This window comes from Equus asinus, chromosome 23 (assembly GCF_041296235.1).
Source record: "Equus asinus isolate D_3611 breed Donkey chromosome 23, EquAss-T2T_v2, whole genome shotgun sequence".
Classification (NCBI taxonomy): domain Eukaryota; kingdom Metazoa; phylum Chordata; class Mammalia; order Perissodactyla; family Equidae; genus Equus; species Equus asinus.
Genome location: NC_091812.1, coordinates 65,413,869 through 65,485,149, shown reverse-complemented (window position 1 = coordinate 65,485,149; position 71,281 = coordinate 65,413,869).

Sequence of the window (71,281 nt, the reverse complement as noted above, 5' to 3'; positions counted from 1 at the left end):
CCACAGTTGGCATCGAGTAATTGTACAAGAGTGGTTTTTTTTTCTTTTTTTTTTTTGTTGAGGAAGATTAGCCCTAAGCTAACATCTGTTGCCAATCTTTCTCTTTTTGCTGAGGAAGATTGGCCCTGAGTTAACATCCGTGCCCATCTTCCTCTACTTTATATGTGGGATGCCTGCCACAGCACGGCTTGCCAAGTGGTGCATAGGTCTGCACCCGGGATCTGAACCAGCGAACCCTGGGCCATCAAAGCAGAACCTCTGAACTTAACAACAGTGCCACTGGGCTGGCCCCAAGAGTGGTGGTTTTAAAACTTTTCTGCAAATCCCAGGACACTCCTGTCCTCCAGAGGTGGGATGTAATGCTCCTCCCCTGAATATCGTCTGGCTTTGGTGGGGAAAAGGACAGGGTATGGCTTTGAAGCTAGATCAGAAACGGCAATGCAGCTTCTTCCTGACCCTCCCTCGGTACCCCTGTTCTTGGACGCCAGCCGCCAGCCGCCAGGTCAAAAGAAAGCCCAGCAGCTGCAGGAGAGGCCACCATAGCAGAGGCCCCAGCTGACAGCCAGCATCATCTGCCTGCCGACTGAGTGAGCGATCTTCCAGATGCTGCCAGCCTCTGGGCCACTCCAAGCTGTCCCTGCTGATGCTACCAAAATTGCAGATTCGTGACAAAATGAATGTGGTGGTTGTTTTAAGACACTGGGTTTTGGGGTGACTTGTTACCCAGTGATAGATAACCAGAGCTCCAGGGCTGGGATTCAAACCCAGGTCTGTGTGTCTCCAGGGCTCCTGCCAAGGAGAAAAGTAAAGCGAGGAGGCTAACCGTGGCCTCTTGTTCTAGGCTGCTGCCCGGTTTTCATCCGGCCTCCCTTGTGAAGACAGAGCCCCAACAGCCCATGGCAGTGAAGGCCCGGGTGCTGAGGCTGCTGTCGCCTTACTGCTATGCCGCTGCGTGGCTTTGCTCCCTGGCAGCCCCCTGCCGCTATGGGAGCCCTCTGCTTAGAGGAGAGGAGGTGACCAAGGGCTCCTAGCCACATCTCAGAGTCCCAGGAGCAATGACTGGCCTTGGGAGACAATGACTTGCCTTCCTGCTGATCATCAGAAGCCTCGTGCTTCTTATACACGTTTGCATCTTCACGTCCCCATGAGAGACAGGGCTGGGGTGCACGGTGGCGATTTGCTGTTCCAGCCCCGTCCTCTCCAGGGGGCAGCTGCAGAGACCTGGGCTGAGTGCCTAAGCCCCAGAGCCTGTCAGGGGCAGAGTCCGCCCCTGACCCCTGGCCAGTGCTTGGGGACCACCGCCACCTGGAATGTCAGAGACAGATGTTTCAACATGACTGACGGGTGTTTCTGGGTGCTGAATTCCACACTGGCTGCAGCTGGTTTTTTACTAAGGTGGGGTTCTTGGAACATACAGTTTTCCTTCTGAGACCCGGTGTACCCCAAACACTCTTGAAGGCTGATGTTACATATGTAATGAATTTGCAACACATTTTTTTTTTTAATTGTGGTAAAAAACACGTAACATAAAGTTTACCATCTTAACCATTTTTACGTGCACAGTTCAGTAGCGTTAAATATATTCGCACTGCTGTGAAACAGATCTCCAGAACCTTTCATCTTCCCAAACTGAGACTCTGCTCCCATTCAACACTATCTCCCACCGTCCCAGCCCCCGCCACCCGTCGTTTTACTTTCTGTCTCTGTGGCTTTGACTCCTCTGCGGACCTCCTGTAAGTGGAATCATATACTATTTGTCCTTTTGTGACTGGCTTATCACTGAACAAAATGTCCTCAAGGTTCAACCATGTTGTGGCATGTGCCAGAATTTCCTTCCTTTTTAAAGGCTGAATGATATTCTATTGTGTGTTTATACAAAATTTTGTGTATCCATCCATCTGTCAATGGACTTTTGGGTTGATTCCACCTATTGGTTATTGTGAATAGTGCTGCTATGAACGTGGATGTGCAAATGCAATGCATTTTTTGCATGCTTTGGGTATGGAGTGATGGCTCCTTTCCCCCTGGGCAATCTCAGGGCACCCTGGACCCCCTGGTTATTTACAGGGTCCAGGCTGTGGCCCGTCCTGTGAGCTTCCTGACAAGATAAAGGAGCATGTGCCTGGCCTTCCTGGAAGGGCTTGCTGCAGCAACCCGGACAGAAACTGGCTCCAGCAGCTGCCAGATGTCCTCACATTTAAGAGGTCCAGGTGCCACCAGATACAGCCCATGAATTACCTGTAACGAGTTTTCTGACAGCCATAGTTGTCATCCCACCTGTTGCAAAAAAGAAGTCTCAGGTTTCTTTGGCCAGGTCTGGCTAAGCGTTTCCAGTGCCTATGTTTGCAAATGCAATCACAGGGCCTAAGGTTCTGCGCCTCCTGCTACGTCGTCTGCTGAATCTGCAGGGCAGACCAGGCGGTTTAAAAAATCCTAATGGAGCAACCCAAGAGAGCACTCGATGAAGCCAAGTTTATTGCAGACCAATATGAAGCTGCCGACTGCTAGCCTGGCTGCACAGCTGTGTAAAATTGCTCAGCAACCTGGGCCAGCAGACACTAAGCAGAGTGAAAAACTGGCTGTAAAATTTGACAAGCTGCCAGGGCTTGCAAGACAGATGGGGTGGGGTGGGGTGGTGTGGGGTGGGAGGGGGAGGCAACTGGGCCCAAAGGTTATGCCCTGGGTGGCTCTCAGACCTACAGGGCAGTCTGGGTATTAAGATATGCGGTAGCCACCCAGGAAGTTCCTTTCAGAGAAACAGTCAAGAAAGGGCAGGTTGCAGGCTGACTGCCATGAAATAGGAGAGAGATGAAGGAGGCAGGGTCATGACCCGTGGAGTTAGGAGGTGTTGGGGTGCAAGGACCGGTGGGGAGATGGGTCTGACTGCATTTCCCATAAAACATGGCTCAGCTCCTAAATGAATCGCACATTGCGTGTGTTTGCAGCACATTCTGAATAGCAGATTTTGGGCAGTGCTCTGCAAAGGATCCACAGCCTCAAACAACTGAATAGCTCAGAGATGACAACAATGCCATCAGGACCAGAGGGCATCGCAGGAGGCCAGGAAACCAGGCATGGTTCCCATCCAACCCGAGGAGATGTGAGGCTGTGGGAGTGGGGGGATAGCTGCTCCCACACCCAGCTCCCAGTGCCATCGCCCTACCTGCATGGCTGTTACTCGGGGCTTCCAGCTGGCTTGCCCCGTGACGGCTGGTGGACGCCCACCCAGCTGTGGGCTGAGGGCTGGGCACCGCTGGAAGGGCCTGCGGGCTCTGCCTTGTGCATCTCAGAGCTGCACACCCTGGACGATGGCCAAGCGCTGGTTCCATCCTGACGGCTCCTGTGGTCATGCTTTCCTCCTCTGTGCACTTAGGTTTGGATTCAAACTTAAGTAAGAGAAGAACGACTGGAGGAGCTGCAGAGCTGGCTCAGTTTCCCCCCAGGGTTGGATTTGTATAGAGGAGGAAATCAAAGCCAAGTCCAGTGTATTTGAGAGTGAACAGAAAGGGCAGACACACAGCAGAGCTGACCGTACGGTGCCCGAGGGGCACCACGAGGGAAATTCAGCACCTACAATGATGGAATAAGAAACACAGACGACTGAGTTTGAACAGAGTACTAACCCATGAGGCTAGAAAAAGACCAGAAAGCATCGCAAAAGAAAAGGAAGGAAGAAAGAAAAACAAATACAGTCGTTCTGAAACATGAAATAAGTGAGCAACAAGCCAGGAGATAAGATCCGTGAAGTCCTGGTCTGGTTCTTGGAAAATAGCCCCTCCCTCCCTACCACTTACACAAGCATGTAAAAATGTCTGCAGATCTGATCAAGTAAGAAAGAGAGCAGCTGCAGCATTAGAGACGGACGCACAGAGGTCAGTTGTAAGAGGTTACTATATCCATTTGATATCAATACATTGGGAAATCCAGACAGAATTGATGATTTGCTCAGGAAATAAAGTCAATCAGACTGCCTCAAGAATCAGAAGAATTCTGAAGGTACCCAAACTTACAGAGACATGGAAAATGTAGTTCAAGTTCCATCTCCGAAAAGGGCATCATAGTCCCACAATCTTAAAGGCTCATGTAACCTCAAAGGGACGGTCCCTTCCCACAGTATTTAACATATTTTTCAGGGCATTAAAAAAAGAGAGAATGCTTTGTGTGTAATTCTACGAAAGCAGAAACACACTGGAGAGTAAATTTGGATAGAACAAAAAAGTATATGAAATAGACATATAGTAAGTGTCATATTTAATGATGACGTTTTGGGAGCATTTCTGTTATTGTCAGAAAAAATGCTTGTACGGCTGCCACAAATACAGATATTCAACATTGTTTATGAGATCCCGGCAGAAACAGGGAAACAGTAAGACACATAAATATTTAAAAGGGACAGACACAATTTTAATTATTTGCCTGCAAAAAATCCAAGGTGGTCATTGGCACTAATACAAACTAAGATAGTTTATGCTGCTGGATCCAAGATAAATTTGCAAGACACAGTTATTTTTCTAAATGCCAGCAACAGGACAACGTAATTTTTTTTAAAAAGGTCCTATTCATATGATTATTGAAAACTGACAATATCATGTAATAAATGTAAAAAGATACGTGATACCTATTGTTCTGAATTCAACTGTGTCCAGGAATCCGGATGTTGATAGCTCAGAACATGAGCTTACTTGGGCATATAGTTACGGCAATTGTGATTAGTTAAGGCGAGTCCTACTGCAGTCCGGTGGGCCCCTAATCCAGCATCACTGGTGTCCTTATAAAATGGTGACATTTGGGGACACAAACACACACACGGGCAGAGTCCATGTGAAGATGCAGGCAGAGATTGGGGCGATGCTTCTATAAGCCAAGCATCACCAAAGATCGTCAACAGCCCCCCGAAGCCAGGGAGAGGCCTGGAACAGATTCACTCTCAGTCTCCGAAGCAACCAGCACTGCCGATGCCTTCGTTTTGGACTTCGGGACTCTGGAACTTTGAGACAAAACACGTCCACTGTGTAAGCCTGTGGCGCTTTGTTACAGCAGCCCTAGAGAACGAACGCGCCTCTATATAGAACTCTAACAGAGCTTTACTGAAAGATCTAAAGGAAGATCTGAACAGAGGGAGAAATGCAGCACGCTCGTGGGTACAAGGACTTGCCCACAGCCAGATGCCTCGTAGCCGTGCAGTTCCTCTCTGAGGAGGGCTGCGGTTTCCTTCCAGAACAGCAGGAGGGTGCTGAATCGCTCCTGGAATCCTGCCCCCTGCCTGCAGTGCTCTGGGGAAACAAGACACGCTGGTCCCCAGTTCCTGGACCAAGGCAGAGCTCTCTGCTCCTTGCCTCCTTGGTCCCCACCTCGCCACTCTCCCCGAGCCTCCTTCCTGCTAGGAAGCCTGCAGAGGGGGCAGGTCTCTCCGGCGGGGCGGGAAGCTATCGGCAGTTCCCCTGGGGGAGGATCAGTCCATCCTTCGTCCTTCGGAGACACTGGTCATGAATAGACCTTTTGAGGCCGTGGCTGGAGGGAGTCTCGTCTTGGGGAGTTTTCATTACATCATCACATTATCTGTCTCTCCCTTGACTTGGGGTTTTGTCCTGTGGGAAGGGAGTACTGCACGGCCAGGTGGGGCTGCCGGAGGCTGTCCCCAGGCCCCGAGGATGCCTGCAGAGCCTCCACGGGCACTCAGCATGGGTGAGCTCACCAGAGAAGGGCCCTGACCTCGAGGCGGCTGGCATTTTCCCTGCCTCCTGAATCGCCAAGATTAGCTACGCTTCTTGTTCTCAGCAGGAACCGCAAGCATCGCCTGAGATGGGAGGACCCTGCAAATTTTCCCCCTACAGGGTTTCGGACTCAGATCCCAGGCTCGCAGGCTGTAGTGAGGATCCAGTGACTGCCAGGCCACGTGGGGAGCTGGGGAAGGCCCGTGTCTCCATGGTCTGAAGGGCTTTGTCCCCCCAGTCGAAAGAGTCTAGAGGTGGGAGCCTGGTTTGTCTAGAAGCAGCGACTCGCATCAGGCATGGCAGTTAAAATGCACATTCCTAGGCCCCCTCCTAACAATTCTAATACAAAGAGTGTGTGTGTGAGTATATAGTGTACACGTGTATTGTATGGTGTGATGTGTGTGTGTGTGTTTATATGGTGTGTGTATGGTGTGGTGTGCATGTATGTGGTATGTGTGTGGATATGGTGTGCATGCAGTGAGATGTGTGTATGTGCAGTGTATGTGTGTGGGGTGTGTGTGACGTGTGTGTATGTAGGGTGTGTATGTGGTGAGATGTGTGTGTGGGGTGTGCGTGTGTGACGTGTGTATGTAGGGTGTGTATGTGGTGAGATGTGTGTGGTGTGTGTGTGTGTGACGTGTGTATGTAGGGTGTGTATGTGGTGAGATGTGTGTGGGGTGTGCGTGTGTGACGTGTGTATGTAGGGTGTGTATGTGGTGAGATGTGTGTGGGGTGTGCGTGTGTGACGTGTGTATGTAGGGTGTGTATGTGGTGAGATGTGTGTGTGTGGGGTGTATGTGACGTGTGTGTATGTAGGGTGTGTATGTGGTGAGATGTGTGTGTGGGGTGCGTGTGTGACGTGTGTGTATGTAGGGTGTGTATGTGGTGAGATGTGTGTGTGGTGCGTGTGTGACGTGTGTGTATGTAGGGTGTGTATGTGGTGAGATGTGTGTGTGTGGGGTGTATGTGACGTGTGTGTATGTAGGGTGTGTATGTGGTGAGATGTGTGTGTGGGGTGTGTGTGTGTGACGTGTGTGTATGTAGGGTGTGTATGTGGTGAGATGTGTGGGGTGTGTGTGACGTGTGTGTATGTAGGGTGTGTATGTGGTGAGATGTGTGTGTGGGGTGTGTGTGTATGTAGGGTGTGTATGTGGTGAGATGTGTGTGTGGGGTGTGTGTGACGTGTGTATGTAGGGTGTGTGTGTGGTGAGATGTGTGTGTGGGGTGTGTGTGTGTGACGTGTGTGTATGTAGGGTGTGTATGTGGTGAGATGTGTGTGTGGGGTGCGTGTGTGACGTGTGTGTATGTAGGGTGTGTGTGTGGTGAGATGTGTGTGTGGGGTGTGTGTGACGTGTGTATGTAGGGTGTGTGTGTGGTGAGATGTGTGTGTGGGGTGTGTGTGTGTGACGTGTGTGTATGTAGGGTGTGTATGTGGTGAGATGTGTGTGTGGGGTGTGTGTGTGACGTGTGTGTATGTAGGGTGTGTATGTGGTGAGATGTGTGTGTGGGGTGTGTGTGTGACGTGTGTGTATGTAGGGTGTGTGTGTGGTGAGATGTGTGTGTGGGGTGTGTGTGTGACGTGTGTATGTAGGGTGTGTATGTGGTGAGATGTGTGTGCGTGTGTGGTGGGAGGAGGTGGGAGTCTTCATTTTTAAACCAGGGATCCTGCTGCAGAACTTCTGGAAGTCATGCTGCCTCAAAACCCTGGCTCAGGGCTAGTCAACATGAGTTTTCATTCACAGATTAATACTAAATATGGTTAAAAAGTGGGGAAAACAAAAGCAGTCTGAAGAGTCTTTTGACAACGTAAATCCCACGCTCGGGGATGCTCGGTTTTCACAAACTTGGGCCCGGCCGCTTCCTGCAGTCCCGTGAGAAGATGGCCCGGCCCGGTCTCCAGCCCGGGTCTGTTTACCCAGCGAGCAGGGAGCTTGCACAGTCTGGTCAAGCAGCAGGAGTCGGTGGTCACACCCGCCTCTGCGGTCAGGGGCCCAGTGAGTGTCGGCTGGCAGGACAACGTTTACCCCGAACCTGCCTTTCTGTCAACGCTGGAGCATGTGGCCCCTGCTGGCTCCGTGGGAGCTGCTATGGGAAGCCTTCAGAGCTGCTCCCAGACGGAAAGTTCCCATGGCCGGTGTGGGGTCAGCTGGCAGGCCCGGCACCAGGGGTGGGTCTGCTCTCTTGCTTTGCCAATAACCCCAGATCTAGTTTGGTTCAAAGAATATTTCTAGTACTGCTGAATTATTTTATCTTAGAAAGTTCCAGTACTGGTGCTTTAAATATTTTGGTCTTTGGAAAATTAATCTTCACTGAGTAATATTTGAGTTGGTTGCATTGGGGTCCTGCTTCAAGATCTTTGCATGAGAGATTCTCTTTGGTTATGATATGTCCCTCTCTCTCTCCGTCTCTCCTTCTATCTCATTCTCTGTGTGTTGTATATACCACATACCCAGTTGGATATAAGTGGAGTGACCCATCTTTCTCCGGTCAGCTCTCTCAGTTCGTTTTCCAAAGATGATGCTGTCTTCAGGTCAAGGGTGACGTGGTCCTCTGCCGCCTGTGACTCCCGGCTCCTGGTTCAGCTGTCTGTGGTTGTCTGCCCGATGCTGCTCTTGCCTTTCGGTACTCACCTGGCCTTTCTCTGTGCACACCCAGTTCGCCGGGGGTCCTGGGGAGAGGTGTCCCCTCAGGTAGCTGTCTGGCCTTGCCCTCTGAGGGTCTGCTTCTCGTCCTCTGTGGCCACCTTCCCAGCACGCCCACAGCCGTGTTTCCCTCCTCGCGCCCCCTCTCTGGGCCGTCTCCCTGCTAGAATGAGGTCGCCCTCTTTAAGGAAGGAACTGCGGAGTCCACCTTCCCCACTTCCGTGTCCAGGTCTCGACGGATGCTGCAAAGCCAGGCGTCCCCCTGCAGGCAGGCCTGGCCAAGGGCTGCTGGCCGCTGCGGGCTTTACTGGTCGGTGACCACACAGGAGAGCCCGAGAGAAGGGTCATCTGAGAGTCTGAAGGGCCCCTTGACCCTCCCATCCTGTGGCTTTCAAACTCATGTGTATCAGCAGAAGCTACTCTTCAAACGCCCCATGTGCACAGGAGATGGAGGCGGGGCTGAGCCGATGCAGCAGGCCATGTCCCAGCGCCCCGTCCAGCTGCGTGGTGGGCTCCATACCCCCCAGAGCACCCCCAGGCAGGCTTGAGAAACCCCGCAGCCTCGGGGACAACAGGGCGTGGAGTCTGAGGACTTTGTCTCCAATAATTATACAAAGGGCTCCAGAATATTTTTCCTTCTGGGGCGTAAGGAAGCAACAGTTGGTTGAGTCTTTAGCTGGAGAGGAAAGGATCCTTAAGTTAAAGTATCTTTTGTATTTGCCCTTTCCTCTTCTTTGTATTTTCAGGGACAGTTAAAGGAAGAAACAGTTCTGCTGTTTTGATGAGCAACTTTTACTGTGCAGGTGGAGGAAGGAATCCGCCCAGGAAACAGGCGATTGAGCATGTGAACAGAGGCCAGGGCTATAAATAACCCTCTCCAAGCGGCCTGGGGGCCGGGGACCAGCCTGATCTAGCAACTCAGAGATTCACAGATCCCACTGTGGTCACAGAAACGTTGCAAAAGCAGCTTATAAGTCTTCATTCTCCACTCCTATTTAGCCTTTGAGAAAGAATGGGCTGTGTTTCCTTCGACAGTGGATCATAACCCACATCACTGCTGGTCTGGAACACCATCGTCTCCGTCTGTTCTTGGAAGACGGACATGGAGAAACTGCAGCTCTGTCTCCCGTCAGACGGTCAGGCAGCACCGAGGTCATGTACGAGTAGGGTCTGGCTTTCGGGGCTCCAATATCTAGAAAATAATGTGTTGGCGTTAATAATTAGCAATAACTAGCAACCACGCAGCATGTGGCTTGTCTGTTGGCAGATGCGCTTACAACAGCAGGAAAATGATCCTCTCTTTTGAAAATAGAGATTATTTATGGAGAAAGTGTTGTTATGTGGCTATTATGTGTATCTGTCTAGAAATTTAGGTTGAAGTCAGAATCTTAGGAAAAATCCTCCCCCAACCCGAATTCTTTCCTGGGAATTTGTTTTCCAGGTAATTCTACTCTTTGGGGCTTTTGGAACAAGGGGAATGAGTTAATGCCTTCCAAGGACTTCTCTGTGTCCCTGGCTCTCGACCACGTCTGTCCACGCTTTCTTTCTCTGATTCCACCCTGAAAGGATGGAGTGCTGGGTGCTGGATTCACAGACGGTCCCAGGACTCGATTGTCATGGGCTGGTGGCCCTGGGGAGAGGCTGTGAGAGACGGACTTGCGATAGGACATGGGTCCTTATTTTGTGGCCAAAGTCGTGGCGGGAGCTGTGTGCATTTTCCCTCTGAGGGTACAGTGATTTTCGGGTCTGACAAAAAGGATTGTCACACGGTCTGGCAGTTGACGAGGTTGCATTGGGATTCTTAATGCGGGTCCCTGGACCTTTAAGGAGCCGGTGGGTGACACCCAGGGGGTTTGTGAACACACGGGAGGAAGCACCGTCTCTCTATTTTCACGAACTCTAGCTGCACTTCCGCACGTCCGTCAGCGTGCCCACGGTGCCTCTGCCCGCCCGCTGGCAGGATGCTCTCAGGACTTTGCGGCAGATCCTTAACAGTTCACTTATGCTCATCACTGCCTCAGGATGACAGCTCATAGACCAACCACAGATATTATTTACTGTCTTCATGAAGAAGAACATTCCAACTTTTCAAAAATATTTTCATGGCTCCAGTTCACTCTGATTGGTTTCCTTTGTAATCCTGTGCATGGATTAGTTTTAAAACATTATTCCATGAAGAGGTCCACAGGCAGATGCCCCCAAGAATCCACAGGCAGAAGTGGTTAGGGAGCCCTGTGGGAGGGCCGTGCTGGCGGATGGCGGGAGAAGGCGTCCGCCACCGTGGACAAGGACGTGTGGGCCCTGAGCAGGCGAGACTTCCTGTGCCTTCCAAGCTGGTGTGTGCCGTGTGGCGGGGACATGACCTTCCTGTGCTGATAGTGCAAATTGTAGGTCTATTCCTTTGTGTCCACAACAATGACTTGATTGTGTGTAGAGTGTACATGGAATTCTAACTTAGACGAGACTGGCTTTCAGAGCAGTTTTCTTACCACTTAAAACTGGAAAGTCTGAGCGTTTCACACTCCGTAAGGACAGAGATAATATAGATGGATAGAAAGACAAACTCCAGTCCAAAATATGCTTTAGTTTTTTTGTTTTTTTTTTTTTGCCTGATTTTGGTGGCAGTGAAATGAGCAGTAATTCCTGATATGGCCGCTTTTGGAGCAGTCGCTGACATGCAGTTGAACCCATTGCCAGGGAATTCCAGTGTTCATTTCACACCCACAATGCAGACACGAGAAGCACTTGGTTCACGACAGAATCCCCGTGAGCAGCTTCCTGTGATGCACCAGGGGAGACAGACAGCAGTGAGTGGACGGAGGGTAAAGACATGCGTGCTACTGCTGGCCGCTGGGCACAGGCAGCAGGCATGCCCGTGGGGGGCCCGGGAACATTGGTGGCCCGGTGGACCTTATTCTCTCAACAGCTACAACTTCAGTTTCCGTGAAAAAGAACAATTCCGATCTTAGTTTAGGTATAGATGATTATGATTTAAAAATTTCATAATCAGAATATGAAGTACCAGAAACGTTCATGGAAACAGCAAGAGCAGAAGCAGGTCCACCTACCCGTTAATTCCACCAGATGAACCAGAGCCATTTTGAAAAGAAATGGACATTTTCACTTTTTGTTAGTTTCCTATTCTCACCTGAGTTCCTTTTTGTGCTTTTCTGAGACAGGCAGCTTCTTAGGAGGCACACCAAACAGGTAAGGATTCTGTAGACTGCGCGTGCCCGGGAACCACCCAACGGCCAGCAAGCATGGGACCCGCGCACATCTCCTGCTCCTTCTGGGCTGGGGAGACACACATGTGGGCTCAGAGTCACCTGTCTGTCTTACTTTTGATTTGGAGATGGGCTTGTCTTGGGCGATCTGCTCAGACAACTCTGGACAGTAATCGAGCCCACATTCCGTGGCCAAGAGTCCTCGTAGCAGCCAACCCAGCATTCAGGGGTTGTCCCTTCTTGTGAGGTGGGAAATCGAAAGTGCCAAGATCTCACTTTGTGCTCAGAGAAAAACACCAGCTCTTGTGTGGTTTGCTGGGTATCCTGTCTTACTGTGTGTAAGTGAGACGTTGACGATCTTGATGAAGGGGGCATAAGGACCTCGTGGATCAGGCAGTTCCCTAGACACCCAAACCTGGCAGGAGAGGGCTGGGGGTCTGCACAGGGCCCTGGACACCCTCTTGGGTCGGAAGCCGTCCGCATGGAAGAAGGATGTGGTCGATACACCCAGGTGGGCTTGTGGGTTGCAGGAGGATCCATGCTGGTTCTCCAGCGTCTAGGGCCCAGCACAGACAGCCTGGAGACCACACAGAGAAGCCTGGATTCAAGAAGGGTCATCTCAGAGGTGACCGCGGAGCAGTAAAATGGCAGGTGCTGGCCAAGTGTGGGCTGGCGGGTTGGTTTCAGGACGTCTCCAGAGAGAGCCCCATTCCAGAGAGAGCCTGGGTCTCGGCTGGGACTGCAGGCTGTGAGGGGGTGCGTGGACACAAGGACTTGGGTGTGGTGCTGGGCTGCATCAACCTAGCAAGTGGGAGCTATGCTTCCCGGGGCGTCCTCCTGGGCTAGTTTTCTATTGCTGCATAACAAACAGATAGGGTAAACCAGCACCCACTTCTTACCTCACAGAATCCGAGGGTCAGGGTCCAGGAAGGGCTTACCTGGGTCCTCTGCTCGGGGTCTCAAGGTGTTTGCCAGGCTGTGGTCTCACCTGGAGGCTGGACTGGAGAGGAATCACCTCTGAGCTCATTCAGGTTGGTGGCAGAATTCATTGTTTATGGCTGTAGGACCAAGGTTCCCATGTTCTTGCTGGTGCCCGGCAGGGGCTGCTGTCAGCTCTGGTGGCACCCCCAGACCCTCGCTCTGTGGCCCCTCCACGGCCCCTGGCACAGCAAGGCAGCTCCTTTCTTCAAAGCCAGCAACAGGGAGAGGGCCTCTCACTTCAGGAGGGTCCTTGTCCTCCTCTCAAGGGTGCCCACCGGGTTAAGCCAGGCCCTCCCAGAATGACCTCCTCGTGGGTAACACTAGCTTTTTGATTTGGGACTTTAATAACATCTCATACTTCCTTCCCCATTGCTGTCTTCTATTGATTAGAAGCAGGTTGCAGGTCCCGCCTGCCCTCAAGGGAAGCTGGCCATGGGCGTGGACCCCGGGAGGAGGGAGTGAGGGAATTTCTGAGTCTGTCTGCCGCACCCTCCCTGGGAGGGGCCAGGTTGGAGTTGTCCCCAAGAGAAATTTGTGCAGGATTTGGGGGACAGCAGTGAAACTGGGGAACTCTCCACCTGTGGTCGGTGTGCGGAGCCAGGTGCCCCCCTTCCACTCCTGGGGGTCTCTGCGGGCGTCTCTGAGCCCTGGCATCAACTCCTGGTGAAGCTCCTGGTGAGGACACCAGCTCCTCTCCCAGATGGCCTGTGCGTCGGGGGTGGAGGAAATCAGACGGACAAGGACTCCCACTTCCCGCTTTCTGTGGGGTCCTGCTTCCTCCACCTCACATCAGCTGGCTGACCTGCACCAGATACAGGACTCTCCTTCCATCACCCCATCCTGTGAAGGCCTGATCCCTCTGTGTCTGTGCCCTCTTCTCCGCCACTCTTAGTGGGTCTGCCTCTGATGGAAGCACAACTGGCGCCCGGCGCCAGCGTGCTTCGGCCAGGCCAGGGGCTGTGTACTCATCGGATCACCCCTGTTGGGATGTCCCACAGGTTTGTGCCTGTTTCAGGAGCTGCATCTGGGTTATACTGTTTGCAGCAAGGGGCCCGTCTGGGAGACTCCATTCCTTATGTGGAGAACCTTCGGCACAGAGAGGTGAGGTTCCTTCCCCGGAGGCACGTGGGGAATGATTGGGATTTGAACTTCCTGGGCTGGCTTCATCGCCCTCTGATGACACTGGGGTGGCACCCCCCGCGGTACAAAGCGTCAGGGAGGTTAGGCTCCTTGTCTCCATCTATGTCGCCATGGCACAACTCCTCTCCCGTCTGTGCTGGAAGGGACCTTCCGGGCCAGCAGCAGGATGCTGCCCTCAGTCGCCCAAGGGCTCCCTGCTCTGCAGAGCCTTCCGTCTCCACCACTGGTCTCCCCTCAGACTTCTCTGTGATCTCAGCACTTTGCAAAGATTTTGCACAAACCTCCCTCATAGCCCTCCATGCGCCGTATTATAGTTACTGGTTTGCATGTCTCCTGGCTAACAAGTGCGCTATTTGAGGACAGGAAACCACATCTTTTCATCTGTGCATCCCCAGAGCCTGGTTCATTACCTGATACATCACCGGAACTTGGTAAATGTTTTTGGAATGACTGAGTGAAGAGGACAGAGACACAAAGCAGTGAGTGGCACAGACAGAGTAACACTTGGGTCTCACTGTTTACCAGTCAAGTAAAAACCTCGGCATGTGTTACTCTTGGTTGCTGCTAAAAGAAGAGAGCCTTTGTCAGCCCCAGATGATGACACAACCACTTCCTGGCTCTTTCTGGATCTCATAGTTCTTAAGATTCAGTCCAGGTTTTTGTCAAAGATACAGGAGGTTGTTGGATCAAAGGCAGAGATTGTGGATTTAGCAGAGCTGGCTCTAAGTCTCATTTCTGTCACTAATTAACCAGATGTTGGGCCCTGGAGCAGTGACCGGCGCTCCCTGGGCCACGGCTTGCTCTGTGTAAATATGGAAATGACGCCAATGCCCGGAGCTCAGTTGGCTGTGAGCTTTACCTCCCGGAGGACTGACAGGGCTGGCCTTCTTTCACTCATTCTGCGAACATCTCTTGAGTCCTACTATGCGCCTTGCTCCAAGCCAGGTCCTCGGATTTCGAGGATGGAGACCCTTGAGAGGTCAGTTGTGTGGAGAAGCTGGACATTGAAACAGAAGGTGGGGACCCAGGTGGTTACAATGTGGGCCAGGCGGTGTGGCTGAGGACCCCTGCTGGGATGGGAGTCATGGGGGATCAAGGGGCTTGAACCAGAAACAGCAACAAAGCTGGACCTTAGCTGAGTCTCAAAGACAGGGCAGGGGTAGGAGTTCATACACGTTAGGCTTTCTCGATTCGTGTCATTCATTTATTTATGATCAAGTACAGCTAATCCCACACTTATGTAACTGTTCCATTCCGAAAGGTCTTTCTCAACTTGAACTTTGCATGAGAAAAAAAAAATGCAACTCTACTGCTTTTTTTTTTTTGAAGATTGCTTTGGGTTTAAAGACACAAACCCTGTGTACATGCACGCTCCTTTGTATGCATTCACTTGTTCAAAACACTCCTCGACGCTGAAGCCCATGGAAGCTGCAGGCAGCAGGCGGGAGGTTTGGCCACCTGCATACTTCAGTGTGCTCATGTTGTCTTCTTGTCTGTGAGCAGGTCCTGTCCTTCTCAGCTCAGCCCTTCCAGTGTGGCTGGCATGTTCACAGTGTTTGAGGGGTCAGCACTGGGGACAGAAAACGAAGACCCTGAGAGACACAGCCCGGCTCCCCAGGGATTGCTCCCTCTGCAGCCTCTGCCCACCCGTCTCTGGGTGGCTCGTCCCTGAGACTGTCCTGTGCTGTGAGGGGGACCCTGTCCTGGCCCCTCCAGACTACCAGCTCTCCCCTGCTCTGTCCCCAGAGGCTGATGGGCATGGACCTCTCAGACTGCTCCCCTGCCTTTGTCTTCCCATTGGAGTTCGGCCCTTGGGGACCCCCAGCAGAACACGGGTTGGCAAGAGAGTGAGGTTGGGTCCCTGTGGGTGGCTGTGACCGTGGACTCACGGACCCCTGTCCTGTGGGGCTACGTCCCCCAGCACTCTCATGCAGGCTCTCATAAGGACTCCCTGTTTGCCCTCCAGGCTGAGGGGAGGCAATAGTCCCCTTGTCCATTCCTGTGGGTTCCCCGTGGCCTGTCTACACTCAGCAAATAGTCCCTTTATTCCTGTGCCGGGATCCCAGCATGCACCAGGAGGAAGGACTTGTGTGTGGTCCTCCGTAAGTAAGACAATTGCAGGACCAGCTGGCTGAGCCTGGCTCCTGAGCAGGTCTGCACAGCTCTGCCGGGTCTGGCGGGCGCCCCACTCTGCTCCGTCCACTCTTCTCTGGTATGCTCTGCTTCTCTCCTTGCAGATGCCAAGTCTCTCCCTGCTATGGACGGAACGTCTGTGTCCCCCAGAATCATGTGTTGAACCCCTGTCAGCGTGATGGGATTTGGAGCTGGGGCTTTTGGGAGGTGACTGGGGTAGATGAGGTCGTGAGGTTGGGACTCCCATGATGGAGTTAGTGTCCTCCTAGTAAGAAGAGACCAGAGCTTGCTCTGTGTGTGAAGACTCAGAGAGGAGGCAGCTGTCTGCAAGCCAGGAAGAGAGTCCTCACCAGAACCCGACCCTGCTGGCATGTGACCTCAGCCCTCCAGCCTCCAGAGCTGTGAGGAACAAACGTCTGCTGTCTGAGCCCCCAGGCTGGGTTTTTCTTATAGCCGCTGGTGCTGACCGAGACACCCTCCCACCCCGGGTCGTGCACTTGCTGCTCCCCCTCGTCCAGGATTCTGCTCAGGACCACGCTGACAGCACCTCGGCCTCTCTCCACCCCAGGAGCTCACAGTGATGCAGCCTGGGCGCCCATGAGGATGGTGTCCTCTGGCATGTGCTGTGTGCCCCCTGCATGGCCACGTGGTGGTCCTGCCTCCCCCCAGGCACGCCCTTTTACTTCATGGTTCTCTGAAGTGAGTTGTGTCCCTCCCTGAAATCCATCAGGCATTGCGTTCCCGTCTCCGGGTGGGTAACTCGGTGAGAGCAAAGACCCGCTCACGGATGCATCCTCGCGGCCCGGAATGGTGTTAACCCACCGTCAGTGCTCAACAGAGACTCGCCGAGTAGATGGACAACTGAAGTTCTGTTTGCTCCACAATGTCAGGCTTGACACCAGGGAGCCAGAAGTATGTGTGAGACCCACATCAAGTCTGTGGCTTTCAGCTTAGTTCAGTTCCCCTGAGTATGAGAGATCCGCTTTCTCGGTTTCTTGTTGTTGGTGACAAGGCCTGGGAAAGAAGAAACGTCCATTTCAATGGACCACTGCAAGGGTGAGAAAGCAGATGGCTCTGGGGACCCCCAAGCCCTGGGCTGCGCGGGCTGCAGGTTCCCGTGGCCTTGCCCGCTCACAGGAGACCCTTTGCGGGCTTGAGGAAGTGGCTTGAATGCTTACTTTTCATGCCCCGCTAATCTCCGGAGTGGCGACCACATCCTTTCTTTACAGAGAAGCTCACATGAGTCCCGGTTCGCGGTGAGTGGTCTGAGCAGGAAGTTGGGCAGGAGGAAGGACTTCCTGCTGACCTGTGCCCTGCATGCTCGAGTGATGTGCGTGTGTCAGCCGGGGTGCAGATTTTGAGTCAGATGTGGCTTTCCTCTTCCCCAGAGCAGGCTGTCGTCATGCGCGTTTCTGCGAGTGAGCTTTGGCTGTTTTTTCAAATAACTTGAAAGTGAGTGCAATGAAAAATCTGAAAACCTGATCATAAAAATTGTTTGGATGGCATTTCCTTTCCTTGGAAGAGCTGGTGATTATTTGTGTCCTTATCACTCTGGCTCCTGACGAGGCAACATCATTATGGCTCCAGGGGCCCAGGGGAGGTAACTGGGGGGCTGGCTCTCGCCTTGGAGAAAGGGAGCTGGTATTTTCCGGGCAGCGATGCAGGGGTACAAGGAGGGGTCTTCCACAGGTTGCTAAACAGACCTGGGCTTTTACATTTGTCACCGGCCCACAGACCCCTCCTCAAATTCCAGGGCCTTGCTACTCAAGTGGGGTCCCTGGACTGCAGCATCACCATTGCCTGTTAGAAATGCAGAGTCTCAGGCTCCCCCAGCTCTCAGAGTCAGGATCTGCGATTTGGCCAGACACCAGGGCATGCACGTGCATCGTCAGTGTGGAAACACTGCCCGCCCTCTACCATCCCTTCAGGTTGCTACAGGGGTCTGGGCACGAACCAGAGACTCTGGGAGCCTTGAGGGGAATTGGGCCAGGGTTGAGCAGAGCAGGACGAGCAGATGGATGTGGCCCGCCAACCTCCCCTGTCAGCGTGGCCTCTGAAGAAGGTGGGAACTGGGCTCACAGTGCTTTGGGGCTGGAGGGGCTGCCTGGCCTGGGGAATGCTTGATCCCTGGGAGGAGCTGGGCTTGAGAGGTGAAGGACGACCTACCATGGAACGTCCTTTCAGAGGGCCCTAGGTGACCTCTGTGGTGCTGGCCCTGTCCTCTGGTCCCCATCCCTGCCTCTCCCCACCGTGGCCCTCTGGGGTGTCCCTAGCTGGCCTCCTCAGCATTGGGAGTCATAGAGGGTCCGTGGCCATGATGCCTGTCCTCCAGATTCAGTGCATGTGTCTGTCCGGCATTTGCTGCGTGCAAGCGGGAGCTCGTCCCCATGGCCGTGTCGGGTCTCACTCCTGCAGTGTTTCTAAAAGGTCAGACCACACTGCTGTGATTTCTCCTACTGTTCACTTATTTCAGGCACCAAGTTAATCTCACCAAGCTCCTTATCTCTTTGGGTGTCACCTGTGCAAGTACACTGTGATGCCCACTCTCCTGGTTCAATGACCAGTGACCAGAGCCTTGCTCCAGCTCCTCCTCCCCACGCGAGGGGAGTGGAAGGCCTGGGAAAGGAGCCTGTGGGGTCACAGACGTGGCCCAGCGTCTCCTGGGCGATCTTTATCACTGTGCTTTTTGCATAAAATGTGCCCTCGCGCTGCTGTGACCACGGCCACTCGCATTCGACAAGCAAGGGCATTAGCAGGCTTCATGCTGACTTCCCCATCCTGGTGTCATGTGGTTTGAAGATTCTGTCACCACAGCGCTCACCAACCATCTACGTCCAAGGGACTCCTCTCAGAGCCCTGGAGGTGTTACGGCAGCATGGCCACTGGCTGCCTAAATTGTCATCGTTATTGGTTGGTTAAGTCTTTGATAACGAATTTTTAAATTCCACGATATTTGCAGAATCTGTGACACAGGCCATGGAAGATTCTCTCCTCTGCTCTGTCTTGCAGGAAAGTCTCTGGGGAGAAGATGTGGCCTTAAACACTTGCTGTCACGCTGGTGCCTCCTCACAGGGCTGTTTCTGGGGTCAGAAGACACAGGCAGCGGCTAGTGCAGCCCCGGGCCTGGCACATGATCGAGTCCCAGTGAATGTTCCACACAGTTATTACAAAGCGCTTATTTTAATGACCTTAACGTGCCCTCAAATATGAGGATGCGTTTCATAACGAGCCTGGAGCTTCCCTCAGTCCCACTGGACGCTGTCCCCAGGATGGCCTTCCAGGCCCTACCCGCAATGCTGGGAAATCTGTATTCAAACGATACTACTGGGAAACCTTATTCAGCCAGCTGGGGTGACACTTGGGAACAAGGGGACCTGAGCTGGAACCACAATAGATTTTGCTCCAATGTGTTCAGGACAAGGTGAACAACCTGTTGCTGAATTGGTAAAAGGATGGCCGCTAAGCACCAAACCAACCCAAACTGACCGATGTTACCAGGTGTGTCCTGATGTCACCAGATGTGTGCCAAGCTCCTCCCTGGGCTGCCACCTGTCCTCAGAAAATGAGTGACAGACAAGTCATGCAAGGGCAGTAGAGAGCCTTCAGGCCAGGGAACTCCTTTCTCAGCTTCCCACATACAGAGGGGCGCAGGCTGGAAGGCCCCGAGGGTGGGGTGAGCCCCAGGGCAGGGAGTCTTATGCTGGTGACTTCTCCCGAGTCCCACTCAGTGTCTGACACAGCCCTTATGGGTGCCAGGGAATTGTTAGTGGACATTGAAGAGAGCAAGAAAATCAAAAACTCCGTCTGAAAAGGGACACTGGTCCCTGCGGTCACTCCCACGTGGAGGGAGGAGGACAGAGGTGGACAGAGGGCTGCGTGGGCTCAGCTCGGCTAGCTGCTCTTCTCACACTGAGGACTGCAGCGTGAAGGAGACACGAAGGGGATGTGAGTGAGGGCTCCTGCTGGAGCTTGAATCCAGGGCATGGGCGGACCTGCAGCCGTGAGTGTAACCCAGGCCCTGTCCAGGGCTCTGGGGCCAAGAGTCTCAATGTTTCATGCTGGTGAATAATTTCACGCATTGGCGAAGGGCTCTGGGGCACCCGCCAGTCCCTGATCAGAGCCCTGCCACTGGACCCACGTCGTCTCTGCTGCGGGAAAGAGAAGAAGGCTGGGTGGCGGTTCCTAGGGTAGAAACAGGGCTCACACTCCCTCCGGGCAGGGATGCTGGAAAGACGGCTGGGGCGGGAACTTCGCACCAGACAGTGGCATCTCCCCGAGACCGTTTCCTGTTCTAACTCCTGACTGTGGTGCTTCCTCCCTCCTTGTGTCTTAAAAAAAAATTGGGTTCTAATTGCACTCAAAAAATACCTAGGGTGCTTGGAACTCAGACACGTGTGTGGCAATGTTCTCAGCAGCAATATTCACAACAGTCTCAGGTGGAAACAACCTGGCGTCCACTGATGGATGAATGGATAACCAAGTGGGGTACATGCATATGTGCTAATCATGTTTTTTATTTGCTGTGTTTTTGATGCTTTGACATCTCGGGGCCTTGCTGACCCTGGAGGGATGGCCCCTCCCAGGGCTAGCCAATTCCCAGAGAGAGTAAATGACCTCTTATGAGCTCGCCTTTCATATGCAAACCAGCCAGTCACCATACCCCACTGACCTCCTCTGTCAGCCCCTCACTATCGTCCTGCCCCAAGCCCCTGAGGTCCAGGTACCAGACAACCAAGGACAGTGCCTGTGCCCCAGAGCTGGCTGAAGTCATTCCAACTAGCCAATGCCAAGCCTACTGCCTGGTCCTTCCTGCAGAAGCCACAATAAAGGCTCTTGTCCACACTTCCTGCTCTCCCTCTGCCCCGTGACAGGCCCTGGTGCTGCCCCGTGTGGCCTTGCGTGGCCCGCCTCCTGCTTCTAGGAGCTGTGAGTATAAAACTTCTTCCTTCATGACAGTCATTTCTGTGTCTGCGTGTCTTACCACGACTGATAGAACACGTCTCAAGCACATTATAAAACCATGTACAGTGGAATATTATTTACTCATAAAAAGGAAGGACATTCTAACACCTGCTACAACATGGATGAACACTGAGGACATTCTGCTCACTGAAACAGGCTGGTCACAAAAGGACAAATGCTGTGTGATTCCACTTATATGAGGTCCTTAGAGGAGCTGAAGTTGTAGAGACAGAGAGCAGGATGGTGGTTGCCAGGGGCTGGAGGAGGGGGATGGGGAGAGAGTGTTTAATAGGGACAGAATGTCAGTTTGGGAAGATGACAAAGTTCTGGAGATGGATGGTGTCGATGGCTGTACAACAGTACTAATGTACTTACTGTCGCTGAATTGCACTCTCAAAAATAGTTAAAATGGTAAATTTTATGTTATGTACGTTTTTGGGGGGGAGGGGGGAAATTAGCCCTGAGCTAACATCCACCACCAAGCCTCCTCTTTTTTTTTTTTTTTTTTCTGAGGAAGATTGGCCCTGAGCTAACATCTGTGCCCATCTTCCTCTGCTTTATACATGGCATGCTGCCGCAGCATGGCTTGATAAGTGGTGCATATGTCTATGCCCGGCATCGAGATCGGCGAACCCTGGGCAACCGAAGCAGAAAGTGCAAACTTAACCGCTATGTCCCCAGGCCAGCCCCCACATGTTATAATACGTAAAATTGTGGTATTTTACCACAATTAAAAAAAGCATCTAGGCCGCTGGCAGAGGTGTCCTTTAGCCGCCATGCACTGTGGCTCCCTGAGTAGGACGTGGTCCTCCCCTGGCACTGTGTGTGCCTGGCCTCGGGGTACCCACTGTGTGGGTTCAAACCACAGCTCACCTGCCCCAGTGCTCCGTGTTGTCCTCACTCGTGGTCAGCTTCAGGAGTCTGCTGTCTGCTGGCCCAGGGGCTGTGCCGTGACCCCAGGGGCTGCTGAGAGAGTCTCCCTCTTAACAAACCAGAGCAGAAAGGCAGCTTCACGGTGAGTAACACAGGGGAAGTGGCTGTTCCCCCGAGCGTGGGGCTTCCCTGGCAGGGCAGGGCGGCCTCTTTCTGAGAAAAGGCTCAAGGGGGGGCGTCCAGATACTGATTGTGCTGGGAGGCTGGGCTGTGCTGGGGGTTGGTCTACACCTGGCTTTCTGCCTTGTTTTGCATTTCCATTCATCTGGAGGCATCCTCGCTGGCCTGGAATGCCCAGGAGGCCGCACACGCCGGCAGCTCCCGGGCTGGAGAAGGCTCAGGATGGCAGGCGGTCCTTCACCTGAGATTTGATGCTGTGAGAACACCTGCCCTTTGGTTTTGATAATTAGGTTTCTATCAGGATCCAAATGAAACCACAGCCCAAGCCCAAAGGCAACGCCCCAGCACCGCCCGTGTGAAGCTGTGAAGCCAGTGGCTTTCCCGAGGACCCCCCACATCACAGGCCGGGCCGCGTGGCCTCTGGGCCTGGGAGATGGTGGAGCATGTTTGCTTCCTTCCAAGGCTTGAGGCTGTTTTGCTTTCTGTCCCCAGTCTTGCAGGATCTTTTGAAAACCCCAGCCTCCTGCTTTCAACTCTTTCCTCTGGTCTCTGATAAAAGGCAAATTAAGAATCACTTCTAACAGCTCCCTGAGAGCTGAGAGGGCTTGTCTGCAGACAGGACATCAAAGCAGAGCTCAGGTGTGCCCTGGCCTGAGCCAGCGGGAGGAGGGTCTGCAGCCCCTGGCTCCCGGCCGCCCTCTGCCTCAGCATCCTGCCCCGGCCCCTCAGCCCAACGCCTGCGCCTGGCCTCCGAAATCTGACTGTGAGCAAGGCCCGGGCAAACCCTGCACACAGCCCAGCTGCCCAGAGGCAACATCTGCATCGTTTATCCCTCTGCGGAACGTCTGGCTCTAGTCCTTCCATGGGGAGGCACAGCTTAAACTTCAGAGATTCTCCCTGCTTCTTAATGTTCACAGCAGCTCTTGGAGCGACAGGATAACTTCGGGGTCCTTGGAGAGCAAGGCCTGCCCTGTGGACTTAGAGCCCAGGGCAGCCCCATCTGCACACAGCCCTTCTCCTGCCCCGGGCCTGCCAACAGCTCCCGCTTAATGGCTCTGTGGCTCCATCTGTGGCAGGGTCAGGGCGTCTGCCTCAGGGCTGGGCCTGGGGTTTGGGCTGGTGGCGGCTAAGCTTGCTGACTGGCCCGAGGCCTTGCCTGATGGCTGGGGTGCCCTGGACGTGGCAGTGCAGGGACCAGCATGCACACGTGTCCTCACACTCAGGGCTGGGGTTCTGGTGGGTGGCTCGTGATCTGTAGGTTTGTCGCCTTGACTCCAGCCTCCTCGAGGGGAGGGTGTAGAGTCCTTGTGTGGCTGGTCTGTATGCACGAGGTGCTGGGCTCGACTGCTGGAGAGGGACCCTCGTGGTTCCAGTGACTGCTGCTGAATCACCGCTCACCCCACACTTAGTGGCCCCAAACAGGATCATTTCACTGAGCTCACGATTTGAGGGGTCACTAGGTCAGGCAGGGCCTGTGGGAGGACACTCTGAGGGGCTCACTGAACAGCGGGCCCTGGATCTCCCACTGTGCTTCGCCCACAGATCTGGGGCCTGAGTGGGGCTTCCTCATGGTGTGGTGGTCACAGGGCTATTGGCCTTCACCCTGCGGTGGCCGTGACGCTTTGGGAGCCCATGTCCGTGAACAAGGTGGAAGCTGCATGCCAGGTGGGCTGCAGCCTCCGAAGGCACCACTGGCCTTGGGGGAATAGCCGATGATCCAGGGGAGACATGAGGACGCATCCTCAGTGGGCGGGGCAGACGCCACGTTAATTCCTGTGCTTCCCCCACGAGGAGAACATCTCTGTTCACTCCACTGTTATTTTCTGAAGCAGATGCTTGAGTTGTGGAAAGACTTGCATCCTGGGGTCAGACCCAGTGGGACCTGAGTGAACGAGGTGCCGCAGGCCACAGACACTCTGGGCTCCAGTCTCCCTATGCCGGCAGCCAGGGGGACGTTCTGGTGATTTAACGAGGATAGGATGCACACCCCACACCAAGCCCCCTCCCTACTGCTGCCACGCAGTCTGCCCCTTGCCCCCACCCCGCGTCCCGTCTGCAGCAGAAGCTGCTTCTGATCTGGGTGTGAGGAATGTGCCGAGGCCGGGGTGGAGCCGGGAGGCAGCCGTGGAAAGCAGCTGCAGGGAATTTGGCCCTGGACCTCGTTCAGCTATGACAAGAATGTCAGCCTGTGTCTCTATCAGCTGGGTTGGGCGAAACAGCCATTTTTAGCAGCCATGCGGTCCCGGCCCGGCCTCTGCCGAGATGATGGGCTGGAAGGCTCTGGAATTCGCCTGGTCTGGGCATGGTGCTTCACGGGGAGACAGGTGAGGGGGCGGCTTAGGCTCTGCATGTCTCTGAGAAGGGTCTGGCACGTCCCCGAAGAGTGGACTTCTTTTATGGGAAAGCTTGAATCTCATGCAGTCCAGGAGGGGTGGGCGACATGTGCTTGTCCCGCAGGCCCGTTGGTCGCCTTCAATGACTCCCGGGGCCTGTTCAGAGAGACCGAAGCTGCCTACTGCACCAGGAAGGCCTGCCACCCTGCCTGCCTCGCCCACCGCCGACACCTGCCCGGCCAGGTCCTCCCACGTCCTGCTGGATGATGCAGCTTCAGTAGCGACATGCAGGAGGGGGTTTCAAATGTGCGATCAGACGGCGGGCCCACTGCTGACACCAACAGGATTTCACTGTTTTCCCGATGGCTTTCTTGGGAATGGGTCGTAGGGACCCAGGGGCTGGAGAGGCGGCTCAGTGAGAGACCGAGAGGCGCGGGGCAGTGCAGTGGCTCTGAGTCCTCACCTGTGACTACGGAGGGAAACCCCCAGGAGGGCAGGGTCATGTTCTGGGGTCACCTGCAGGCCCAGTCCCCCCCAAGAGAGAAGACACAGGAGGGCTGATGGCACAGGCACTCGCCCTGCTGGAGGGACTGCCCAGCACTCACTCAGAGACCAGGGACTTGTGTGTCCCCAGCCCAGCCTCCAGAGTCCTCTCCTGCATTGCACAAGGGACACACCAGACCTGGGACCTGTGACACTCCCCTCCCCCCACTGCAGGCCTTTCTCACTTCCTGCCCTTTGCACGCTCACCCTCCTGGGGTCCCCTCCGTCTTTATTCACCTATTGCACACTGTTTTTCCTCCAAAACACCTCAGTAATCCCCTCACAGAAGCTTCCAGAAGGGCCCCCAGGTGGGGCTCCTTGCTGGAGCAGACACCACAGGGCCCTGCACACTCCCTGGGCCTTGCTGATCTGTGTGTCTGGACTCTGCAGCTGCCCACGTTGGCATCTCTATGCCCAGGCCGTTTTTGGAACTGCCGAAGGTTGCTTCCTGTGAGTTCACGCAGGCTGCAGTGCAGGAGTTGACAGTCCCGGACTGGGCCTCTCAGAGTGGAGTGGACACCCCAATGCCTCACACTGGGCGTGGGGTGCGAGTTTCCACCAGGCACCACAAAGCCTGGGGAGCAGACGAGTGCAGCCTGCATGCAGACTGGGCCGTGAAGGGGTGAGCACAGAGCTCGAGAGTGAGTATAAACTTTCAGAGCAACGTGATGTGGGGCCACATTCGAGCTCATGATCGTTGTTCTAGTGGTTCATTTCACAAAAGTGCCAGCCTGCAATGAATTGGAATTAAAAGAACAGAAAACACTGCTTCCTCACCATGATGCGTAGTTTGAGAACTTGTTTTTTCCACCGTGTCCAGAAGTCCACTGCAGGAGGCAGCGCCAGCACACTGGCTGTCCTCGGGCCCCCGTGCATTCACTGGCAGCTCGCTATGCCCCCTCCCCCAGGTCTGGAGGGCACTCTAGACAGCGTGGGGCCCCCTGGGGCCAGAGCTTCTGCCTCGCCGGCACCCGGCCTCGTCACACCCTTTGGTGGCACATGATGGAAAGATGGCTGCTCCTTCACGTCTCACTGAAGGGTCCTGAAAATACCACGGACGGGTTGGCGCCCAGCCGCTTTCTGGGATGTGCGTTGGGGTCTGAACAGCCCACCTGTTCCTGTTGTCCCCTCAGCATCAGGGGCTTTGCTGAACCAGGACAGAAGGCCCCACGGGGTCCAGAAGGGATGGGGAGGCTGACTGGGAGGGGAAGGAGGTGGACATGGTCAAGGAGCAGTCGTGGTGGAACCGGCGCCGAGAGCTGCGGGCCCGTCCTGGAAGACCAGCGGGAAGTGAGGAATGCCAAATCCGCCTGCCCGCATGGTGGACATGGTCATCCTTGTTTAGGGAACGGTCTGCCCTTTCCCTAATGGTGGAGGGACGGCCACCAGAGACGGGAGGGAAGCAGCAAGGGAAGAGCGCTCATCTGCAGGGAGGCCAGCCTCCTTGAAGGCCACGGGCCCTTTGAGAACCTGACGGAAGCTGCGTCCTCTGTCCCTGGGAGATGCACACACCCGCACACTCACACACATGCACATATGTGTGCTTGCGCACATTTGTATGCACACACATGGTCCCTCAACCCCCCACACACGTGTGCAATTTCCAAAGGATGTCGACCCCTAGAAGCATTTCCACGGTCTACATGGTTAAGGGGTCCTGTTTTAAAAGGAAAGAGGACAAAGAAAAGCTGCGAAAAGAGAAAGGAGACCACAGGAAGGAAATAAAACACACCGGAAAGACCCTGTTTAATTAAAATAACGGGAAGTCCACCCACATGCCCAGTTTGCAAACTTGATTGCTGGTGAGAGGCACGCTCCTCCAGGAAGGGAGCAGGCAGCCTGGAAGGAGCTCTCCCCACACCCGCTGTCGGCTGGAGAAGAGAGCTGCTGGGAACGTGCACACAGAACCCAGAGGGTGCAGTGCCCAAACTCCAGGACAACGGGGCTCCGCTCTCCTCCCCATAGAGAGGTCCCCAGAGAGACGGGATCCTGCCTGGTCACTGGAGGCTGGGGCTGACCATGCCTGGAGGGAGCAAGGCTAAGTTTGTCGCTCCATCAGACTCTTCAGAGATGAGCCCCCAAGAGTCTGAGGATGCCGCCAGGTGTGTCAAAGGTGCCGAAGCTTCTTAGGCATCAGCCAGTCCAGGCTGGCTATTTACAGTTACAGAATGGCTGAGCTGGGACATAAAGGCTTCCAGAAGGTTCTGGGGCCAGGTCCGTTTCCAAGGCCTGCACAACCATCTCCTGGCCCAGTTCCCGGTGATGCACCCTGATGACCACCCAACCCCAAGTCCTGAGGCCCACGCTTGCGGACTGGACAAAGCTGAGGGCTGCAGAGCGACCAGGGAGCTCATGGCTGTGGGAGGTCCTGTGGCTTTGCTGTGGACTCGGAGCCCATGATGCTGTGTCGCAGGACCAGGGCCGCCCTGGACCGGCTCTAGGGAAGGACCCCGTCCTCCGGCTGTCTGCTCACTGAAGGTGGCCGGCCCTGTGTGCAGGCAGCTGCGTCAAGGGAGGTCCCTGGAAACAGGACCAGCAGCAGAGGTGCTCTGGAAGTCACTCTATTATGGCTGGTGGCCAAGAAACAGCTGCTGCACCTGGCCGGGCAGCCCTGCGGGCCACAGGGAGGGGAGGGCTGGCAACAGAGGGTCATTAAAGGAACTAGCCCTGCTCTGGGCAGGAGGGCCACGCTGATGCTGGGAACGTCGGGGGCCCAGAGGCCAGCCTCCACCTGGGGGCGGTGCCCGCAGGCTGGCCGCCTGGCTTCCCTTGGTCTCCATCCCCCTCTATGTGGAGAGCTGTACTTAGCTCTTAGGGTGGGTGTGAGGACGGAGGGGGCAGAGTGGTTCCCTCACCTTTTAGCTCTCGGAGCTGCCAGAGAGAGCTGGCCATTTTCAGAATGGCCTGGGATGGGCCTGAACTTCCACGTGGTGATCACAGTGCCACTTGGGGTGGGGGAGGAGGTGGTGATGGTGCCAGTGCCAGGCGGGCCGGCGTTGAAAAGGCGTCTTTGCAGGCTTGAGGGTGCCGCCTCTCTGCCACTCCCCAGTGTGGGCTGGAGCTGTTGGTAACTGGGGTGGCGGGGGACCACCGGAAACCTAGTGGTGAAAATAACCATTGGTTACAGCCATGGATTCTTCAGAGACAGCTGGTCTCTGGTCCAGGATGCTGGGCCTCAGCTGGGAGACCTGACGGCTGGGGGCTGGAGCATCTGAGTGGTCACTCTCTCACAAGTCTGACAATCCATGCGGCTGCAGGCTGGACCTCAGTTCTCTCCATGGGGGTGAGTGGAGCTTCCTCCCAGCATGGCGGCCCAGAGTCCTCAGAGAGCCCGGGGCAGCCATGTGCCGTTTGTGGCCTCCCCTTGGCCATCAGGCAGCATCCTTCCAGCCACACTCTCCACATACACTGCCCACCTTCAAGGGTAGGAACAAACATCCCTCTCAGGTGGAGGGCAGCCTGTGGGAGGAGATTTGCACACATCACACACTTACACACATGCAGGAAGGCCATCTCTGCACAACATCCATCTGTCGCAGTGTTCTTATGACGGTTTTCATGAAGAGACCAGAGCTCGGTCCAGATTCTCTGTCCAGACTCTCCATCCTCGGTGCTTTTGCTAAAGGTGCTTCTGCACTGGTTTTGTGGGCCACGAGGATATGAGAGCTGGGAAGACAGTCTCCCCCAGTCTGGCCTCAGGGTCTTAGAGACAAGTCAGGGGAGACATATCAGCCTGCGCAGACAGGAGGATACCCTGACGTCATACTCAGAGACAAGAGGGAGCCGTGCTCATGAGAGATGCTCTTGATCGAGGAGCTGTGCCCGCCCAGACCCCTGTGGCTCTCCGAGGCCCAAGGGGGAGGTTTCTGGCCTGTTGCCTGAAAAGTGAGGGCCACTCGGGCTATTTCTTAGGAGTCATTAGATAGATTTGCTACCATAGAGTTTAAAAAACTATCCACTGTCTGTGTAGAACTTAAATTAATGATTGATTTCTTATTTAACTTGAAAAATAAAAACTCGAACAAAAAAAGTAGAAAATAATCTTTCTTTCCTTTCCTTTTCTTTTAAACTGAAGAAGTCAGCATTCCTCCCTTACCTCCCACCCATGGTTAATAGCTGGTGTGTGTTGTTGGTATGTTTATCTTTTAAAAAACTTGGATTTTTATCTACTTTACAAACCTTGCTCCAGGAGGTGGGCGCAGCAGCCGGGTGGGACTGGACTATGGCTAGAGCTAAGGGGCTGTGCCTGGTGCTCCCCTGGGTCTGGTGGTGGGAGGGGGCAAAGCAGAGTGTCCAGAGGAGGGGGTTCTGGGGCCAGGGCAGAAGCGTAGTGTTGAAGACCTCACATGGCAGTTCCAGCACCAGCCTGCAGACTCTTCACGCTGATGGTACTATTCTTACTGTTTGCAGCACTTTGCTTTCACCCTCTGATCTTTCCGGGGTATTTTCCCAGGTTACAACATGTGGATCACTGCATTGGGGAAACTCTTTACTGAAATATAGCATCCGCACAGGAAAGGACACAAGTCACGATTGCACTGTGCAGCCAACTTTCACGAGGAGACACACGTGGGATGGGAAGTTGTTTCTCGAGCTGATGACACACGCGCGTCACCACCTGCCCCTCCAGTCTGTCCCCTCACGGACAGACACCACCCTGACCTCTGAACCACCATTCACTTTCGTCTGTCCTAGAGTCTATGATGGAGGCTGGCTTCTTCGGCTCCATATCGTGTTTGTGAAATTTGTGAAATGCCAACACTGCGTTCTTCCCCGCACTGCACGGCAGCCCTCCGATTGCTTAGCCACTCACCCGTTTAAAGAAACCTTTAATGTTGTGATTAGCTTATTTATTCATTTTTTCTGCCATGGGGCACGCAGCGGCTCTGGACTCCCTTGGGGGCAGCAGCTCAGGGTGTGGGTGGACACAGCGGGGTAGTCATGGAGCCTGAACACTCTGGGCTGGGGCATCCACAGGTCCGGGTCAGGTCCCTCGGCTGCTCATCCTCTGGCTTTTCCTCATCCAGCGAGGACTTCAACAGGAGAAACAGCATTTGCGGAGGGCGCCCAGGAGCAGGCTGTGCCGCACGCCGTAAGTGCAGGGTCCGGGAAGGCGAAGTCATCATCACTCTGCACAGGAGTTAACCGAGGGACACACACAGCCAGGAATGGGGTGCTGGGAATCTGGACCCAAGTGTCCCAGTCAGAGGCCAGGCGTCCAAGCTCTAGGGGTCAATCCTTGTGCTTGGTCTCTCTGTTGAAGGTGAGAATTTCCTAAACCCCTTCTATCCTCAGTGTCCAGGTTCAAGTTGTTCCGTGGGCTCCCTCCAGCCCATTCTCGGTTATCCAGGACTGGTCTCAGGGTGGGTCAGCTGGGACCGCCCATGTCAAGTTGGCATTTTGCCAGCATACACTCGGGACGTTGCTATGGTCGTGCGAGCAGGGGCCCTCCCCATGGAGATCCAGAAAAGCTCTTCTCTTTAAAGAAGGGAAAACACCACTTTGGAAAAGCAAACCAGCACGCAGACTTTTACACACCAGTTGTCTGCAAAGAGGGTCTTGTTCCACCCATGGGTACTTACTGGGGATTCCTTTTTACGTTTTAGAATTGGCTCACACATTCTTACCTTTGCCAGTGAGTGACAGAACTCTCTCCAGGAGCCCAGCACATCTGAAACCACACCAGGTGTGCTGGGGACATTTTAATGCAAATGATGCGTGAAGGTTCCCTTTCCTCTTCCTCTCCCTGAACTGGACGTGGATTCCAGTCTGTCCACCCGCTGGCGTGTGCGTCCTGAGCCAGGTGGCCAGGTTCTCCCATCAGCGTGAACAATGCCTGGCAGAGAGTCATGACTCCCCTGAAATAACCTTATCCCAGCTGCGGACAGACAGAGTTCCACCCACATGGGCTCCCCGCCAACAGGAGAGGCAGTGCGGAGAGGAGACAGCCCTCGGGGTCCTCAGCTGAGGCTGGTCTCAGGGGAAGTAGGTGCTGGTTGCAGAGACAGGAGCTCTGCAGGGGGCTCCCCGTGGAGGCCTCAGTGCAGCAGGCGGCCAGAGGGCGCTCCCTCTTCCCCGCTTTGTCTCCCTGGGCCGCTCCTGGGTCTCAGATGGAAAAGATGTCTGCTTGGCTCTCAGTGTCAGTTATCTAAGCTCTGGAGTGTGCCTCCCTCTGGTCTCCCAGTGGATGGCCACTAAAAAAAGGGGATGGGCTCGGGAGCAGGCCACCTGTCCTGTAGACACTCAGAGCTGTCTGCTACAGCTGATAGAAGCTACAGCTCAGAAGCCTGGTCCATTTCAGCCAATAACCAGAACCCAGGCCTCACCTGACTCCCTGCCTCCATCTCCCCGGCACTTGCCCCACCACCCCCCGGTACCCCTTGGATTCCATGTGTCTCTTGAAGCCACACCCGTCTTACTGACCCTCCTCCTCGGTTCAGAGCAGGCTTAGACTATGACAACGGCTCAACTTGCTTACGGTGTGTTCTCAACCACTTTGCACCATGCCAATCTGGTTCTTCGTTAGCCTTCCTCAACATCAGCATGACCAAGGCCCTCCACCCTTAGACCCTTCTGAGCCCCTGTTGCAGCCTGCTGTGTCCCGATCCTGACATGGCACTGTGATCCATCCCTTTCCTCCCCAGCATTTTACTGTGAAAACTTCCCAACACAGAGAAGCTGATACAGTTGTTCAGCGAACGCCCACCTCCCTACACCCCGACGCCAGCATCCACCTGCTGCTGCATTTGCTTCCTCACGTCTCTCCTCTCCGTCCCTCTCTCACCCACCCCTCCATCTTACTGCTCCACGCTTTGTACTGGAAGTTGCTGATATCAGGGAACGCTTCGGCGTGCACATCATCAGCTGGAGGTCAATGTTTGCTTTCAGTTCTCTTTTTGGAGTAAGGTACATTCAGTGAAGAGCATGGATCTTAACAGGACAATTTGATGATCTCCCTGTGCAAGACATGGAACATCCCATCACCCTAGAGCGTTTCCTCCCGCCCCTTGCCACTCAATCCCCACCCCCAATGCCAAAGGTGACCACTGTCTGGTTTTATCATTGTAGTTCACCGTTGCCCCTTCCAGAACTTCATAGAATGGAATCGTGGAGTAGACACTCTCCTGTGCTGGGCTCATTTCCTGCAGCAGAATGTTTTTGAGATTTCCTCGTGTGGCTGTGGCATTACTAGTATCTGGCTCCTTACTCTTGCTGAGTAGACCACACCGCACGGACACACCGCAGTTCTCCTGCTGGTGGACACCAGGACTCTGTCCAGCCGGGCAACGGTGAGTAACCACAACAAGGCTGTCATGGACCTCTTGTACTGCCTCTGCATAGACACGCACTTTCGTAACATGGCGGGCAGAGCTGCAGCGTGCAGGCTGGTCTCCATGACCTGCCCCTGCAGACCTCTCCCGCCTCTCAGCCTGGCCGTGGGGAAGGGCCGAGCGGCTCTCCAGTCTGGATGCTGTTCCAGCCTCAGGATTGTGTGAGGTGGGCCCACATCCCATCTGACACTCTCTTGCTCTTTGTTGGGTGTTACCTGCTAGGCAATTTGGGTTCCTGAGGCCAGGACTTGAGGGCAGGGTTTCCTTTGGGAGGTTGTTCCTGGCAGGGGAGGGAGGGAGTTGTCAGCACTGTGGATGCCTGGAGCACAGCCTCTGGGGATTTTGGGGGCCAATGTCCCCTCTGGGAGGAAAGGGGCCTGGGAAGTGGGTGTTTTACACTTTGACCTCCCCATTGCCCCCATCTCTGCTGAGCTCTGCTCCCCAGGCAGGCAGTCAACTCTGAGCTCTCGGGCCCCCAAGGACAGGCTGAGCGGGCCCTGGGTAGCCTCAAGCAGAGAGCAGGGCCTACAGCAGAGCCCGCAGTGGGTACCAGGACATGGAGCTCCACGGCGAAGCCGGCAGGACTCAAGGGCACGTGCCACACCTTCTCCGGCAGCCTCCCTGCCCACCTGCAGGCCGAGGCAGGTGTGCTCTTTCCTCGCTGCTCCACTTGCACAGGTGCACAGCCTAACAACACTTGATCACATCGTGTTGCACCGGTCTGTTTGTGAGCTTCCTCTCTCTGCTGTGAGGGGACCCCAGCCCCGGAGCAGCCTGCACGCGTGGACACTCAACAATCCCCCTCCAGTGACTCAGTGCAGCCTCACCTTGTGACAGATCCTCCCCCGCAGGAATCGCTTCCTACAACGCTGGGCCACAAGGAATTGGCAGGGGTTGCTGGCACCCGGCCCTGGCTCTCTGCCCCTCCTCCCCGCCCAGCCGGCCTGCCTGTGTGCAGCCTCTCCCTGAGGTTCTGGCTAAAGTTTAGGCTGGCTGGGCTGGAGGTGAGGTGAGGACAGCGTGTGTTGACGGTTGGTGGAGTTCTGCCAACTAGAACAAGCTGAGGTCCACACCTTGGCCGAGCCAGGCTCCGTGAAGAGGCCCTGCCTAGACGCAGAGCCGCCGTGGAGAGCCTCAGAGGCTGGCCCTGCCAGGGGACAGGTGCGTCTGTGCCCTCAGGAGTGCCTCTCCCCTCGACTGTCTGGGGGTGAGCACAGAACTGGGCACACCCGTCCAGACCCAAGAAGTGCTGTTTGCTTGAGGCTGAGTCCCCTCCAGATCTCTGTTACCGGGGTCAGCGGGAGTGGGTCCTACTGGCACCACCACTGGGTCCCTTGATGACCAGATCAGCTCCAGGAACTGGGCCTGATGTTTGAAACTCTTACTTGATGGTGTATGGACCCACCTATGTGGCACAGAGCCATCAGTTCTCAGCTCTCTCAGTGACTTCACTCACTCGACACCGGCCTTCTGAATCTCTCTCAGGTGCTGTAGATGCCATGATGGGTCAGTCCGCGTGGTTGGCTCTCACCAGCAGCCCCAAAGCTCGGTGGCGTACCGCAGTAAAGGGGGATTTCTCACGCACATCCCCGTCCACGGAGGCTTGGCTGAGGGCTGGGGCAGGGGTGCGGTGCCCACACAGCCATTCAGAGACCCATGCTCCTTCCACGGCGAGGGCCCTGGAGCTGTCGGCAGGAGCTCAGGATCCGGGAGGCAGAGGAGGAGAGTGAAGGAGCGTGGAGGACCCGGTGGGAGGCTTCTGGCTGGAATATGATGCACATCACTTCTGCCCACACTCCGCTTGCCGGAACTATTAGTCGGCCCATCTGACTGCTAAGGGGGCTGGGAGTTAGGGTCCAGCAGTGTGTGGAGGAACACAGGCTCAGTGGACACGCGGCATTAGCTTGGCCCCACTTGGGAAGAGAGAGTGCTTAGGTAAGTGTGAGAGCCACAGGCGGCTCTTGAGGTAGTAAGATCTACCCCTCCTGCAATGATAACACCCCCTGTGAAGTGCTATGTGCTCTCAGCATGATGCCTCATTTTCTGATTCCTAAGTTGGGACATGTAGCTGGTCCAATATTTTTTCAATGTGAAAATTCTCATGAATTTCTAAAATTAAGCTATACTTGGTATTATAGGTGCAATATTTCCTCCCGAGTGACATCCTGCAGCCCACAGCTGCACCCGGGGCGCTCACCAGGGAAGTTGCTGCAGAGCTGCTGTGTGGTCAAGCAGCTTGGGACGCTCAGAGTTGCCCAGCTAGCCAGGGCTCTGCGCTGTGTTCCGTGAGAGTCTGAGGAAGGGCTGTAAGGAGCCCTGTTCCCGGTTTAGGGAACAACGGGATGTTTGAATAACGGAGTTCTTACGTGCAATGTCCTCCACGGCATCTTCCAAAAAATATGCTTAAAATTCATCTTTAATGAAAAAATTGGGGCTGGCCCGGTGGTGCAGTGGTTAAGTTCACCCATTCCGCTTCTCAGTGGCCCGGCGTTAGCCGGTTGGAATCCTGGGTGCAGACATGGCACTGCTTGGCAAGCCATCCTGTGATAGGCGTCCCACGTATAAAGTAGAGGAAGATGGGCACGGATGTTAGCTCAGGGCCAGTCTTCCTCAGGAAAAAGAGGAGGATTGGCAGCAGTTAGGTCAGGGCTAATCTTCCTCAAAAAGAAAAAAAATTCATCTTTAATGAAAAAAGAAAGTTGCATCAAGTTACGCCCATCATTGGAAAGCTGAGACTTGAGGTTTCTGCCCCCAGAGTAGGTGGGCAGAGGAGGGGCGTAGGGAAGCAGATGTGGGTCACTTCACCAGAGAGGGGCCTCTGGGCTGGGGAGGGGAGGAGGTGCCCAGAGGGCTGGCGGCCAAGGGCAGCATGTCACAGGGCTGCTGAGGACCAGAGTGAGCTCTGGTCAAATCCTGGGGTCAAGCAGAGACCGGGACCTCCTCTGTCTTCACCACGTCTCTCCTTCGTGCGGGAAACTTCGGCCTCTTTTCTCCCTGAAGCGTTTACTATCCTAAGATTCCTCGATGCTTTATCGAAGCTCTGGGGGAGGTTTTACTGGCTGAAAATTGGTGATTTATCCAACACGGCAAATAATGAAGAAGTGAGCAGAAGGTGGGGCCCAGGGGCCCTGAAGCGTTTTGTGATGCCAACAATTTCAGGCGGAGCGACTTTCTTTCATAAGGAAAGGAATTACAGGGGAATCCTAGTAAGATTCGTTTGCAAGCAGCCCTACTCTAGACGAATCTCTTAAAGGATTGCTTTCATCTGAAGGACACTTGTAGCCTCTACCTGGAAGAGCAGAGGACCCCCGGCACGCTTTCTGGCCTCAAGATCCTTCTGGAACTCACTTTGCCTTGAAATCTGGCCTAAGATCATGCACGATGTTTGCAGATCCCGGTCAGCTTCCATTTGGGGCCAACGCCTGTGCTTAGTCTAAACTCAGATTCTTGATTTGCTATCACCTGGGTTTCCAGCTTGTAGAGCCCCCAGCATAGGGGGTGGGTTTGAGCGACAGTTGCTGCTGTTTTCCTGTCAATCACTTCCTCCACCTCTGTGTGCCCACGTCACCAAAGATGGATCAGGAACCAAAGGGCCAAACTCTGGGCCAAGCAGGACGGACTCCACCACGTCGCCCTAGTGGCCCTGTCACGGTTCTTCCTCCCGCCTGTGGGCAAATGCTGAGGTGACGTTTCCGAAGACTGGAAGCCGTGTCTCCTGTGACTCTTTCTGCGTGAGCTGATCCTTGGACTAACAGATAGGACTGAAGCCGCAGCAAAGCAGCCGTGGCCACAATCGACACAGGACCGTAAACATGTCTATTGCCATGGAGTCCCTCAGGAGACGAGGTCTTGTTTGGACCTAAACACGCTCAGTTTTCTGGACATACAATAGTTTCATATTGTCAACAAGCATTGAGAATCTAAAGAGACCAACTATTTCTGGAGACACGGGTTCCAGACTGGAAAAGATTGGGCAAGTCTGGGAGAGCAGTGGCATCTGAGGGGGAGTGAGTTGAGCACGGGGTCTGTGCTGGGGTCCGGGGCGGGGAGAGGGGGCGGGTGCTGGGGGCTCCACCAGGCCGCGGAAGTGAGCAGTAGTGTTATTGATTGGCCAATGGTGGCCTCTCTTTACTCTTCATCTTATCATTGAGGCAATGACAGCAAGCCTGCGAGGCTGATGGGCCATCTGGAGGTGGGTAATATCGTAGCATGTATTGATTTTGGATCAGCCGAGATCCAGGGTAATGAGTGTTGTCTGTCTTTCCCAAAGCAGCTTTCTTTATTCTTACGCAATGAACATAACTCACAACTCCTGTATCTGTTGGCTCAGAAGAGGTCACCATGACATTAATTCTGGAATTCCATTGTTCTCCCAGGGCCCCTTGCCCTGCCCTGCTCTATGTAGTTCTCTGTCGAATTAAGACCTCTGATCTGCTGTGAAGTGTCCCCTCACCATTGTTTCAGGTCCCTGTGCTCAGGGGTGAGTCCACCAGCTTCTGCCATCCGTCACTTCCTCATCCCCGTGTTTCCAGGCCCGGCTGCTGCTTCCACCCCAGCTGCTGCCCCCCGGGTCCCTAAGCAGCAAACCTTTTAGGTCCAGGCTGCCCTGCATAACATGGCCCTGTGGGGCAATTCTGGATGATGTGGAGTGGGGGTGCGTCTTCTCACCACACTGTCCCCTTGTCACGTGGGCCCCCTAGGTATGTATACACATCCTCACAGAACAGGCGTTTGGCGTTTGGACTCTTCAACAGAGAGAAACAGGTGATTTATAGAATGAAGCATTAAAAAGCACCACACAGCAAACTACCAAAATACACTGAGCACAGGAGCTGTGGGTCTTTGTGTTTAGAAACTACACGGTTCATGTTTTGTCCAGTGAATCAGTACATTGTCCAATAGCCACGGCTCGTACTGCAGGAGACTGAAATGACGACAATGACAATAAGGGGGTTTGCTAAGACAGAGGAAATATTTGAAATGTGTATGTGTTTATTTGTTTTTTAGAGTTAAAGGCAATTAAATAAACGTTTCTATTTTATTTTTGTTTTAATGTCATCTAGAATTCAATCAAAATAAATGACTGTTTTCCACTCTCAACAGTTTTCATCTCTAAAAAAAAAGAAATTCTTTTTTTCATAGAAAGTCTCATCGAGGGGCCCCTGTAGCTCTGGGCCCCAGTTCGTCCTCTACGTGGAGCCGCGGGGCTCTCCCCCTCCTCCAGGTCTCTCTCTCCCGCAGGTACTTGTCACAAAATCGCTTCTCCTCCCCACGGGGCGACAGCCACCACTGTGCGCCTTGAGCCCGTCCTCCGTCCCCTCCATCCATCAGGGGCCAAGTCCCAGTTTGGTCTCAGCCGAGAATCTGTTTCAAATACGGTCATATGTCATTTAACGATAGGGACGCATTCTGAGAAATGCGTCGTTAGGCGATTTTATCGCTGTGCGAACGTCGCAGAGCAGACTTACACAAACCCAGATGGCACAGCCTGCTACACACGTAGGCTGTGTGGTGCTGATCTTGTGGGACCACCGTTGAATGTGCGGTCCATCGTTGACTGAAACGAAACATCATTCTGTGGCTGTAACTCTTCCTAAAGAGGACTTCTCGCAGCCATCTCATCTCCTTGGCACAATAACTCTGTGATAACTTCACGGATGCATTTTTGTCCCTGTCTCCCTTTGCACTTTGTCATTGTCCTATGGAGATGAGGGGCTGAGCCTTCTGTGTTTGAGCAACTTGTCAACACTTGGTCCGCAGCACACGTTTGTATTTGTGAAGAGTCTCCTGGTGCCTCTTAGAGGTGTTAAATTTGTAATTTTTGCAAATGGCAGGAAGCAGCTGGGTTTCCTGACCTTTTCTCTGTCTCTGACCTTGAATTCAGGTGTAGGAATAAGGCTGCTGAAATGTCTGCACGGGAGGCTGTGCGTCTTCTCCTCGCTGCTCCTGGAAGCTTATGTGACCATCCTCTGTTTCTTAAAGTCTGTGATGCGTTCCCAGTATGACTGGATCGATGCCGAAATCCTTACCTGGTGTCTGACCAGGGAGCCCGTGTTTCTCTGTTCTTATCCCTCTCAACAGGCACCGGAAGGTCTCAGGCTCCTGCGTTCATCCAACAAATGCTGAGTGCCCACTGAATGCGGGGAACCAGGCAAACCCCGAGGCAGCAGTGTCACCCACAGAGACATATCGGTGCCGTCCCTGCTGGACTGCAGATTCTGTGGAGAGGACGCGTTAGAAGGAAGAATAGCACCAACGACAAATACTAGAACTTAACAAGTATGAAGAAGGAACTGATCCAAGGGCTGAGAAAATCAGGGCAGGGACGTGAGGAGTGGGGACATTGCTATCGCTTCACAGATAAGGGGAGGCCTGTGTGAGGGGGACATTGAAAGAGAGATGGAAAGCCATATGAGGAGAGGTTGGAGGGAGTTCCAGAAAGAAGGAAACACGGGATGGAGGGAAGGACACGAGCAAAGGTGTCAGCCATGCAAGATGAGGTTGGGCAGGCGGGCTTGCACCTGCTTCACTCCACGTCTCCGAAGCCGACACTGTTATGCCCAGTATTTACATCGTAAACGCCTGGTGATGGTTAATGTCCGTCAGTAACTGGGGCAAAGATGTATGCTTCCAACACCCAAAAAGAATTAGATGTCGTGCAAAGTGAAAAGTTCATAGAAACTTGAACAGTAAAAACAGAATCAATCTTATTAAAGGAAGAAGAGAGAAATTAGTTTTTATTTCTTTGGGCTTCCTTCAGTGGCCCCTTTGGAACCAGCTGTAAACGTCCTGGCAAGAAGAGAAATTCTTTGACTTTTATCTAATGAATGAATCTGTCATTTCATTCCTCCTATCTAATGAACGAAGACTAGAACTTCGTGTGTAGAGGAAAATGTTAATTCTAGGCAGAATTTGCTTAAGCCAACTTGGGTGACATAATGTCTTCAACAGTGATTTTGCAAAAGACGTAGAAATACTTAATCTTAAAAAATGAATGAGGGGGTCGGCCCCATGGCTGAGTGGTTAAGTTCGCATGCTCCGCTGTGGCGGCCCGGGGTTTCTCTGGTTTGGATCCTGGGCGTGGGCATGGCACCACTCATCAGGCCACATTGAGGCGGCGTCCCACATGCCACAACTAGAAGGACACACAACTAAAATATACAACTATATACTGGGGGGATTTGGGGAGAAAAAGCAGAAAGAAAAAAAAGAAGATTGGCAACATTTGTTAGCTCGGGTGCCAATCTTTAAAAAAAAAGAAGATTGGCAACAGTTGTTAGCTCAGGTGCCAATCTTTGAAAAATACCCGAATGAATCTTAAAGATGAATGATCCTTATATAGTCATTCCATAAAAGCCAAGGAAATAATATTAAATATTAATTGGATGAATCCACTTCTTGGGGTGCCAAGGTAATATGGCAACGTGGCCCGGGTGTGTTGCTCTTCGAAAATAGACTCTAATCCAAGGACAGTTAGCCTGTCCTGCAGACTGCCTTCTCGGATGTCTGATGTCTGAGTTCTCTTTCACCAGCCCGAGTTCACAGCACTCCTGGTTGAGCTCTCAAAGGAGAGCCCGAAGTGCTGGTATTCAGGAGGATGGGGTGATTAGAAGCCGTTGGACAGCAAACAGGCAGGCAGAAGAGTGGGTCCACCATTTTGGGTCCAATTTAAGAGTCTGGCTTGACTTCTCACTCACAGAGACAATGTATTCATTAACAGTGCGTCTGTAGACATATATTTTTTTAACTTAAAATTTTTTTTTTTTAAAGATTTTATTATTTCCTTTTTCTCCCCAACGTCCCCCGGTACATAGTTGTATATTCTTCGTTGTGGATTCTTCTAGTTGTGGTATGTGGGACGCTGCCTCAGAGTGGTTTGATGAGCAGTGCCATGTCTGCGCCCAGGATTCGAACCAACGAAACACTGGGCCGCCTGCAGCGGAGCGCGCGAACTTAACCACTCGGCCACGGGGCCAGCCCCTTTAACTTAAAATTTTTAAAAATAGCTTTCTTGAGATATATTTACATGCCATAAAGTTCACCCATTTTAGGTGTGCAATTCGACGATTTTCAGTAAATTTACCAAGTTGTACCAGCATCACCACAATCTGGTTTGGGAGCATTTCTGTCCCCCTAGGGCATGTCTCTCATCTCCTTTCACAGGCACTTTCTGCTCTCCCTTCCCCAGCCCTAGGCAACCACTGATCTACTTTCTGTCTCTAAGGATTTGCCATTTCTGGTTATTTCCTGTAACTGGAATCATACCTTATCTGGCCTTTTGTGTGTGTATTCTTTCGCTTAGCACAGTTTTTCACGGCTCGTCCACGCTGCACCCTGTGGCAGTACCTCATTGCTTGTTATTGGTGAATGTATTCTGTGGCGTGGATAGACCGCATTTTGTCACCGGTTGACACTTGGGTTGTTTCCACTGTGGGGCTATTGTGAATCATGCTTCTGTGTTGGGTTGATACTTAGGATTTCTGCTTCACGGTTCATCTATTTATCTGTGGCTGCATTCTTCATTGCCGGCTCTTGGAAAACCCGAGAGCTGACGGCTAAACTGGAAATACCAGAACTGGGTCTCGTATTTACTCTTTTGATCCTGGGGCTAATTATTGCTGTTTCCCCCTGAAGATATTCATGTGTGAGCAAAGCTGGCAAAGAGAACACAGCGTTCAGTGCTGTCAGCCAGTGAGTGTCAGCTGATGTGTTGGTTACGATGGAGTTTTCTTTTAACTGGAGAAATACTATTTTTAGTTGTGGTAAAATACACGTAACATAATATTTACTGTCTTGGCCCTTTGTAAGTGAGCGGTTCAGCGGCATTAAGTACATTCACCTTGTTGTGCAACCAATCTCCAGAACTTTTTCACTCTGCAAAACAGAAACTCTGTCCCTATGAAACCCTAACTCCGCATTCCCCTCCCCCAGCCCCTGGCACCCATCGTCCTGCTTCCTGTCTATGGATTTGACACCTCTAGGGACCTCGTATACGAGGAATCTTGCAGAATTTGTCCTTTAGTGACCCACTGATTTCACTCAGCATAACATCCTCAAGCTTCATCCATGTTGCCGTGCATGTCAGAATTCCCTTATTTTTACAGCTGGGTGATGTTTCCTTGTGTGGATAGACCAGATTTTGCTTATCCATCCTTCTGGTCAATGGAAACTTGGGTTACTTCCACCTTTTGACTGTTGGGAATACTGCTGCTGTGAACATGGATGTGAAAATTCCTCTTTAAGACTCTGCCTTCAATTCTGTTGGGTAAATACCCCGCAGTTGTATCGCTGGATCGCAGGGTTAGTCTCTGTCTAATTTGGGGGGAATTGGGTTGGGATGGATAAGCGATCCTTCAAGTTTGATTGTATTTTTCTTCTTACTGTGCTTCCTTCTTAGTGTGCGCTCCTTAGTATAAACGTTCAGATTTAATATTTAGAGGAATGGGAGGGTTTGACTATTGTTCTTTGTATTGAATAGAAATTTTGGCAGCAATGGCCTGCGTGATAAATAGCTCAGGGTGCCTGATGCTCTTTATTTCACAACAGGAATGCATTAAGAAATTTCCTTCTTTCAGGGTTAAGAAAACACGGGAGTCTCATTGATTGCTCTTTGATGTCTGTCCCCAGAGCACACCTGAGGGAGTGACCACACTGGGTCCTGGAAATCTTTTGGGTCCTCAGGCCAGCACACTGGGAGGACACTGGGCACCTCTGTTTTTGATTATGGAGATTGCAATGAAAGGACTTGGTTTCTTCTCAGAAATGCTTCCCAAAGGTAGAAATTGCTAGGACACTGACGCATATGTCCTCCGAAACTGAGACTGAGCGGGGGAGGCACAGGACAACATGTCTCTGCTCTCGGGCCGTCCCCGTGAGCTAACTGCAACGATTTCTTGAAATATTCCTGGCAAGGAAGCCAGTGCAGCTGCTAACACCCTTTTCTGCTTTGAGGGTGGGGTAGAGCCCAAGGAGACGCAGGGGAAAGGGCTGGAGCTGCTGAAGATGGGGTGACTGGCGCACGGGTTAGCAGAGGCCAGCTGCCCATGGCCCCCAGCTGTGTGTGCAGAGGCGGACGTCCCACAGCCTGGGCAGAGCGTGCCCATGGCATGTGGCTTCCATTTGGGGCTGTTTGTGTCCAGGGTATTGAGGGGGACAAAGGCCACCTGTGCTATTTAAGGAGCAGGCAAGTGTCACATGCTGTTGACAGCCCCTCTCCTGGGTTGCTGTGAGAGTAAAGTGAGGTGAGGTGTGTAGAACACTTGGCAAGGTGCCTGGGACATGGCATGCCTTCCAGAAAGGCAGCCGGCATGATCATTCTCTTGCTGGTGGAAGCGTCCGGGCAGCGAGTGTGGAGGGCCTGGGCAGGAGCAGCTGGATAGGCTAGATGTGCCTTTCAGTGGCCCCTTGACCTCTCTTCTCTGGGGGTGGGCAATTTGGAATCCTTCAGCAGGTCTCAACTGCACCAGCCTGGGGAGAGAAAGGGCAGTTGCGGGGTAGTTTCGAGCAGGCCCCACCTCTCTGGTGCTGGCTGCTGGGTCGGGGATGGCCAGGCTCAGGTGTGTGTCTCTTCATGCTGTGCCTGTATTTGCCCGTACCTGTGTGTGCACTCGCGTGTATCTGTGTGTGCTTGTGTTTGTGCATCCATGTGAATGTGTCTTGATCAGGGCTGGCGAGGGTGGATTGGTTAGCGGAAGCCACAGGCCCCCCAGGTCCTTGGACACAGTGGGGGAAGGTGGTGGGCCGGGGGTCACGGCCAGGCGGAGTCCAGGGAGCAGGGCATGTGGCAGTCAGGCTGTGGGTGGAAGTTGGGGAGATGCAGACTGGTAAGGGCTGGTGTGTAGGAGCAGGCCTCCCTCCAGCCCTGCACTGCTGGCGGGGACGATGGGGAGCAGGGCACCAGGGCCCAGGGGGACACGGAGCGGAGTCAGGCCTGCAGGACTTTGTGCCCTCCGGGAGCTCCTTGGCCAGCATCAGCGGCACGGCCACCTGAGGGAAGGAGCCCAGATCTGATGCTCTGGAGGCTCCAACCTCTGCGTTTCAGCTCAGGGGAGCCTGTGCAGAGGTGCTCGCCGGTGGCTCCAGAAACAGACTCGCAGGGAGGGTGATCGCGGCCTCGAGACCTGTGCGTCCCGACAGCCCGGGTACACCTCCCCTAAACTCGCCCGCAGGCGACTTCACTGGGCTCACTTTATTTCATTGACCTGAGATCTCATTTAAAACCTCGAAACCTCGCTGAGCCTCGAGGCCAGATCCCTGCACACCTCGTGTCACTGTACGCAGCCTTAGAGGCCTGAGTCATAGGGCTCCTAGATGGGCGCCGACCTGAGCCGGCTGGGAGCTCCTAACTTCAGTTGGGAGGTGTTAAGGAGCCCTTTAGAAAAAAGACTTAAAACGAATGTTCATCATCTTGCTCCCAGGTAATTCCCGTTGGAACGTCATCCATGTGCAAGGGGAGAAGCCCCCACAGAAGTGGTGACCGTCCAGCACTCCTGCCCTCACCAGACCCCCTTCCGAGGGACGGCGGCCTTCTACTGTTTCTTGTGGTTCCCCCCAGGAAGAAGCACTCTTTACGGCATCTCCCACAGTCACTCCCTCCTTAAACCATTTCTTTCTTGCCCCTCGGCTGGCGCTTCATGCTCCCGGTTTCTCTCCTCGTGCTCCCTGGAACCATCTTCTCACTCTCCTTGGATTCCTCCTTCCCTTGCACACATCTCTGCCCCAAACACACGTGGAGGTGTCTACTTCCTCCCCACCTTGTGGAGGTCTAGTCACGCCCAGCTCTGAGGGAGGCGGCTGGGGTCTGGGTGCAAAGCTCCAGTCTGCAGCGGGTACACTGTTCCAGAAGAAGCCTGTAGCCCTCTCCTAGGCTGTTGGCCAGGAGTTGAAGCTGCTGCGCTCAGCAAGACTGGCCCATGCAGCTGAAGTGACGTCCTGCGTCTCTGGGGCATCATGGGTTTCCTTAAGGGGTCTTGGTAGCGTGTGTCTTTGCCCCTGTGGTGCTGTCCTGCTGCCGCCCAAGAACCAGAGCAAAGCCCAATGTGTGAGTGAGGCCACTGGGATCCTCCAGTGTCAGCTGAGTGGCCCTGGCTGGCCCCACCTGGAGCAGGAACAGGTGTCTAACCAGGCCCTGTGTCAGGTCCTGCGCCTGCACTGTGAGCCAAGGAGCTACATTTTGGGCTGGCTTCTTACACAGCAGTAGGCAACTGAAGCAGCACTACAAATTCCACCAGTGGCAGCCTGACCCTACAAGCCGCGGCCGTATGTGTAGGTGACAGCCAAGGGGCCCTGGTGAGAGGAGGCATCGTCAGTTCCGCCAGTGCTGACGTCAGCTAACAGAATCTGTGTCTGTCCTTCTCTGCTCTTTGACGTAATCAAAGATGAGTTCTTACAAGTGGAACACCCCAAAATGCGTTGAGATGAGCTCACTGCTTAGTGCATTCCTTTCGTTCAAGTTAGAGAGGCGGCGCTGGGCGTGTCATATGGACCCACCGTGAGTAATTACTGTTCTTATTTGATAGATGAGAAAACCTAGACTTAGGGTCTTATAGAGATCCTAAGGGACCACCTTAGGGACTAAGGTGTCATGAAGTCTACATGGTCAGGAAGGAGGGAATTGTACGCAAATTTCTAACTCTCGACGTCCAGCCTGCATCTCACCTCTCATGCATCAAGGGCCTTCCCACTCAAGTGCAGATCATCCTATTGGTTCTGCTGCCTTAGACCGATCTCTAAACTTCCCCGAGTGTCGGCGAGCAGGTTTCCCCTGGCCTGGAACCTGTGAGCATGTGGAGTTCTACCTTGTCAGGAGCAGGTTTTTCTTTTACTTTGCTGGAAGGGTTTCCATTCCGAGGCCCACAGGCCCTAATGGGACTGTGGCCTCAGCTTTTTGGAGTGGAGATCTGCTCCCTGGAGTCAGGGTTCTGTGTGAAGGGAGTGTGGCTAACGCGGCAGGTGTTATAGCAAGCCCACCTGGGGCCAGTTCTGGGGGTCCACACGGATTCCCCAGGGGAAAGAGCCTCGGTTTGTTGGAGAAGGCATGCTGTCAGCTGAAGATGAGTTGGGGGCCCATACAGAGCTGACAGAGAAGGGCCTCGTGCCCGGCCACTCCTGTAGCTGGCCCAACCCTGTTGCTCAGTCTGGAGACACAGGTCCTTGTCAGGTTCCCTTGAAGCCTTCTGCCCAGTGGGCACGACCCAAATGTCAGCCCAGACACCTTAATGTTACACTTCTGCACCTGTCTCCTTCTTATTATGCCATCATGGGTGACTCTGGTTCTTAGGAGAGCTTTCATTCTGATTTCTCCTTTTATTTTAAAAAAGACATGGATGGGTTGACCAGGCAGTTCGTTCATCTCCGCTGTGCTCCTTTGTGGATGTTCTGGTGTCAGACCAGCTGGGCGGAGCAGCCGTGAGTGCAACATTATTGACATCTGTGCTCAAACCTTTATTGGGTGAGAAAACAGTCACACTGGGCTCTGTCCCATCAGACACAGGAGTCACAAGAAAGGCTTGCGAGTGGCTGCTTTCATGGCAGGTCACCCTGGGAAGCCGACGAGGAGAGTGAGCACTGATGCCGCCCAGGCTGGGCTTTTTGACGAAGGGAAATAAGGTTTCAAGTCCCCATTTCTGAAATAGGTGGTTCAGGTGGCGGCGATTTAACTCCTGCCTGGGGCCTTGCTATTCGCCAGAGGTCTGAGTGCCTTGGGGGAAAGGGCTTCCAGGGGTGGATGGAGTCCCCAGGTATCGGCTGGAAGAAGATCCATGCCCGCCATGTGGATCTCGGTGTCTGTGAGACCACGCCATCAGATCCAAGGAACCAGGGCTGAGCCACACTCGCTCCGGAAGGAAAGTGGTTGCTGTAAGACACATGGGGATTCCTTCCTATCTTCTTTGAGGGATCCTGGAGTCCAGGTCCTGGAACCTCTAGCTCTCAGAGACCAGATCTGCTTCATTTCCACCATCCACACTGCCTGGGCCTGCATCCTTCCTCAAGAGGCTGACCCCTCAGCCTGTACCCTCGGCTGCTCCTCTGCTCCCAAGGAGAACCCACCTTGACATGGAACTCACCTCTGCTCCAAGGGCCCCACGGCTGCACAGCATCCACAAAGAGAGAGCATTCAGATCCCGGGGGACCCTGACTTAGCATCTGAATTCCATCAAACAGCAACTGCTCTGAGTTGCTCTCTGGGAGCTGGTCAGCAGAAGAGCAGCCCCAAGATGGTCTGGGGAAGAGGGTGGGTTCCTGAGCTCTGGGTTCGAATCCTGCCTCTTCTTAATCTCTTCAACACTCAGTCTGGTCATGGGCACAACAAGAATAATAGTCGTGCCTTCCGTTGGGAACACAAAGGGGAAGCATGCACCCCCGGGGCTGGCACTTCAGAGGGTCCTATCTGGGAGCATCGCTGTGCTCATGCTCCGGCCCACACAGTAGGGTGTCAGGCTCACCCCCCCTTCCCTCCCCTTCCTCTCTGGCATGGAGAACCACTTAGAATGCAACCGCTTACATTCACCTAATGATAGTCCATTTCCATCACCATTGTTTGTCCGGGGCTTATGGTTTCGCAGAATTCAAGCTGCTCCTGAGCGGCTCCTCGACAAAGCGTGGAGCCAACTGTCTCATCGCCTCAGACGGCTGTGCGCTCCAGGTCTTCACAGTCCGAGAGCTGGCCCCGAGCCCAGTGAGAGCCACCTGCAGTGTGGCCTGCGTGGAACCCACACCCCATGTGGGGTGGCGTGGCCTCCTCTCTGGCCCTCCTGAGACCATCTCAGTCACTCTTGGATGATGTCTGCTCATTGCTACAGCTTTCTCGGGGTTTCTGGAACCATCCGTCACAAAGCTGCAATCAGAAGGAGCAGAAGGCCTCGCGGGTCTCTCCCAGCTGTTCAAGGACACAGGGTCTGCCTCCACCCAGGGACGACTCCGTCCCTGGACCGGTCATGGAGATGAAGTTCTTCCTCTGTCCCCGGGAGAGCACGCCCCCCGTTACAGTGGGTGGGTAGTTAGTAAATCCAGCTGCATTCTGTTCTAGAAATCCAGCTGGCACAAGCCCACAGAGAGCTGCCTTCTCTCAGCTGAGAAGCCCAGCTGAGACCCCCCAAAGCTCAGCTCCTGTGGGGAAAGGGCGGGCTGGCAGCCTCCCCAGGATGCAGGCAACTCCCGAGCCCTGGCTGATTCTGAGCCTCTCAGGAAGCCGTCGAGTCTAAAGCTGGCTCCTCCATCCTCAAGACAGCTCCACTCAGAGAACCGAGGACGTGGGGCTGAGCCAGCCGGTGCTTCCTGGGCACTATGATGGATGCCTGGACCCTGCACTCACACCCACAGTCCCCCGGCACTTACCTCGCATCAGCACCATATGCAGAGGTGATTTCTGGGGAACATTCTGGGCCAAATTTGAGCCCCAGAGGTCCTCCCGCTCTTCTCAGCCTCCATGAAAGTGAATTAGGCACCTGGAGACATAAGGAAAGATAGAAATCAACCCAAATGTATGGTGCGATTTTGGGCAACTGATGCCCTGGACACAGGTTGGACACACAGGACTTGCAGAGAGAGAATAGAGCCCAGTGACCCCGGCCGTGCTCAGGATACAGACATCATCATGGTATCAGGTTGCCTTTCTGTTTTCAAGGTTAGAACCAACCCATGGACAGCGTGGAAGACCTCCCCCGGCTTCCAGCAGACATGACCATCGGTCCTGACGACGGGAGAGGATGGAGCAGGGTTGGGTGGAGGGCCACCTCCTCACTTCACAGAGTGAGGGTCCAGGGATGAGGGATGGAAGGCCAAGACAGGGAAATTTAAGCATAATATTTACTTTAAAAAGAATGCAAATAACAAAGCCCACTAATAACCAAGAATAAAGGTGGTGAGCTAAACCATTGTCCCTCGTGGGGTCGTAATATCCTAACTGATACTGTGTATCGGTCTTTTTGTGTACATCATATTCAATGAATAATAAATAAATATACTCAGTAAGTAAATCAATAATCACCGTAATAACTGAGAGCGCAGTGCGCTGCCCCGTCCGGGCAGGTGGATGTGGCATTCCTCACTTCCCAGTGGTCTTCCAGGATGGGCCCGCTGCTCTCGGTGCCGGCTCCAGCAGGGCTGTTCCTTGACTCATCTTTGCGAGGTTGACTCCTTCCCACTGTTCAGCTCTCGCCCACGCTCAGCCACACTCTCTGTTTGAAGCTTCTGCTCGTCACCTATCCAAGCTGAACAAGTTTCTCATCACTTGTTTGCCGCGCCTCTCACTCCCCGTGGGACACCGGCCGCTCCGTGACTGCAGGGGTCCTTCTGCCTCTTCACTTCTGTCTCTCCAGTGCCTGGGACAGGGCCTGGCACCTAGTCGGTGTAATTCAAAATCTTCCCAACGGCTTCACTCGTGTCCGTCCTGTGTGCACGCCCGGGGCCTCGTCTCTCTCTGTCCGTCCCCTCCCGGGCTGCGTTGGACTGCGCTGCACTAGCTCTCGGTCCCTGACACTCCAATCCTGGCCCCTCTTCGAGCCCGCCAGCCCGGGGTGGTGTCCCCTCCCTGGCCCCCTTACCTAATGAGCTCCCCTTCAGCCTGATGGTTTTAGCACAGACACCACTGCTTCTGACCCAGGCAGTGTCAGGCATCCTGGAATGCCACACAGTGCTCAGGGGACACCAGGGTGGACACCCAGGTCCCTTCCTCCCTGCTTCTGGGCAAGCGGTGCCTGGGCCAAGTGCCGCTGGACACAGCGGGTCTGCTCGCCAGGCCAGCCAGCCAGCCCTGTTGCTCTCCTGTCTTGCAGGGCGGGTGGCAGAGCAGCTTTGCAGGGAGGGCGAAAAAGCCTGAGTTCCCACACCCAGAGGTCTGAGCGCAGGCGTCCATTTTCCAGGGGGAGGAGGAGGGCACGGAGGGGAGGGGGAGCCAGACCTTCCATCTCCAGGCTGCCTGGAGAGGGCTGCTGGTGTCACTCATTAGGCCACCTGCCTGATGTCCCCATTCTTGTAGTAGTCGTGACACTGCATGGAAATTGGGTGTTTACTTGTCTCTCCAACTGATCCGAGAGAGTGTCGAGACCGGGGACTCTGCCTTAGTGAGTGCTGGGTCTCCAGCGCCAGCCGGGCCTTGGGCACCACGCTGCCTTTGAAGGAATCTGTGAATGAGAGATGTGTCCTCTGAAATGACACCAGCAAGGAGCTGCCTGTCCAAGTCCCCTCACAACCCCTCCCGTCTGCACGTGTTGACTGTCGGAGCCTGTGGAGGACACCCTGGTGGTCTGAAACCCCACCCTGAGCCGGAGGAGAGACCCTCCAAGTTGGTGGGACCCCTCGGTACTGTCAGGGCAGAGAATCACGTTCCTCTCACTCCTTAATTCCCACGTTTACATGAGTGTGCATGTGTGTGTACATATGTGTGTCTCATTCTACACCGGCCAGCATTACAGACAAGAGGAAGACACGGGCCTTGGAAGTTGAAGAGAACCCAGGTCGGGAGGTGACTACCCCAAACATAGTCTCTGGAGGCGTAAGGAGGATGGGAAACGTTGGCCTGTGCAGCACAGCAAACCTCCCTCCTGAATGAGTTTAGCTGTTTTTAGCATCCTGCACTAGACGAGGGCAGAAGCTGGATGAGGGTTGAAGCCGTGTCAACGGGGGACTGTTTACTCGAGAGCAGCAGCAGCAGGATTCCCAGCCGTCCCTTCCCGACTGTCAGCAGAGCGCCAGCGGCCCTCCAGCCCTTCCTCCTGGGCAGGGCAGAGCAGAGCACCACACCGCAGCACTGCAGGAGAGGGTCGCTCCGACCTCACAGGGCCCTCTCTCGAGCCTGCTGTAAACCTGCGACTCCCCCGGCTGCCAGCAGACAGTCAGTCCCAGGGCTGCTTCCCGAGAAAGGGAGCAGGGTCTGAGTGAGCCTTGAGATCTAAATAGAGAGGAGAGCAGGGCGTTTCTCAACGGGGCAGGGTCACCCGAGAGAAGTGGACTCAGCCTCCTTCCTCCAGCTTCACGATTAAAAGATGTTTGACTTTGTTCTCTCTTGAGAAAGAATGAATTGAATATACTTTGGACCGTGTTTAGTGGGAAAAAATGCTAGGTTAAAAACAATGGCTCAAACTTCAATTGAATTTTTAAGAAAGTCTGTGATTGCTTCATGAACTCACTTGCTTGTGAACTGAAAACGCAGAACAGTTTTTTGAAATGAATGTCCTTGTGCTGGAATCCTCCACGAGTCTGTGTCCTCACTGAGAGCTCTGCCGCCACCAGCCAGACGGGCTTCGCATTGAAAACGGGCTGATTTCCACCGTGTGGGTCTCAGCACAAACCTGCCAGAACCACCTTACACCCACTGTTCTTCTTAGGAAAGATATCTGTTATTCGTTATAAAAATGTGGATGAGTTCATGTTGCCAGGTAATAGGTCCCCTGGAGGCCTCTAATCAGACGGTGATGCTCAAAGCACCACTCCGCGAGATTTATTCACTGCCACCACAGCTAATGTGGGGACGTCTCCGGACTGTCTCAACGTAGATCTTGACCTGTGCGTGAGGGTCTGCCTGGCCATGTGTGTGCACACCTACCATTGGACTCAGGAGAATTGTTCGGCCAGAAGCTTCTCTTAGTCCTAAACACTTGAAAGGGGAGGTGAACAGGCGTAACTTCCTAACAGAGTTGTAGAGATTGGTCACGCTTCGTCGAAGTCTTCGTGAAAAGTATCCCGCAGGAAGCCTGGCATCGTGTTTAAACAACACAGGGATGATTCTCTCTTGGCCAAGAGTTAGACCTCATGCATCTTCAAATCACCTGTGGTGGGGACGGGAATCTGCAGAGGGAATCGACTGCTCTCTGGGTCTCACCTCTGGCCAGCGAGGGTCAACCTTTTCCTTCACCTTCTGTGCCCAGCTTTTCCAGAATGTTTGGTCCTTGCGTCTAAGACTTGAAAGTGAGGAGTCGGAGAAGCCGAGCGCAAGGGCCGGCCTGGGATAGGTGCTCGTGGGCTGCTGGTCTCAACGCTCAACTTTCCGTCGGCTCCAGCCTCTTTCTCCAGCCGCGGAAGAACCCGAGGAGGCAGGCCTGCACACTCCCTGGGGATTTTTCTGGTTCACATTTTTATGAGTGGGGACAGCAACCCGCTGAGAAGTCGGCTGTACACGTATGTGGAATCGGGAAGAGGAAACGAGAAATTGATTGTTTTGAGAGTGGATCACTTACATGTCACTGGAAAATTCAAGAGTAAGTGTATTTACCCTAAAAGTAATCAATTTGCTTGTAGGTGGTTAAAAGGTCTACTTACAGCTTGAAATTAAGTGGATATGTCTGTGGTAGGATTACTTCTTTGGAATCTAGTGGAGTTTATGTTTCTGCTGCTTGGGTCACCCTCGCAGTGAAGGGAGGTCACCTGTGTTCCTCGCTCATGTGGCGGGGAGATGCCCATGCCCTGCGGCCAGGCTCCCTTCTCAAGCAGCAGCTAACAGTTCATGGTGCTTCCGGGCTGAACAGCAAGGGCAGTTGCCGGGAGCCCGGGAAAGGACCCCAGGCAGGGTTTGCTAGAGGAAGCACCGGGAGGCAGGCCGGCTGGCAGGGGCCGGCGGTGCCGCTGCTTCACAGAGAAATGGCGGGAGGCTTCTCTCCCCGTTTCCCTGGACAGTGTTAGCACGGACAACGCAAGGGATGGGAAAGGAGCCAGAGACGGGATTATTGTAGGCCTTCCCGCTTGATAAGTGCCGGCTAGAAGCCAGATCTGATTCACTTTAGAAAGACAAAGTGTTTCTTTCATGTCAATAGGTCGGTGACTTCTTTGGGTTTTTCATCCAATAAATGCATTAAAATGTGTCCTACAGCCAAACTACATAGCTGGCTGGCAATTATCTAAATTCTCTAGATGAAAGGCGAGAGGGGAAGTGGGGAGGTCCACCCTGCATCCATGTTCTCCTTCTCTCCCGGGACAGAGCCCGGAGTTGTTCCATGGGGCCGGGGCCCATAAGGCACATTTCTGAGCTGTCCTTGCTGCCTGTGGGGCCATGAGAAGGATGACTCTACTGACAGAGGCACCCCTTTTCTTCTCCCTTCCTTCCACCTTCCTGATGGGAGGAGAGCTCTGTGGCCTGGCACTGCAGCAGCCCTGGTAGCACAGGAGATGAGGGGCTGGGTCCCTGATGGTCATGGCATCGCCTCACAAGAGAGCTGTGGGAGAGAAACATACCTCCACCCTGGGGCTGCCTCCAACAGGCTTGGTTGATGTTGGAACGCTCCTAGAGATGACAGAGCCATGCAGTAACCAGTACGATGAGACTGCAAATATATCTGGGTCAAAACGAAATAAATATTCCCTCTTCAGGCTCACAGAGAGCCAGTTTGTTGTACTAACTCACTGTAGGCCCCGCCCTCTGAGCACAGGGTTTGCTCAAAAGAGGAAATCACAGCCTGTGGGACAAGAACAGACAACATTAAGGCTTTGAAGAGCTGGTCCTAATGAGCCTGGGGCTCCTCGGGGACCAGCAGACCCGAGACGCCCCCGCCCCTCTTTTGAGGGGCGTATGAGTTCAGGCAGAGCTGTGCTCGTTTCGGTGCGTGTTGTCAGCAGTTTTCTGGAGCGGGGTTGCCTTTCCAAGAGACAGAACGGAGCCCGTTAAGACGTGCAGTTTATAACGATTTATAAGGCATTGTTCTCGGTCCCCAGAGGACCTTGCTGTCTTTTCTGCCTTTGCCCCCCGCCCCCGTCCCCTCCTCGCTGTCTTACTCCGTGACCTTTCTCCAGGCTTTGCACAATCTCACTAGATTGTCAGCACACCCCCAACGACCTTGGCCCCGGGCTCCTCCTGGCTGCCTGCCAAGCGTACCAGGAACGGCTGTGGTTGTCAGGGGGCCCTGCTCTCCTCTCCAGCCCCTCGGCCTCGTGTGTAATCAGCCTGTACCATTCATCTTGTAATCGAACCTCCCCACAGTTAAATTCAGTCTCTGAGGCTCCCTGAACGGGCATTCTTCAGGTCCTTTGAAAGAACAGGTGAGTCTCCTTGATCTCTAAGTCTTGTATCATTCTAGAACTTCTTTGATCCTCAAAGCTGCTTTCAGGCTGCCAACTAGGGGGCTGGAGGGCAGATGTCACGGGCGCTGACACCTTTCCAGGATGGCTGGGCCTCTAAGGGAGAAGGGACAGCTCCAACCTGTAGGGTATGGTAACCGTGTCAGCAAGGTTAGAGAACTTGACAAAATCTGACCGGCAGAAGAGCAGTAGCCACCCGCAGGTGACAGGTCTGGTGCTGTAGCCCTTGCCACCACCCCAGGCCAGCCGGCAGTCCCCTAAGGGAACAGGAGCCTGCAGAGCGTTGACAGGAGACACCGCTCTGCTAGGAAACGGTTTCTTCCTCCTCCTCCCATCTCTCCTCCTCTTGGGAGAGAAACACACCAACACAGCCAGGCTTAGCCACGGAAAGGAGCTGCACTCCCAGTGAGGGCCTGCTTGCTTTGCAGAAGGCCCAGAGCCTGAAGCACCCACCTGGAGTTGACTTCGGGGGGCCTCAGGGTGCAAGTGGGGGTGGTAAGCACAAGACCCAGAAGATTTCTTGGAAGCAGAGGAGCAGGGAGGCTGGAAGGAGGAGGGACTCCCAAATGCCCACTGGAGGAAAACTGTCGACTGACGATTTGATGGGAAAAAATAAAGTCAGACTGGTCTCGTCCGCTTGGCTCTGTGCACGCGAGGGGTCTCGATGCCTGACAATGACCTCTGACGGGCTGCCTTCCCCCTGCAACCTCGGAACGAGGGGCTGCGGATTCCCACTGCAGATTTTGGGAAAGCCAGGCAAACAGTTACCACACGGCAATAACAAAACTTCACACAGAGAGTTGTTGAATACTTCGGTTTCTCAGTAAAGAAGTCCTCTCACATGTTAGCAAGCTCTCTCTCCTCGTCGTCTTCGCAGAAACCATTTCTCAAGATTTGCCCTGCGATTCAGTTATATCCACCTCTTACCTTAGCTTGGCACTCCACTTAGCAAGGCGGAAGGCTCATGGTCAGCACCACATCACACTCCAACGTGCTCCCAGAAGCCCTGTCCCATGGGAGTCTTTCCCCACTCCTTTAGCTTCTCTTTTTTTTGAGGAAGATTAGCCCTGAGCTAACATCTGCTGCCAATCCTCCTTTTTCTGCTGAGGAAGACTGGCCCTGAGTTAACACCCATGCCCATCCTCCTCTACTTTATATGTGGGACGCCTGTCACAGCATGGCTTGATGAGCTGTACCATGCCCGCACCTGGGATCCACACGGGCAAATCCCGGGCCGCCGAAGCAGAACTTGCAAAATTAACCGCTGCACCACCGGGCTGGCCTCTCCATCAGCTTTTCAAAGTTCTTGTTCTGGAAGGCAGGTCCCTGGTGGTTAAATGAGTTTACGCCCCTGTATTTTACACATCATCTTACTGAAATAGACAACATAGATCATCTCACATAGTTGTCCCAGTGAGGCTGGTACAGATGAGAAAGCTAGGGCTCTGAGAAATCCATGAATCTGTCCAAAGTCGCAGTTAGAACGTGGCAAAGCTGGCCTTGAAAGTCACAGCCAGGGCCAGCCGCCTCTTTCACAGATTGATCTCTCAGTCGACACCAGGGGCTTCACTCTATAATCTGCATGCAGAGCATTTTCTTGGACTTAGTACTATCAGGCTAAGGGTGTTTTCGGGCTCTATCTAAAATTATATCAGCTGAGATTAAAAGTTACTTGTGCCGTGCAGAGAACGTGAGTTAGCATAGAGGTCACCAGTCCCACGCTCTAGATGGATTAGGACTTTTAGCTAGAAATTCTGATTGCCTGAAAAAAACATTGAAAATTGTTTTTAAGTTCTACTGTTCATCTCAGTCTAGATTTAGACCTGCTCCTCAAACGCGAGTGTGTTTGGGAGCCCAGCGGTGCTATGATCCTGGCAATCATTTCTTTAGCACTTCAAGGTTAGTTTTAGAAATTCTTTTGTATGCACCATTTCAAGTTGATCTTGCATCTCCCAACAACGCCATGACGTAGGAAAGCTTGACCCCGATAGTCCCATTTTTATGGCTGATGATCACACACTTAATTCCTTAATGGGGACCTGCTTAAAGTCCTAACAACTAGGAAATGTAGCCCGGCTCTCTAGCTTCCATTTGTGCGCTTCAATTTCAGCATTTTTGTGTATTCGTTCATTTTTATTTTCATTTATCGTACTTTTACATTTCTTATCCTTTTCAGGGACTGCACCAGGTGCTGTGGAAACAAGTGAGTAAGACCCAGCCTCGTCTTTGAGAGAACCGGCGTTCTAGAGGAAGAAAGGCTGGTGCTGAGGCTGAACCGCTCCACATGCTGGGTGCTGGGATGGTGATGTGGGCATGGACATGAAATAACAGCTTCTGCTGAGGGGACAGGAAAATGCCACTGAGCTTGTGGCATTTCAGTGGGTCAGTGGATGTGTTTGGGCAAAGGAGGTAAAGGACCTTTAAACAAAGTGTCCTCAAGGACCTGGCATTTGGTGGCCGATGAGAGGGCCAGTGTGTCAGGAGCTGCAGAGTGCTCACGATGATGCACGGATGGGAACAGCGACGGATAATTCGTCCTGATGTGAGTCAGGCCAGGTGCGCCTCACTGAGCAGGGTAGAGTTCATGCTACAAATCTGTGTTTCTCAAACTGAGCTCTGCAGGGTGCTGGAGACCTGTGGACCTTTTCCCTTAAATCTGTGAGCACTTTCCAGCTTTTAATATGGATGACATTTAAAAATAAAAAATCACAAGTATCATCTGAGGGCCAATGTGGATGAACTTGACTCAGATCACTCTCACTTGAATTTGTGCCACTGCCCTTTTGTGTCGAGCGTCGCTTTCACACCAAGCACAGCAAACGCGGTCACGGGAAGTATTCACAGTAGTCTGAATGGGAACAGGTGTGTGAAGACCGAGTCATTGCACTGAGCGGGGACATCGACATGCCAACATCACAAGAACCCGGACTCCATTAGCCAATGCTGGGGTTACGAGCGAGTGGACATTCTTTGCACAGCCTGGCCTGACACCATCCCATCACGACCATTTGTTGGCAGCGAGTGTTGGAGTGACTGTTGAAGAGTTTTCCTGTTTTACTTGGAAAGATAGAGATAATACTAGAAATCTAAAGTATATTTAAGGAATAGAACAATAGCTGTTGTATTTTCAAGTAAACAAGACAATTTTACTAATTTATCAGGAGCCGGTTCATTAAAAGTGATTTTTGAGGATTGATTCTGGCGTTTTTTGTTAATTATGAGATAGGAGTATCCTGAACTAATGAATAAATCCTTAAAGTGCTTGTTACCCTTTAATGTACCTTTAAAATGAAACAAGAATTCTTAGTAGTATTCTTATTAGAAAATAAAGCTAAATGTTAAATACAGAATTGAACCCGAGGCCACGCTTTCCTCCCCATCATCCGTCATTCTGTTAGAATGAAACAGCAGCGTGATTCTCATTAAATACAGGACTTTAATATAATGCTGGTTTTATAGTTTTGTTTGTGTTCACATGAAGTTGGATTTGTTTTATAGCTAAATAAGAGTATAAGAATAGTGTACTTACACATAATTTTGTGATTGAACACATTTAAATATGTAAAATAAATGTAACCAGAATGATATGATATAATTTGAGACAACATTAAAGATGCAAGGGCATTATTTTTTCTTTAAAAAGGCATATGAGGGGGCCTGCCTGGTGGCTCAGTGGTTAAATTCACACGTGCCGCCCCAGCGGCCTGGGGTTCACCGGTTTGGATCCCGGGCGTGGAAGTGGTACCACTTGGCAAGCCATGCTGTGGTAGGCTTCCCACATAAAAAGTAGAGGAAGATGGGCGTGGATGTGAGCTCAGGGCCAGTCTTCCTCAGCAAAAAGAGGAGGATTGGCAGCAGATGTTAGCTCAGGGCTAATCTTCCTCAAAAAAAAAAAAAAGGCATATGGAGGCTAACCTGGTGACATGGTAGTTAAGTTCTCACACTCCACTTCGGTGGCCTGGGGTTTGGATCCTGGGTGCGGACTTACACACTGCTCATCAAACCATGGTGTGGCAGCATCCCACACAGAAGAACTAGAAGGACTTACAACTAGGTACTGGGCTTTGGGGAGAAAAAGGAAGAAAGGATAAAGATTGGCAACAGATGTTAGCTCAGGGCCAATCTTCCACTCTTCCACACCAAAAATTAATAAAATAAAGGATAGGAACATTTCTAAGATTTGGAAGCAAGTAAGGGCAACAACAGAGACTTGTGCTCTGAGGAGTTTTGGTACATGACCATAGTTTTGTTGGAGATAGAATGTTGATGATGGTGTGGACAACACGTAGAGGGAAGCTGGAAGGCAGGAGACTGGCTCAGAGGCTGGTAGAGAGGGGGTGGGGAGAAGAGTGCCATGGGTAGGCATTGCTGCAATGGACTAGAACACAACTGTGACAGGCAGGCATGGGGGGTGTTGCTGAGCTGCACACATTCAGGATGGTGGAGATATTAAGCCGTGTGACCCTCCAAATAATAATACAGTTTACCAGGATTGAGCATCAAAAATGTGGCACATGCTGGATTAACATTATGAAGCACAATTTTATACATCTGCTAATCTTGTTTTTCTGGTAAGATACAAGTCTCACACAAACACACATGCACATACTCCCCAAATATCCCCCAGCTGAGCAGGCGAGGATAAAAAGAATTCAAGAGGGACAAGTTGGGTGACCCTAAGTCTCTTTCAGCTCTGACATTCCACATGTGATTCTGTGATGTTGAAATAATATTGTTAGAATTTTTTCCCCCTTTTGATCATTTGCATACAAAGCATGCTATATTTTTTCTAAGGTCTTTGCTTAAGTTAGTAATTTAAAGCTTTCGTAGTCAAAAGTTTGACATAGGACAGTTCTGGTTCTGGTTAAGATGGAAAAAGCACACTCCACTCGTTCTCTCCCGCTGGAGAAAACTAAATCTCTGGACAGACCTCACAGAGCATCTAGCAGAAGATTGTGAAAAGCCAACAGTAGCAGCCTATTGGAGAAGGGATCCAGATCGTTCACAGTATGACTCATCAGGAGTTGAGTTTCTTGTTTTTCTTTCTTTCTTTTCTCCTGTATCTACCAGTCTGGACCTCAAGGCAGCATGGGATCTGGAATGATGCACAGGCAAGGACAGAAAGGGCTCCAAGGGAAGGCTGTCCTTCTGGTCTGAGGAATAGAAAGGAACAGAGAAAGGAGGACATTCTGGTCCCCTAGCAGGTCCTACTCCTGCAGCTGTAGCCCCGTGACAGTAGAGGAGTGGGATCTGGGTAGGCATCTAAAACTCTGACGGGGGGAATCTCTCTCTCTCCTGAGAGGAATATGTCTGAAGAGTGTGGGTGGAATTTCCATTATGTTTTCTCTCTCTTTATTCTCCTGTAGATAGATATACTCAAGGTAAGTGTGAGGCAGACTGGGGAAACTAAGGCCCCAGCTTTCTAGCCAGAGGGCCAGGGAGGCAGATCCCTGGGAGCCAGAGATTGTGGAGGAGACTAAGGAGAGAGAGGAGATCAACAAAGTGATGCCATGAGTTTTATATGAACTCTTGGCTTTTCCCCAAACCTGAGCATGCATGGAACTGACCCAAAACATCATGCCAAAGGCTTTGAGAACTTGGGGTAGATCAACCCCCTAGGATCCAGACTTGCCAATGAGTGATGCACACGCAAAACAGATCTGAATAACACTGCAAAGGCTTTGAAAACTAAACTGACACTAGAGCCATAGCTCATCAAAGGCGTGTTCGAACACACATTCTGAACATTTGCATCCGTTGCTTGCCAAAGCAAAAACCAAAACCTCAACATTCTCCGGAGGATTTAAGCAAAGCCCATAGCCTTATAACAATATTCAACATGCCCAGCATGAAGCCCCAAGTTGCTCAACATGTGAAAAACCAATAAATTTCATCTGACAAATTCTCGATGGAAAGGATGATGAACATCTACCAAACCCAAGGTGACCAGATGTTTGAATCATTGGAGAGAATTTAAAGCCGCCGTTATAACATGCTAACATGCTCCAAGAAGTAACAGCGAACACTCTTGGAACAAGTGGAAAGACGGAGAGTCTCAGCGGAGAAGTAGAAGTTATTTAAAAAAATGAACAAAGTGGAAATTTTAGAACTGAAAAATACAATAGCGGAAATTTTAAAAATTCACTAGATGGGCTCAACAGAAGAATGGAGATGACAGAGGAGCTGACTTGAAGATAGACCAATAGAAATTGTACTTTACAAACAACAGAGAGAAAAATGTCGAAAAAAATGAGCAGAACCTCGGAGACCTGTGGAAGAAGATCAAAAGGTTCACCATTCATGCCAAGAGAGTCTCAAATAGAGAACAGAAAAACATCCTGCGGAAAAAACATTAGGTGAAATAATGGGCAAAAACTTCCAAATTTTGGTGAAAGACATACATGTACAGATTCAAGATACTGCATGAACTTCAAACCGCAAGAGTTTAAGGAAAACCATACCAGACACATCAAAATCAAACTCCAAAAACTAAAGACAAAAAGATCTTGAGAGAAACCAGAGAAAAATAATACATTATATATGGGGGAAAAAACTATTAGAAAGATTGAAACTTTTTTATCAGATCAGAAGACGGTGGACTCGAGTTTTTAAAGTACTGAAAGAAAAGAACTGTCAACTCAGGATGTGACATCCAGCCAAAGCATCCTTCAGAAATAAAGGCAAAATAAGCACATTCTCAGATCAAGGAAAACTAAGAGAACGTGTCACCAGTTGACTTGTTCTCACACAAGCACAGCACTGTTGAAATTTCCGATTTGAAAATTCTGTGTTGTGGGGCTGTTCTGTGCATTGTAGGAAGTTTAGCTGCATCTCTGGACTCCACACCCTAGATGCCAGGAGTACCCACCTTTCCCCAGTTGTCACAATAAAAAATGTCTCCAGATATTGCCCTTTGGAGGCAAAATAGCACCCAGTTGAGAACCACTGCTCTAAATTAAATTCCAAAGGCACTCTTTCCATTGGAAGGAAATGATACCAGAGGGAAATGTGGAATTTCAGAAATAAGAGAAGAGTGATAAAAAGAATAAATATATGTTACTACAATAGATTATTTTTTCCTATAAGTTCTTTAAAATATGCCTGATGGCTGAAAGCAAAACTTTAACCATGTCTAATGGAATTTTCAAAGTATAGAGATGTAATACATATGACAACAACACCACAAAGTGGGGAGAGGAAAGGGGCATATGTGGGGGTAAGCTTTCCACATTCTACTTGAAGTGATAAAATATTAATTCTAAGTGGGCTGTGAGCAAATGGTATGTTTATAATAATCTCTCGAGCGACTTCCAAAAAGACTGCATGAAGAAATATAGTCCAGAAATCAACAGATGACTTAATTAAGATTAAATTCTAAAAAATATTCAAATACTTCAAAAGAAGGTAAGAAGGGAAAACAGAAGAATGAAAAACAAAAGGGAGAAGCAGAAAACAGTAATAAATTGGGACACCCAAATCCAAACACAGCAATGGTTAAATTAAATACACACGGTCTAAACACGCCAATTAAAAGAAGGCCCACCCAAGTGTGGGTTACAAGAAACCCACTCTGAATATAAAGATAGATAAATTAAAAGTATTGAAAAATACATAACATGCAAACATTAATCAAAAGAAAGCTAAAATGGCTCCACTGACATCAGACAAAGCGGAAGTGAGAGTAGAGTAATTAACAGGGATAAAGAGGGACATTCCATAGTGACAGAAAGATGTTTGTCAAGAAGCTGTGACAATCCTGAATATGTAGGCACAGCAGAAGAGTTTCAAAATAACGAAGCAATACTGACCAAAGTGAAAGGAGAAACAAGCATATTCACAATTGGGTTGGACACTTCTACGCTTCTCTCTTGGTGATTGGTAGAACATGTTAACAGAAACTCAGCAAGTGTATAAAAGAAGTGAACAGCATCACCAACCAACCTGAACTCATTGACTTTTATCAAGCACTCTACCCAAAGGCAGCTGAATACATATTCTTTTCAAGGTCACGTGGAACATTTATCAAGACAGACCATATCCTGTGTTATAAAACAAAACCAGATGAATAGAAATCTTACAAAGTATGTCCTCTGATTATAGTTGGCTAGAAATCAATAGCAGAAAGATATCAAGAAAATCCCCAAACACTTGGAAACTAAATAACACACTTCCAAATCACCCCTGAGTCAAAGAAAAAGGTTCGAGGGAAATTAGAAAATATTTTGACTTGAATGAAATAAAAATATAACATGTCAAAATTTGTGGTGCAGCTAAAGTAGTATTTAGAGGAAAATTATAGAACAAAATACAGATAGTAGAAAAGAACTGTGGTAGGAAGAATAAAGACCTCCCAAAGATGTGACATCTTAAAACCTGGAGCCCGTGACTATGTTATTTTACACAGCAAAGGAGAATTAAAGTCGCAGATGGAATTAAGGTTGCTGGTCAGCTGACTTTAAAGTGGAGAGATGATCTGGATTATCCAGGTGTCCCAGTGTAGTCATGTGGGCCCTCGTAAGTGGAAGGAGGAGACAAAAGAGAGAGAACCAGAGAAACGGCAGCATGAGAAAGACTTGACCCGACACGGTTGCCTTTGAAGATGGAGGAAGTGGGATGCGAGTGAGCCAAGGAATGTGAGTGCCTCTGGGAGCTGGGACAGGCTGCTTGTCCCCAGAGCATGCAGAAGGCAGGCCTGCCAATAGGAGATGTTAACTAGATGAGATGCATTCCAGATTTCTGGCTTCTACAAGTGTAAGATTGCAAATTTGTATTGTTTAAGCCACTAAGTGTATAGTTGTTACAGAACCACAGGAAACCAGTCTAAGAAAACAGTGTTGGCTTAATCATCTCTGCTTTAACCTGAAGAAACTAGAAAAATAAGAGCATATGGAATGCAAATAAGGAGTAGAAAGGAAGCAATAAATACAAGTGAAGAGATCAATAAAATTGAAAACAGAAAAACAATAGAGAAAGTCAATGGAAATAAAATATGGGTTTTGGAAAAGATGGATTACATGGCTGTTGAGCCAATGGACCACTGCGGATTCTTCTGCACGTTTATGACACTATGAATTGGGTTTCCTGTTACTCGAAACGGACCTAACTTCAGCCATTAGGGTGGGTGCTTCTCTCCTGGGGTGTGACTGACAGGGACAAATGCTGTCTCTCGGGAGGAAGGTGCAGACTGTTAACCAGTTACACCCCGGGTACCTTCCCTGCATGAAGCTCGGGCTCCTCACGCCTCTGATGCGCCAACATCAGGGCTCTTAAAACCATTGCAATGGAGAATTCACGTCCGCCCAGAATGTCGTATTAGGAACAGCCACGAGGCAGGTGTAATTACCCTCCAGGGTACAAGGCATTAGACAAAATTCTGAGGACTAAATTCAGTCACCAGTTATCTTGTATTACCCAATTACTACGAGACAACATATTTCAAATTATCAACCACAGGATTGTTAGCAAATTTTGGGAGCACAACTTATTTTTGCTATATGTTATTAAATGCTCAAGTGAGGGACAATTTATAGGATTCTCACAGGATTTGAGAGACGAGAGAGACATGAAGGCCTGGAGAAGCTGGAAGTTCTCAGGGAAGAGGCCAGGCCCCCAAGGTCAAGGGAAAGAAAGAAGCTGATGGTGACTCCCTGCCTGGGGAAGGAAGATGGGTGTGGAGGGCCCGTCCCTGGACTCCGGCTGATGCCCCAGGTGACAGCGGGCAGGGGAGCGCCCAGCTCCTACAGGAGCTTTTGCACAAGCGTCAGGTCACACATGTGCCCACCTGGATCAGAGCGGCTGGGAGGGCACATGTTTGCTTTGATGTGTCTGGACCACAGGTTCCGGATTCCTGTGACGTGGAGGAGAGGGAAACCCCGGACACATGCTGCAGCAGAGGCCCAGGGGACTCCGCCCCAGTGTCCCAGCAGGTCTGAACTCAGGGCCACTGGCCTCCTTGGGGCGCTATCCCCAAAGGGGCATTTGCTGGGCAACGTGCGAGGGAGATGCAACTTTTCCCCTCCTGGTGTTTTAGGGGCACAAGTCTCCCCAAGGAACCAACCGCAGGATCACACGGAGGCTTGTGTCATGCCGAGGACTTGGGGTGTTGCCCACCAGGCTGGGACCAAGTCCAGGGTACACTGCCCCAAAATGCTTCCTCCCTTTCCCCAAATCTCACATGTAGGTTTTAAGAGGGCAAAGTCACAAAGCTGAGGGAGGTCGACCCGGGGTAGAGTCAGAGAGGGGTGGGGGTGAGCAGCTTGTGCATGTAATGTGGCTATGAGGCCACAGGACGGGGGTGTCTGAGAAACCAGGAACCTGACACCTGGCCCTGGGAGGGGCTGTGGGGGCTCCTTCCAGCCTAGGGACCCAGGCCACCCCGGGGTGGACTTCCTGAGAGCAGGGGGCGCTGGCAGCAACCCCCGGAACTCCTTTCACTCTTTGCCCCCCGAATGGCTGCCTGGGTGACAGGCAGCCCTTCTCAGGGCAGCTGGAAGGTGCCTGGTGATGCCTGTAGGTGAGCTCAGTGCTTCTGTATGTGAGCACCCTGGACTAGCGCCTGGGGATGGAACTGCGGGCCCCGGGCCCCACCTGACCTCCTGGGCAGCAGCTCCAGCAGTGGCGTGCGTGAACAAGCCCGCGGCCTCTGCTGAGGGAGCTGCCGTTTGAGTGTCACTTAATTCAACGTTAGGGCTGCAGTTTGGGCTGACTGGCAAGGCGAGTGGTACAGGAGACCCCACTCCCCAGCGAGTCGAGTCCTAGCCCAGTGGCCTCTTCTGTCTACCTGCTGGTGGGGCCGAGGGCGGGCACGAGCCGCTCGGCCAGACACTCCAGCTACAGGAACACAATTCTCCCCTCCTCCAGTCCTCCCTGCCTCGCTTCTCAGACTGCCGCCAACGTGCACACAAATTACAGCCTGTGGGGTCTGGGGCAGATGCCCCACAGGCCAGCCACAAGCGGAAACCTCTGCTCTTTTTGAAGTTTTGTTCATCTGCAAATGTGGGCACGTTTCCAAGACTGCCGTCCGCGCACAGCCCTGCGTGTGTCCTGCAGGGGAGACACCTGCCTGGGTCTGCCATGCAGCCCTCTTGGGGTATCACTTGGATGGTATGTGGCTCTCTTGGTGAGGGGTGGCCTTAGGAGGAGCTTCCTCCAGGCCAAGCTGACGTCTCTTCCCTGGCCCCCCTCGAGGACTTCTCTTCTGCCTCGGGGGTCTCAGCACCAATTGCTCCCACCGTGCTGCCTACTGAGCGCCTAGAGAGCAGAGCCCTCCTAAAGACTCTCATTTAATTCAGTTCTCAGAACAACCTTGTAGGGTTTTCCTGGTTTACAGGAAGGAGCCATGCAGAGCACATGGGAAGCTGTGTCTGAGGTCCCAGCGAGGGGTTCATGCTGGTAGGGTGGCTGGAATCTGTGTGCTGTCACTAGGCTGGGGGATCCTAGCTGATCTTGAGGGGTGGGTCCCACAGTGTGTCCTGGGAAGAGTGGCAGCATCGCCGGGGAATATGTTAGCCATGCAAGTCCTCGGTCCCCTCCCCACAAGGAGTCAGTGACTCCTGGGGGCCGGCGGGGGATTCCCTGGCTTACACCTGATGTCAACCTTGCAGACACATGGCCCTCCCCCTCCATAGGGAGCAGCCCTGCGGGGTCACACACATGGGCCTCCAGATTCACTCCGAGAGCCCCTTAGAAAGCGTGGCCCTTCCCACCCAGGGAAGAGGGTGAGAAAGAGACACAGCACAGAGCGAGTGTAAGTAACAGAGAAGGAGGGAACACGGTCCTGAGGCGAGAGAACCTAGAACACCATCTGGGGAAGTTTCCAGTCACGCGTGATGAAGACGCGTGTCCAGAGGGCCATCCTGGACAGCAGAGTGCCGAGGGCACCTCGGGATGTCAAGAGGCTCAGCCATGCTGTCCTCAGAGACGATCTCCCAGCAGGTCTGTCAGGGTCCCTGAACCAACAGGACTGCTTCCAACCCGACAACATACAGACACAACACACACACACACACATACACAAATTGGGACACACAACCTGACACATACACAGATCCAACACACAGACAGACACACATGCAGAGACATACATGAACATACACACAGACATACATGAACACACACAGACACACATATAACCTCACAAACGTGCGTGTGCACACACATACAAACGCATCACACACAAGTGGGCAGGGACTGGATTTGGACTCACTTGCTGACGCAGCTGGATGGCCTTTCTCAGAATGAATGTTCTCTTCCTCTTCGGTCTCTTCCCAGATTCTACCAGCCCCCAAGGGCAATGTGGGATTTGGTTTATGGGGAAGCTGGAGGCGGCCCTTGTGTCCCGCGTACACCGAGGGCTCAGCAGCCCCACTCTCCACGAGGTGTGACAACAGCGGGCAGCTCTGCGGGACCCGGGGGACGGCAGGACAGGCGCTTGGTGTGGGATGGGGCAGTTGAGTCCTTCCTGGGAGGGTGAGAAATTCCACCAGGGACACTCTTGGCCTCCAGATGGATTCCTGAGGGGGAAACAAGGCACGTGGCTTGAGTAGGTAAAACGAACGGGTTCAACAATAATTGGTGAAACTTACAATCCTCTGCATGTTTCTGTGGGGTATGGCTGTCGGCAGCAGGTGACTATCACAACACCGTGATTCAGCGTCCTGTGTGCAGGCAGCGTGCCCTCATTTCCCAGGGGTTTGCTCCTCTCCCCTCTGAGGCCGTGGGCGTGGTGAGGGTTGGTGCGGACCCGGTACAACGGCTGAGGGCTGGTGTAGGCGGCCAGGCTGGGCTTTTGAGGCTGAGGGGTTTCACTTTCTACTGACGAGGTGCAGAGGCTTTGGAGAAGCTGCTGGGATGCACAATTACGTTTCTGCATCCCCTGGGCCGGAGCCTCTTGTGATGGCACAGTCATGCCCCTGAAGACTCAGGGTGGGGGTGGGGGGGGTGCTCAGAAGCCCAGGGTCTCAGTGTGGCCCAGGCTGTTCCATCTCTGAGACAATCTCCAGCTTCTCCCAGTTCCAGCCTTGATGCTCCCACAAACACCAGCGCTCCCTGGGGCCCCTTCTGAACCCCGAGGTCATCTTTGAAGACTCTCCATGGTTGTACTGCGTGCTAGCAGGCCTGGGGCAGAGCTCGGAGGAGCCGGAAGATCACCCCTCTTTAGGTTTTGGCGTTATTCCAAAACTTCTTTTGGACGGCTGTGAGGAATTAATGAGGAGTGAAAAGGATGGCCCTGGAGAGCCACGGAGTACCCTGAATGGCATTTTCCCCAATCCAGGTGGTGGCTTCCTGCCTCACCCTACAGGTGAGGCACACAGACAGGGTTGTGTAAACCCTGACTTCTTTGCCTGGGGTCCTCGGGGCTCACACTCGGGGATGTCTCGAGGGAGTGGCAGAGCTGACTCAGAGCAGAGCCAGTCATTCTTCAAGACTGGGTGAGGTTCGGCTGCTGACAGCCGGGCCTGGTCGGGTGTGTGTCTCGTCCGGAGGGAAGGAGGGCTCTCTGGCCTGTAGGGCGGGACCTTCATGGGATGGAGGTCCACGGCAGGCCGCAGGCCTTGTCCGATGTCTCAGAACCGCCTCCCTGAGGCTGCTCCAAAGTCCAAGGCAGAATCTGGTGTCTGCGAGCTGCACTGAGGTGGGCCTGCCCTGCTCTGGGTCCCGGAGAGAGGTGGGCAGGGGTTGGGCATCATTTCACAGGCTACGGGGAAGGGCGGGAGCTGGGAGGCATGCCCAGGAGCCCTATACAACCCCAGGGAGGGCGTCCCCAGGGGCCTGAGAAGCTCTGCCTAGTCCTTGGAGGCAGGGTTTCCTCTTTCTCCAGGCCCAGGCTGTCACCCCACAGCCCTTCCTGGGCTGAGCTGGGAAGGGGCGTGTTAGTCAGCCTGGGCTGGTAACAAAGTGCCACGGCCAGGGCAGCCTAAACAATGGAAGTGCATTTTATCACGGTCCTGGAGGCTGGAGGTCTGAGATGAAGGTGGAGGATGGGCTGGCTCCTCCTGCGGCCTCTCTCCTGGCTGTGTGGATGGCCGTCTCCTCCCTGTGTCCTCACATGGCCGTCCCTCTGTGTGTGTCTGTGTCCTCATATCCTCTTCTGATGAGGACACCAGTCATACAGGATTAGGGCCCACACATATGACCTCATTTTACCCTAATCACCTCTTTAAAGGACATACCTCCAAACACAGTCCCATTCTGAGCTGCTGGGGGTAGGACTGAACATATGAATTTTCGGGGGGACACCATTCTGCCTGTAACAGAGGGTGGGGCTTGACAGGGCATCTGTCCCCTCCCTCCTGCAGCACCCAGTTCTGTCCTCTCTTGGGTCCACCAGCGTTCAGCCCTGCTCTCAGAGAGTGCCCAATGGACGTCTCCCCAGAGAAAGATGGAGAGAGACGGAGACAAAGACAGACAGAGACAGACAGAGAGAGAGACGGAGAGAGAAGGAGAGAGAAGGAGTGAGATGGAGAGAGACAGAGAGGGAGCCAGGTGCCGGGTCTCCATCCGTGCCGTGCGCACACAGGGAGCCTGTTCAAAGGCAAGCAGACGCTCCCTGACCTCTGAGCCGACACAGACCCTGTCCACTGTGACTGTGGACGCACTGCAGCCCATGCTGTGCAGCCCACCCTGAGCCCTGCTTGCCCTGGCTGTGGCGGAGCTCCTGCCACTCGCAGTCTCTCAGAGGGACCGCAGGATGGAGCCTGCTGCCCAAGGCTCCAGCTCCCTCTTGTCCACGTCACGGCCTTTGCCTCCCTCTCACTTTCCTCACTCCTCACTCTCCTCCCAGATAAACCAGCAGCATCCAGACTCATGTCCCAGGGGGCCTGGGAGACCCAAACCAAGACCTGTGCAAGAGCTAAACCAGACGTGACTCCAGGAAGTGCTTGTGGCATTGACACACTGACAAAACCAAAACAAATCAGGAAATTAATAGCAAACAAGGTTAGAAACCAATGAAACTCAAATTGCCTGCATTCACGATCGTGCCAGATGAGTGGTCTGCGGCAGCTCAGCACTGGCAGTGGCGAGGCCGCGCTGTCTGTGCTGACAGGGCTGGACTATGCCGGGCTCATAGCCCCACTGCGGCCTTGTACGGGGAGGGCCCCTGTGCACAGTCTTCACCCAGAGCAGCCTTCGGCCTTCGCTTGCCGTTGACCCGTTGCTGCCGTCCTGACTTTGCCTCTGTGCCTTTCCGTCCAGGGCCACAGCGAGACGGGGTCTCTCTGGTACTAACTGGAGTGGCACCCCAAATGTGATTCACAGGAAACTGCCCAGAGGGGCCACTTACCCCAGATGATCCCGAATGTGCCTTTTCTTTTGTTTTCTGATCCAGCTTTTCTTTTTTTCACTTAAAATAGCTTGTGGTGAAATACACAAAGTAAAGTTCCCGTCTTAACCATTTTTCAGTGTCCAGTTTGGTGGCACTAAGTACATTCACATTGCTGTGCAGCCGTCAACACCACTCACCTCCACCTCTGGAACTGTTTTCATCTTGCAAAACTAAAACGTGTCCCCATCAAATACTAACTCCCCGTTCCCGCCAACCCCAGCCCTGGGCACCCATCATTTTACTTTCTATCTCTATGAATTTGACTCCTCTAGGTCCCTCATGTAAGTGAAATCTACAGCGTTTGTCCTTTTGTGTCTGGCTTATTTCATGTAGCATAACATCCTCAAGGTTCATCCATGTTGGAGCAAGCGTCACAATTTCCTTTTTAAGGCTGAACAATATTCCACTGTACTAATAAACCACATTTTGTTTATGTGTTTGTCCTTCAATGGATATTTGGGTTGTTTCCCACTCTGGCTGTTGTGAATAATGCTGCTATGAACACAGGTGTACAAATATCTCTTTGAGATTCTGCTTTCGATTCTTTTGGATAAATACCCAGAAATGAAATTACTGGTAGCAAAAGGTGCTTTTAACAAATTTTTAAGGATTATCACAGAGAAGCAGATACGAATGTAAACAGTACCTGTTGGTCTTCATGAATACATCTTCAGACTAAAGGATCTGTGGGCTCCAGCAGGAGGAAAGCCACTTGTCCCACAGAGGCAGACCCAAAACAATGACTTGGGTACAGAGGTTATTTGGGACACGACTCTGAGAAGAACTGTGAGGGAAGGCCACGGGGACAGAGGGAGGTGCCCACGGCCCGGCTACTCCTCTGGGTCCTGTCTTGGCTCTGCCCCCTGCTGCCAGTGACCTGGGGTGGTGGCACACGAGGGCGGGTGGCCTCCCTCTCCCCCCAGGCAGTGAGAGTGTTCATTGTCTTCAGGGAATCCAAACAGGACCGACTGGTCTGTGTGCTGTTTACTGTCACCGCGCACCGGGATTCCAAACGATGTGGCCATAGAACTCTGCTCCCTGGAAAAACATGTTTGTCCCAAACAATGGCTCAGCTGCTGTTGAACTTAATAACATCTGTGGAGGCTTCAAATTGACAGGTAGGACTGCTAATGCTTTAATAAATATCCTCTCCTGCATGGACATTAATTTGGAGGCCTCCCAGTTACGCGGTTGGCCCGACACATGTTTGTTCCAAGAGGAAGCTTGACGGCTCCGAAACACTTCAACTCCCTTCCAGTGTGGTGCATGGGCCCCGTGGTCGCGCGTGTCCCGTGTTTAAACACTTGTTTTGAAATAAACAATGATAATGTGGTGCTGAAGAATGCAAAGAAACAGAGCTTGAGTTACGGCAGCTCTGTCCTCCTATGGACACCCAGAGGGACAGCAGAATCTCAGGTCTGAGAGCAAACTTTAGTCTGTACACATGGATTTCCTCCATTTCCTGGACGTCTTCTCACGGTCCGTGTGGAGGCAGCAGAGGAAGGCCCCGTCTGTGATTGCAGCTGGCGTTACTATTATCAGGAGGAGACGAGCCTGGTGGCGTTGTTGGGGCGATGGTGTCCGCCAGTGAAGGAAGATAAGGAGACTTGTCCCCATGTGAGAGAACCAAGAGAGCAACCGGGGCTCTGCTCCCCCAGAACTCCTCCCCCCGGGGTGGTATTTTGCATACAACCTCACTTGGATACTTTCTTTTATGTGAACATACTTGTTCCTTCCACTGGCATTGGCTGAGCTTCAGCTCTGAGCACAATGTTGTCTGGTGGTCGTCCCCAAAATAATGTAACTTCTGGGCCAAACAAATGGCAATGAAGATGCAGTGGATGTGCTCTCCACCGTCCATCTGAAGTTTCCTCCAGGGGGTGGTTCCCTGCAGGGGGACACATGGCTAGCTCCTCCATCCGCCTGCACGTCTTAAGTCATAAACAGTCCTCAGGCACTTTCGGCTACGATAACCATTGATCTGGATTTTAAAAACTCAGCCTGCCTGGCCCAAGACTGTCCAACCGTGAACTTGGGGTGCCATCCCGTCTACTGCCCACCAGGCTGGGCTGCTTTAGGGTAGGGGCGGCAGTGGGGTCCTTCCTCAGCCTCCCCGGCCCCCTAAGCTTGCTAGACTACAGAGTAAGGGCGGCTGGGGGGAGAAAATGGATGGGAAACAGAGCCCTCCCTGACTTTGGGGCAGTCTGCCGGCCCATCTCCAGGCTCCCTGGGGGTGCTTCGGGCGGATGCAGGTCTGAGCTGGCTGGTCACCACCGACTCCTTCTACAGCCCCGGCGCTGCAGCTGAGCTGTGGGACCGCGGGCCCTTCCCACCAGCGTGGAAGACGGCCCTGTGTCTCTCACCCTCTGAGTTTCCCTTGGGGAGGCATCAGATCCAGGCCACAAGGTCCTGACTCGAGGGAACACTTGTCCTCCTCTCGGAGTGGCCCCTCTCAGCCTGGAATTGGACTCCACCATTTCCCCCCACCACATACCCCTACATACTCCCACATCTGGCTCCGAGAAGGTGCTGCCCACCAGATCCTTCCCTGCTCAGAGGGCTGCGCTCGGATGGCCATGAGCCGGCTTCGTGACTGTCTTCTTGAATGCGCAGCGTTGGGTGCCTTGTGTCTCCAAGTCTGGCTGCTTTACACCTGTTACATCTTGATGTCTGCGTCAAATACTTAAGTTTTAACAGCCTCTCATTTTTGGAAGGACCCATGACTGTATGTGAATGATGCAAAGGAACGTGATCCAGGGTGGACAATGAAGGGGGACTTCCAGGTGGTCTTGGAGATGGCAGGCACTGGACACACAGCTGTGCAAGGAGGGCCTGGCAGAGAGAGCAGGAACTGAGAGTCGCTGGGGAGCACACCGGACGCGGCCCCTGCCTCA